Here is a 71,907-nt window from a genome sequence, read left to right as displayed (position 1 = left end):
TAAAAAAATGGATGGTAGCCATTTCAGCACTCCTTTCAAATGGTTTTGAACAGCTTTTTTTGAAACATCCTTTTAAAGTAATCCTTTTGTTGAAGCAACATGTCAGCATTTTCAAGCTTTCTAGAACTGATGTTGCTCTAAATATACATTAATTCCTTAGAGTTCAGTATATTTATGTTCAGAAAATGTTATTGAACATAAATGGGGGTAAAGGTCTTTGCAAACATTTAAATTACCCAGGAGACACTTACTCTCTTGTTAGTACTGCATTGTTAACCACATACGTCTAAAATCTGAGAAGTATTGACTATCTACTTAGATTATTATCGTCATACTGATAAAACCATAACTGTAAATTTGTTTGTTGAAGGCTGTAAATCTACTTAACTCCATTGGTGTGATGTCTCAGGCTTTACAGAATGAGCATTATGAAACCTTTTGGGGTAAATCCAGTTTGGTGAAAAACTCTGTCTTGCTTACAGGGCAGTTTCTCTACAATAATCTGGACATATTTCCTCTTTTAACAGCACAAAGCATATAAAAGGGTCATACTTAAAACTTGCAGGCTAGGGTGTTGGGGTATTTTCGTAATTTTAACTTCTCCTTTTTTCAGTTAAACGTATTTGTTTCAATAAATCTCATCACAAGAAGTACAAAAATAGTATCCTTTTAAGCTTCATAAAATGATCAGATGATTATTTGATCATGCAAGCATATATCCATATTCCTAAGGTTAACCTTACTAAATATATTTAGATGCATAAAGGAAGTTATTTAGGTGGAATACATGGAGAATTAAAACCAGAAATATATAAAAAGTAGATAAAAGAGAATAAAGCAAATCAAGAGGAGAGTGTGTGTATAGTAGTTCATGCACAAAAACATAGCTCATGGCTAAAAAGGGGATAATTATTGATGTCTATGAGGATCGCATATACAAGGTTTTTGATAAAGACAGCAAAATAGCTTTAGGCACAGGTAGAGGGTTTATCATCAGTTTCTAAGGAAAAGAAACTGTGAAAATTCCATTAAATGTTTGAAACTGCTCATTCTTGCTCTCATTAAACTCAAAAACTCCCACTGTGGGTGAGAGCACTTTTCCTGGGGCAGAGGCTTGATATAAAAGAAAAAGGAAGGACAATCTTAAAAAGTTATATAGAAAAACAGGGCCTCTTTAAATTGGATGGAGGGGAACTGATGAGGGTAAAAAATTAATAGAAAATAATAATATGCATTAGAAAGATATGGTAATTGAAGTGGAAAAGACAAAGAGTTTGCAGAGAGAGAGAACATGAGTGTGCACAGCCAGAAAAATGAAAAATCAGCTGTGAAGTGACCTGGCAGCATTCTGTGTGCTCAAAGAACTTTCTAAAAGTCAACAGAAATTCAAAATGGTCTTTTGTTTAAAACTAAAGTACAAGTATTTCTTGCTTCTACCCAAGTGAATGAGCTCCTATCTTTAAGATAGAATTTGTCTTGCTTTGATGATGGCAAGAGCTCAGAGAGGAACATTTCCGTCACTGAGTTGACTAGCAAGCTGCTGTGGGTTTAAGCCAAATAAAGCTTCAGTTGACATCAGAGAGAGTGGGATTTGGAGGCTGTTACTTTTCCAGGGAAAAGGTTCCCTTTAGATCCCAGGGTTATAAAGTTTGATTCATGCAAATGTTAGAAATTTGGGGGCTTTTAGCATTTGACAAAACAAGTGTAGGTGGGAAGTATCTAATTTCATGGCATGCAAAAGGTACCTTTTAATACAGTATTGTTACGAAATATTTTGAGCAGAGCTGCTCAGCTACTGTACTGATTATTAAGCAGCAATTAGTGCTTCCGCTAGTACCATCACGTCATCCTAAAAAGAAAATCTAAAAAAGAATGTGTTTTATTTCAATGCCTGACAAATGGCTGGAGTTTGGGTCTTGGATTCACTTAGTCATTTTCTTGTCACAAGGTAAGCTTACAGCTCTGAGTGTTTCGTTCCCTTAAACTGAACCACATAATGGAAGAAAGCATTAACACCAGCTTTAACATTGAAGTGTAATAAGCAAGTTATATGAGAATCTTAACTCTATAATCACTTCATAATTTCTCATGCAAAAGGGTTTTTTTCTTCCTGATCTATTGCAGAAATACTTAATCACATCCTACCCATATTATCTATTTGGGAGGCAATCTGATCACCCCCAGTGTAACCTACTTCATTTTTCTTGAAGGAAAAGTAGACATTAGGATCTTATTAGCCAGAGAAGCAGAGTTGTTAACTCCCAGCTAGCCAGGGATGTCTTTGGTCATGGATTTGCAGCTTGAGGTTTGACAACCAGAATGTCTCATCACATCCTTAAATGTATTTAAGCAGATCAGTTCCTTTGATTTCAAAGGAGATTTGGGGGTATAATGGCTTGGTCCATCTTAGTGTCTATCTTTAGCTTCCGTGTTTATTTACAGGATTATTTGTTTATGTTCTGTTGCATGAACCAACCAACTCATTTTAGCTGTTTACCACAGCATGAAAGAGCAGGAAGAGATACTTGACACTCTTACATCAGAAAGTGGCTCATCTTGCATCCATCTAATTGATGTAATGAGGCATATTAGAGATAACTGTTGCAGTGCCCAGGTTTCACCCTAGAGCATTATTTGCTGTGAGAAAACTGAGTGATGTCCCAAAGCCAGGGTGGACAGCAAAGAGCAGCGTCCTGCCTTAACTGAGACACCCTGCCTTTAGACCTGCTAAGTGCTCTACGTAAAGGATCACACTGAAAAAATGATCCATATTCCAGTTCCAGCACTGACTAGGAAGCTCTATATTGCAACCTGCTTCCCAGGAAAGCCAACCGACAAGACGGTAGTCTTGCTCCTTCCCAAACTCCTCTCCACTGTTGCCGCAGACTGACACAACCTCTTTCTAAAGAGCAGCACTAGGAAGAGCTCAGACATATTTGCCTCCATTTGGTATCCCTCTTGCCCCACCCTTGCCACAGCTTAAGGCTGAGTAATCGTTAGAAATAAATTTAGATCCAGCGGTGGTAACACTTTTGAATATAGAATTAGGATTCCTTCGGCCCTCAAATAAATACTGAACTCGAATGGTTTCTCCCCAGAAAGAAAGAATTTAAAGCTGACAATAAGCATGTTGAAAAAAAAATACATAAATATTATTAAACTGTCCTGGTTTCTGGCTACTTATTCTGCCAACGCACATATTATTGCCACACACTTTTTACAGTGGGGACAGATCTAAAGGCTGAAAGTAGGAACTTAAGTAGAAGCAGCGGAAAACCAAATGAGGAAGGCTTTAGGATGTAACTTATGAGTCTTGACCCTACGCTTCTCTCTCCATTCCTTTTGCTCCGGAAGATTAGACACTCTTCCCTTAGTGCCCTGTAATAAGCACACATGAACAAAGTCCAAGGTAAAAACTGAAGTGAAAAGTTGTCCAAGACCTACCTCCTTTGGAAGGAGGAGCAGGCATTCCATTAATCTGCACACTAAACTCAGTCACTCACATTCAAACATCAGCATCAGGACAGAGAGACATGCCTCTGTTTATAAAACACTATTTAAGAGGCTGCAGAGTCCTTTCTTACGTGATCTGATGTTGTCTGTCCTTCCCTACGTTCAGATCCACTAAAGCTTAGGAAAATACCTCTGCACAGCCTGGAAAAAATTGCCCATTAGTCCATGCTCAGCTCATTTTTTCCAAGTCTGCACTGTTAAATGACCTCTCTTTGGGCAGCAGTGCAATCATAAGATTGCTTGATTAAACTTCTTCATAAATAAGGATTTTCAAAGCAAATTTCTATATAATTTAATCTGTCCAAAGTTACCTGAGTGGTTTCTAAATATAAATCCATTAATCTCTCAAATTGTTATCCAAAAGCAGAGGCTGATTATCAGCTCTCAAAATTAAGGTGTTATTTAGCTCACTAAGATGATCTGAAATGAAGGCATTCAGTAATGATACTGTGTGTGATACACAAAAAGATATTTTTCTTCTCAGAATTTCAGTAGATTTGAAAACATAGCCTTAGTATATTGTGCTAAGCACTGTAATTGCTAATTATTTTAATAAAGTTTTTTCAACAAACCTTACTTGAATTTCCCTGAAAAATGCAAGACATGATCTTTGACTCCTTATGGCAGGAACTGAAACAGTTTTTCACCCATCAGGGTCACCTCCACGCACCCTGAAGAACAGGAAAAGCAAAACAAACGCTGTTTTCTCCTCAGTGAGATTCTGTAGGGTAGTATTTTGACCAATCTAGCAGAAGAGAGAAGATAGGCCACTTAGGAGGAAGAACAGACTCAAACATTAATCTGACAGGTCCTTAGACACCAATTTTTTATCTTAAGACAAAGATTTGTCCTCTCTCCTAGATGTGATCCAGGATCCCTTTTCACCCTGCCTTTCATAGTTGCCTCATGCCTTTCCCTTAAAGCCAACCACCCCTTTCCCTAGCTCTCCACATCTCTAGAGCTTAAACTCTCCCAGTTCTCACCGTTAGTCTAGAAGAGCTGTCAACAGGACAAGAAGCTTGAGGTGAGAGACACGTTGCACTAGCTAATATTAATAGTTTAAAAAAGGTGTTTTTTCTGTTGATCTCAGTGCTACTTTACATTACTTCTACATTTTCAGGAATTTAGATTTGAGAGGTTTTTGCTATTCTTCTAATACCATATCTATTGTAACTACAAAACAGAATAGCCATTCTGAAGCTACAAACTGATCACCTTCTACATAGTCCTTTCCTTGCAGCCAGATCTCTTTTTTATGATTAACCAGTCAGCTGCCTGGTTCTGTGAATATGTAAGGTTAACAGGCCTGACTCTCAGACAATTATGAATATGATGTGTCTATATCGGTTTATACCAATTTATTCCATTAGGAATCTGCAGGAATATTAAGGGTTCTGCTTGACTTGCAATATTAATGGTTACACACAGCCTGCATAGGCTTCAGCTAGCTGAAAGCTAGCCTGTATTTATTGAACTTGCTATATTTTCAAGATGTAACACTAGCCTTATTTGTAGTTTGATAACCACTCATCAGGCCTGAATAACAGTGGCTTTTCATGTGTTTTCACAAATTATGCTCCTAATCTGTTCAGCTAAACATCAACCACACTTTATTTCAAGGCAAATTTATTTCAGCGTATGCAGTGACAAAGGGCAGCTGCTTTTGTTTTGCAATGTTTTGAACAACGTGTATCAAAACTATTTGGGGACAGGAAATTCAACTACATGCTGCCACTGAGATTCAAAAGTCTTTCTCTTTGCATTTGTATGAAAAGTAACAATAAATCCAAAATATAGCTACGTGCCTGAAAGCTTGAGATGGTCTTTAGTACAGTAACCCCGAAAAACAAAAGCAAAACCAAAAGCAAACAGACAAACAAGATAATAAAAATAAACACAGGCAAAAAGCATAGAAGTCCATAAAGTGATTGTGTGTTTACTGACTGATTAAGAAAAAATGATTAGCAAAAAAAAAGATCTTGCAAGATTTTCCTCACAGCTAAAGGAACCCCCTCTCCTTCCCATGAACAAGATGCAGTAGTGGACAGAGCATTTTATTGCAAGCTCTGTGTTTGTGGAATAAAGGTGAAGGGATTCACCTCAGCTGTTATTCACCAGCATGTTTTTTATTATATTAAATGCTTAGTGTACTTGTTTTTCAGCTGTGTCCTGACTCCAGGTCGAACACCTCAGCAGCCAGCATCACCTCCCTGAAGACGCATGGGGGTCCTGCAGAACCAGGCAGGGCGGGCTGTGTGTCCACTAGCTGGATAGATGCCCCGTTTTCTTAGACGTCTCCTTCAAGCCTTCTTCCTCCGTTTCCCCGCTGTAATGCAATATCTGTGATGAATTTTATTTTGCTCTTCTTTTCCCTGTATATCTTGATATGTACAGCAGAGCAGAGTATTGCTGTTAATTTCTTGTTACAAGAGACATATCTTAGATCTAGCCTGCAACACTGAACTGCAGGCAAACCTTATGATATACACAAGCATTTGCCAAGCTTTGGGCTTTGATAAGGACAGGGACCCTACTTCAAAGAAAATGATGGTTTTCTGAAGTGGCTGGTTGGTTGAGTTTCTGTCATAGTCTCACAACAATGCCAATCACACTCCAATTTTCTGGTGTTAATCTCTGTATAAGGACGAGACACAGGAGCTTAAGCAGAATTTAGGCCAAGGACAGATACTCAGCCTCACCGCTCCTTTTGATGGTTTCATTGCAATTCGGGAGGTGCTCACATTTAAAGAGACGAGCCCCCACCCGCAAGGCACGTGGCCAGGCGTGGCCCATCCGCACCTTCCCGCCCTCAGCCCCCAGCGCTGTTCGGCCGCTCAGCCCTCACACCGCGGACAGGCCGGAGCGTGGCGTGGCGCGGTGTGGCGCGGCCCAAGGCGGCAGCGACAGCAGCGGGGCGGTACCGGGACCCTCCCGGTGGCACTGCAGCGCGTCTCTCTCCCTTTAATTAAGTTCACAATCCCGCGCCGCCGCGCCACGGAGGGGGCAGTGGGATAAACCCCGCCCCTGGAACAGGCCCCGCCCCTTAACGGCGCGTGGCCACGCCCCCTACGGCGCAGGGTCCCGCCTCCTTCCGCGCCGCGCCCCGCCCCGCCAGTCTCCGGGGCCTGCGGCGGTGCCTGGCAGCGGTGCGGTCCTCGCCCTGGGCTGGAGCAGTGCGCCTGGGGTAAGCGTCAGTGTCGCTCCTCGGCGAGGAACGAGGGGAAGGAGCGAAGGGCGGGAAAACGCCGAGAGGGATGCGAGGCGCGCTGCTGTCGGGCGGGCGGCCTGGCCGCACCCCTGGCGGGAGCCGCCGCCCCGGCGAGGAGGCCGCGGCTGAGGGGAGAGGCGCGAGGGCGGCTCGCGCGGGCGGGCGGGTGGGAAGCGCACGGCCCCGCTCCCCCTTCTCTTCCGCTCCTTTCCCCTCCCTCCCGCTCTCCCTGGAGAGGGGAAGGGGCGGCCCGCTCCCTTAGGACGGCTTTGTGCCCCCCGCCCCGGTACCGCAGTCGCTGTCCTGCTGATGCGGGAGGGCGAGAAACGGCGCTTGGTGGGGGTGGAGAGAGGAGGAGGAGGAGGAGGAGGAAGAAGAAGGAGGTGACGTGCTGGGAGGACGCCGGGAGGGGCGGGGGTCCCCTCTCCGAGAAGAGGGGTTTTGGGGGACGCTGAGCGGCAGAGCTGCGTGTGCTGCCGCTCCCGCGCCCCCGCCTCCCTCATGTCTCTTGCTGGCGAACCTGAAGGCTGGGGTGTGGGAATTGCTTTTTCCCTCTGTCTCAGACCCCAGTTCACCAAATACATCTTAACGGAGATACAGTGACTTGTTCGTCCTGCTGATAACGGCGTGAACGAACCAGGGCATGCAAAACCTCCGGTTTCCATCAGGGAAAATGCTATGCTGAGGTTTAATTTTAGCGTTGGACTGAATTTAAGCAACTTAAGGAAAGCACTGCGCGATTTTAGCATCCAAATGAAAACTGGGTCATTCATTCCTGAGATGTAATATTTTACGTGTATCTCAGGGGTTACACTGGTGTGTCTGCAGAGTGAACTGGTTAAGCTTAACAGCAGTTTGATCTGCACTAGCAGTTAAAGTTACTCATTGATGAAGTGCTAACTTTGAGTCACTTCCCGATTTTGTGGTGGTCAGGTGTAAGTAGATACAATGATTGACTTGGAGAATATTCACCAGAAATACTAAACTTGGAGAAAGAGCTTTTGTTGTTGTTGTAGTTTGTTTGTTTTTATTTTTAAATCATGTTAGTGTGCTTACAGGTATAAGGCCATCACAGTATTTCTGTACAGTGTTGCCAGTGCATTTTATTATGCCTGTTTGTCATCCTGGCTTTTATAATGTGATGTAGGATTGTGTTGAGTATTAATTGTTGAGCTGTGATTTTGCTCTGGAAATCCCAGTGTTTGGGGGATTTGTTAGTCAATCCAGCATTGCAAGAAGGCTCATTTCTATTTATAAGGCAATAGTTTTGTGGGGTTTTTTTAGTAGATGTTTTTCATCAGCTTTGCAGTTGTAAGTAGGCCAGATGCAGAGTAACTGGGTTTTTGTTTGTTTGTTGATAGTGTTAAGGGCCATATACTTTTGGTAAAATGCACCAATGTTCTTCTTGTTATGACACAGATCCTTAACTTCAAATATTTGCTACTATTTGCACGTTAGACTTTTTCAGGATGAATGTTGTTCTTTATAAACTTGTTATGTCAAGAAGGAAATATTTGACCTTTTTAACAATGCTGAAATTTGTGAATTACTTAACTCTTAGTTCAGATGGATTAGGCATTCTTTTTGGTGCATTCAGGGTCAAGAATGTGGTTTTCTTGATGTGATGTGTTCTAATTTTCGTAAATTCTCAAGTGTTTAGCCATGACTTTAACACAGTTGTTCTAGGCCTTGATTCATGTGAAAGAATGTATTGAGACTTTACCATTTTAAACTGACCATCCGAGTTAAAGATACATTTTAATAAGTGTATTTGTTGAAATGTTTTACAGGGCTAAACCTAATTTCTAGTAAGCAGGATTAATGGATTTAATTCAATGAATTAAGTCAGCAAGCACAATATTATCAGTGCTTTTGCAGAAGTCATTGGTGATGTAATGGTAAATCATACTTGTGACAACAGAAACTCTGATTTCGCGTGGTTAGATAGCAGCATCCAGTAACTCAACTGAGTTATTTTAAAGGATCACAGATGTATTCCTTGTTAAATGTTCTCTAATTTAACTCTGTCTGCTAAAAATCTGTTCATAATTTGAAATCCTTAGTGATCATGTTAAAAGACAACTGGTGTATTACCTCTCAGCCTCAGTATGTTAAATTCAGCTAGGAGTAAGACTGAAAATTGAAGACTGAAAAAAAATAATCTTAGTAATGAATGAAATTAATATCTGGTAATGACATCATACTTTTCATGTTAAGATCAGCTACTAGGTCATCAGCTGAAGGCCTGAAACAGCATCACTTAAGACATCAGGAGTTAATTTCTATCTAGCACTGACAGCAAAAAAATAGATTAATTATGTGGAGGTATGCCAGAATAAATATTTTATGGTGAAGGTTCAGATGTAGTTCTTTGCTAGAGTTTGCTTCTGCTTGGACTGGGTAATCATTCCCTTACACTACGCTGTAAGCCTGGTAAGGATTAAAATGTAGGTAATATTTAAACCCTGATACTTTTGTTTTGAGGGATATTCAAGAGCTACAAAATAGGAGTTAAGAATGAGAAATCTTACAAAAGTTTATCTTGTATTCTAAAATGGACGTCAGTTTCTTAAAATACTGTATTTCTTAAGAGCTCTGAAGAATTTCTGGAGCTTTAGTTTGCCTGGAGAAAACTTTTGCACTGTTTTGTTGAATAGTTTTTGAGTGGGTGATGGAATGCTGAGAATTTCACAGTAATACATAAAATGATGGACATATTTCAGAAAGAGTCCTGCAATTCTGTGCCAGCAGAATAAGAGCTTTTCTTGTCCAAGCAGTATTTGGCTAACAGTCCTGGGGCATATGTTTGTTGTTGAACTGGAGAAAACAAACAAAGGTGTATGAGTATCCTGTGTAATAAACCAGTCTCATGCTTGAAGTTCCGGGCAACCAGATGTTTGGTCTCTTTAAGGAATTGTATTTTGTATTCAGAGGAATGCTGACATGACAAAATATATATGCTTTGGCACCTAAAAGGTTTATTTGACTTACAGCAATTTTTTTTTAATTGCATGTGGCTATTGTATGTTACTGGCTGTACATATAGGTAAAACATACAAAAATACTGTATACATATGTTAATATGGGGAACTGATTGCATTTAACCTTAAAATCCTGACTAGTTTCAGGTCTTTGGCAAGATCAGACTAGAACATCTAAACCAAAAAAAAGGTGGTTTATTTTTAAGAAAATAGTTCTGATAATTAATTAAATAACATAATAGTATCAGTTGGAATGTATTGGTCTAAAATGAGATGATATATCATCAATTCTGTAACTGAGATGCTACTTTGTATGTTCTAATGATGTAACTGATAAAATGCACAGACTTCAGTTTTGTAGTTTACCGTGGTTAAATATCTTGAGTGCAGCTGAGATCTGAGGCAAACCTTCAGAATGTGTTATGGTGCATCTTTTTTCTGTGTTAGTTTTTAGTATTTTTCTTAGAATATAGTTGCATACTTAAGATCACACTCTTGATTAAACAAAAGCTGAACTCCACACATTTTAAGTTCTGGCAAATGTGTTTTCAAGTGTGTCATGAATTCAGTATAGAGTATATTTTCAAAGTCAGTTTGATTTAACTCTGCAGAACTGTTCTTTCGTGTGCTGTTCTCTGTGTCTGGTTTGAGTTTACTCATAGGTAGGCACAAAATCATACATGGTCATTTTAGAAGTAAAGAGTCTGGGATATGCTGTTAAAAAGGAACCCAGAAGGGGAAGAGGCAATGGAGAGAAAAGTAAGGCAATGCTGATACCGAATTTGCAAGCGGTTTACTCTGCCATTTCCTCAGCTCTTGTAGAACAAGAAATGAAGTTATTGTGAAAGGACAGCTGCATTCTACAGGACACTGCTTAGTAGCAGAGCTTCTTCAGCTGCAGGGAAAAATTAGTCCAAGGTTAGAGCACTTTGATTTGACTTTGTGAATCTGTGAGTCTCACTCTTGGGATGGGAGAAGATGACGTTGCTGTTCCCTCAAATGTCCTACTGACACAGAAGTTTTCCTTTTTTTCTTTCTTGTTTTAGCTTGCAAATTGTGCTGTGCGTGCTTCAGCACCATCTTCCAATGTTCTGAGAAGAGTACTGTTCAATATGAACATGGGATGTGGGCAACTGCCCTGTTTTGTTAGGTCGCCATTAGAGTATAGGAAATTGGAGACACATATTTCTCAAAGAAATTTAAAAAACAAACAAAAACCCACACAAAAAACAAAACAAAGCTGGTGTGGTGTGGTGGGTTTAATTTTTTTTTTTTTTTCAGGAAGAAGTTGTCTAAATATCTTTCAAATGCAGTTCTTGCTCAATTAAACAGCATAACTTTAGAATTAAGTTGTGTAATCGCTTTGTAGAAACCAAAATTTAAAACCCATGAGAAATAAATAATAGGAAGTAGGCAAAATTAATTTGCTAGCAAAAGCACAAATACTCATGTTTCCGCTTACTTTGTAACCAAGGCAAGATAATGGCTCTTTTTGCTTTGTTCTTATCTGGCATCTAGCCATGTGCTTCATGGCGTATCTTTCAAAATCTTGGTGATAAGTTATTTCAGGGCTCATTGGCATGAAACCAGATGTGCATTATAAATGTAAAAGTAATTTGTATGATATATAAGCTGTACTCAAGTATATTTTGTGCATTCATCTTGCGTGTTAGATGAGGAATGTTGTTTTGGCCTGAGGGATAGGCAAGAGCTGCTATTTCAGGGTCAAGCAGAGCTACCTTAGTTCTGAACACTCAGAGAAAGCAAAACTCTTTGTAAGGAGTTCTTTCCTGTATGCTGGTAAGTCTTGCCCTGCCCCTCTGACGGGAAGTCTTCCCAGTGTTTAAACGTGTCACATATTTGTAACTTGTAATTCCTGCTGTGTTGCTTCATTGAAAATCTAGAGTGTTGCCAGAAACAACATACAGCATCTTGTGCTTGTGTTTGGGGTATTTTTTGGGTGTGCATGAGTTTAAATTTTTAGTCTTACTTGGATTAAAGTCTCTCATGCCCATTGAATACAACACTATCTAAATACCTTTCCCTTTCTCCCCCTCCCACCCCCCCCAATAACTAGCTAGGAACTCAGAGGACAGAGTGTAAGATAAGGTGTATCTTTTAACTGTGTAACTAGTTGAAATCTCTGTTGAAATGAAGGTTGGAGGAGGCCATATCCTACAGACAGAGTAGGAAGGTGTGCTTTACTACTTTGCAGGAATTTCATGAGAATAAAGCTGAAGAGAACAGGAGGGAAGCCACAGAAGACAAATGGAATGTAAAGGAGATACAATCCTGTGCAAGTCATGAACAACAAAGGACAGACTTGGGTTGAAGGAAAACTTTCTTTGGACTTAACAGTTATCAGAAATGCTATCTATGGTACAATTTTTTTAGCATTAGGCTTCTACAGGTGGTCTTTGGGAACTTCATATTGGTTCCTACTAATTAATCTCACTATTCAGAACCTGAGCCTCTTGGTGCAGTGTGCAGCTATGAGTTTTAAGTTGTGCCTGCTCTTGAGACACAACCCTCTTAAAAGCAATTAAATCAAATTAATATTAATTCTGTAAGTGGTCATTCTATGTTTGGGCCTTCTGATGATATAATGTGACCTGAAAGTTAACTAGAATGTCACATATCAATGAAAATGGCATATCTTTCCTATTTCAGTCCCATTTCCAAATGTTAACTGCTGTTCTTTTAGCTTGTAGTTGGTTATTTTGTAGTTCTATATTTTTTTCAGTAGGTTTTAGTTTTGAATAGATATGTCCAGTACCATGGTGTACCTATTTGCTTGTCCAGTACCATAGTGTACCTATTTATATGGTTTAAAAATTTCTGCCTCCCTATTTTAGAACCAGAGATATAAAACCAAAGTATTTTTGTGGACTCTGTGTTTTAACTGGGAGAACAACATCTGTAGAGAAAGAATGCAGGGCAGTCTTAAAATTCCCAAATGTGCTGTAAAGTAATTAATAGACAAACAAATAAGTTGGATCAATTTGAATAAGTACAGCATCAATTTTTTTGTTTGTTTCATCTAATACAGGATTCAGGTGCTGTGCCTCTGATCTAATATGTTATGGAGTAAACAGGGTTATAAACTACATGATACATCACTCATTAGGTGAGTTCTCATGACTATAAAGACTACTACTATATGTCAGGTAGGTGTCTTCAGATAGTCCTGTAAACCTCTGAGTATTGTTGGTTATCAGAGTTATTTCCAGTAAGATCTCCCAACAAATCTTTACCTTAAAAAGATAGCAGGTTGGTTTTTTCCTGTGGCAGGTCTATGTGGTGTGGTCCTGCTTTTGGGAGGAGCTTGGACTAGGTGACCTCCAAAGGCTCCTTTCAACCAACATTTCTGTGATTCTGTGGCTACACAAATCACTGAGTTTTCATTCTCTCAGTTTTCTGTAACTATGCCTGCTTCGTGTTGGCCAGGTTTTCTATGAATTTGTCTTTTTATTCTGGTTATGCTCTTCGTGTCCATGTGCAGGAGGTAGTAGACAGTTGTTGACAACTGCTTTGTGATAGTGAACTCTAAGGACTTTATAATATTGATTCTTGTTTAGCTAAAACACAGATTTGCAAGATAGAAGTGCATCTGGACATATTTCCATTTTCCAAATTCTGTACTTTCAAGGTCAGGCTATAATATCAAGTAACTGGATCAACTTTGGAATTAAGGTGGAGTATTTCCTCAAATGTATGCTGGTTTTTGGTTTTTTTAAATATTCTCTCATGTTTATAAAAGGACATTTGTTTCAAACAGCACATTACTTTGGACTGAAAAGTATTTTAAAGGAACTGAAACCTTGAAATGCTTCTGAGACAATGACGTGTTATAGCTAGAGACATAATGAGTGCAGCTTGGAAAGGATTTAACTGCCCTTCAGGAAAGTGAGCAATGACTATCGCGAGGTCACTAGTAATGTGTTCATTATTATACAAGCAGATTTAATGAAAATCAGTTCTTTCAATTATATAAACAGAAGACGGAGAGAGTGTCAACAGAATGTTTCTGGTTCATTTATAGTAGAGAACAGTATAAGATATGTGTCTGGGTAGGCTTTGAAGGCAGTGTCCAGCTCTTTTGCTCCCCTGAATTTATAGTCAGCATTACCTCATCTTCATAGAATTTTGATTTGTCTGTGTTGGCTCTTAGTCTAGGTTTTTGCTGGCACTGTCAGAAAACACATTGAGGGAATTTCGCTAATACTTCTGCAGGTTAATACAGGTTCATACCAGATATTCTCAGTGTATATATGGAGTACCAAAGCAGTCTTTACAGCTGTGTATTCTGTCCAAAGTGATGACTCGAGCAACCTGTGTCTATGACTAGATAAGGAATGAAGTTGGAATTTGTGATGGTTGTACAGCAAATGGGTATGACACTTAGTTCCCAGACCCCAAGGTCTTTTGTTGCTTCCAGGTAATGTGTTCAGTAAACTCAGATCTAGCATAGTTCACTGTGCTGACAGAGTAAACCCTGGAGTATTGGTGACAGGCCATTCACTGTGTGGTGGCTGCTGCCCACACTGGGCCTGGGATGGAGTACTGCCTGGGGTGGGGTAATACCCAGGGTCCTTCTCACTTGAAAAGTTGCTGATTCAGAGCTTGCTAAATTGAAGACTCCTTTTTCTGCGGGTGTTACGTTGCCTGTTATGCTTATACATAATTGTCTTTTATGTTACACAATGTACGTTAAAATGATCTGAAATTGTCTTTAAGTATAACTTAAATATTTGAACATTAGGAATATAATAGCAGTTACTGTATTAAGCTCTGGTCTTGTAAGGAATTTTGGTTTTGCTAGGCTGTGTAGTGTGTTCCTACAGATGAGCAGGTAGTGTAAGCAGTAATGCAAGTCCTTTTAACAGAAAATAAATATTTTGGTAAGGAGATGGAGACGTAAAAAACTGTCATGTTTTATTTATCTCCATATGAGGAACCTTTCTGGCAAATAAGTGCTTTAGTTTTTTTGTTTTGTTAGGAGTGAATACTGTTCCAGTGTCAGCTCTCTCATCAGGAAGAACTTCTAATACTGAAAGCCTTGTAGTTTTACAATACTTTAGCATCCTGGCCACTGTATTGGCCAAGTAATCCTATTTTACTCACTGAAAAGAAATAAATACTTTCAGATTATTTTTCTAACCTTCACAGAAAAGCTATTTATGGTTGGAATTCTTGGGAATTACTTAGTGTTGTCAGAAACATACATAAAAAGTATTCTAGGTTTTCAATGGGTTTCAACAAGTGTGACAGAATGTTAGTGTGCCTGTAGTTATTTTATGCAAATATGTTTTCTCTGATATTTTAAACTAAACCAGGGTTGCTGTATCCTAGAATTGCCTCCCTATGACACTCACTTTCAATTTTACTGAGCTGTAAATAGCCCTTTGAGTAAGCTTCCTTTTTTCTTTTTTCTTTTTTTTTTTTTTTAAATCACTTCTGTTATTCCTTCTCAGTAAAGTTCTGATGTGTGGTTTTTTTCCTTGGAAAAAAAAAAGCAACATAAATTGTGCTGGTACTCATGAGTGAGACATTAACATATCATTAACATATTAACAGGAAAATAATTTAAAACAAGGACAATACAATGGAAGAATAGTGATGGTATAATGATAGAAAAGAGAAGAGCCATTCTGATCCTGCATCTCTAAGATATATGTAAAACTGATGTGAGCAGTGCATGCCATCTGCTTCTCACAGTATGAGTAAAAATAATTGTGTTAATTGTAAATGTAACCTGAAAATCATGAGCTAACTCTCAGCATGTATTATTAAACTCCTTGATAGATTTTAAGGACAGGGGAGGAGTATAGTCCTAACCTTGCTAATTTTAATTAACTCCTTTACTTTTCACTTCTTAAACTACTTAATAATAATGAGAGTAAAATCTTTAGTTCACTAGGACAAGTTTGGGAATTTAGTTCTGTTTGGAAACCTTAGTCATGGCTATAACAAGTGTTAAAAAGAAGAAATCAAAACACACATTGATTTTAAATTAAATAGATATGAACTTTGCTTCTTTCCAGAAAAACAAAACAAAACAAAAAAAACCACCAAAACAAAAAAAAAAAACCAAAACAACCAACCAAAACTGTTGTCTATGACTTTAAATAGATCAGTATAGAAAACTTACTTAGCTAAGTATTTTAGTGGTAGAAGTTGAGTGAAAGTGAATGTATGCAGTTATGAAGAAAAGAAAAAAAGATAAAATTTTCTCTTGAAGTCAGGAGGAGTGAGGGGAAAGTATAGCACAACTACAATAATGTGGATACTAATCTCAGACTTCTTATTTCCCTCTTAAATGTTTTGACATTGAAGAGAGCTTATAAATTCTGTCATTTCACCTGCTTGAAAGGAAGGCAGTGGATAGAGTTTTTCTGTGTTTTAGTAAGGTTTTTGATACTGTCCCTCACAGCATCCTTCTGGACAAGTCATCCAGCTGTGAAGTGAGCACACATGGTGCACTGGGTGAAGAACTGGCTGAAGGGCAGGACTGAAAGGGTTGTGGTGAATGAGGCTACGTCTGGCTGGTGACCAAGTACCAGGGGTGTTCGTCAGGACTCAATTCTAGGGCCAGGACTACTCAATATGTTTGTCATAGATTTGAATGAAGAGCTGAATGCACCATTGGCAGGTTTCCTGATGATACCAAACTGGGAATTGGTGTTGAATCTCTTGAGGGACAAGAGGTCTTGCAAATGGATCTGAATAGATTGAAGCACTGGAAAATCATCAGTGGCAAAACATATAATAAGAACAAATGCCTGATTCTGCAGCTGGGATAGAGTAACGTCAGACAGAAGTCTAAATGAGGAGAGGGGTGGCTGGAGAGCAGCCCTGTAAAAAGAGGTCCAGGGAAGCTGTTTGCCAGGAGGCTCAAGAGGAGTCAGCAAAGTGTGCCCTGGCAGCCAAGAGAGCAAACCCCATCCTGGAGTGCACTGATCACAGCATAACCAGCCTGTCAAAAGAGGTGATTATCCTGCTGTATTTAACATTGGTGTGGCCCCCCCCCTTGAGTGTTGTGTGCAGTTCTGGGCTCCACAATTTAAGAAGGATATGAAGGTCCTTGAATGCATCCAGAGGAGGGCACCAAAGCTGGTGAAGGGGCTGGAAAGCATGTGTCCTCTGAGGAGTGGCTGAGGACATGGGATTTGTCTACTTTGGAGAGAAGGAGGCTGAGGCGTGACCTCATTGTTCTCTGCTGCTTCCAAGGAAGGGACATGGAGAGGGAGGTGCTGATGTCTTCTCCTTGGTACCCAGTCCCAGGATGTGTGGGAATGGCTCAAAGCTGCATCCATTGAGGAGGTTCAGACTTGACATAAGGAAATATTTCTTTCCTGAGAGGGTGGTCAAACCTTGGAACAGGCTTCCTGGTTGATGCCCCATGCCTGTCAGTGTTTAGACAATGCACTTAATACTGTGCTTTAACTTCTAGTCAGCCTTGAAGTGGACAGGCATTTGGACTAGATGATTGTTGTAGGTACCTCTGCACTAGTAGAAGGCATCGAATACCCATAACCAGGTCCCAGCCTCAGCATGGGCTCTTATCACCTTATGGGAAAGGGGCACATAACTTCTGATAGGGTGAGAGCTGTGGACCATCTTGAGATAATTGGTCTGTCTGAATTAATTTGCAACAAGCAAGTGTAGTTTTTGGAAGTCTTCTGTGTTCATCGAGTTCAGCTGCTGGTTTTCCACAGGATAGCAAATCTCCACATCTCTGGTACTGGCCAAGCTGAAAGATCCAAACCTTGGTCTGAAGCAGAATGTGCTCCTCAACTAAATGTTAGCAAATCTTTTTGAGGTGAGCAATACCTGTTCACTACCTGTGGATTTCTTTTTTTTTTTTTCCTCTTGTACTCATTTTTAGAAATGCCTGATCAGTTTCCAGGGGAAAAACATGCTAAATCAAAAGAGACTGAGAACAACAGAACTCCATCAAAGAGAAGGTCCATCTACCTCAATACCCGGTCTTCAAGGTTGAGAACCATCCATGTCTACAGAGGAGCACATGAGCAGTACCAGTCTAGTTCTGCCAGGGTCCTGGGGGTGCTCCCAGGCCTCAGTGGCTGGTACCGGCCTCCCCTGGGACCCCCACCCACTGCCACCATCTCCTGCCAGGGGCAAGGGGACGTGTCTCAGCTCAGCCTGGGGACTTGGGTCCCTCCCAGAGCCGTGCTGTAGGTGTGTGTGCCCGTGTCGTCTCTGCCCCTGTCCCAGGCTGGGCCTGGGCCCTGCCCTGCAGAGAGAGGCCCTCCTGGATGGAGGGAGCCGTCAGGGCTGGGTCAGAGCTCGTCACGCAGAACTCCGGGCATAGCAGAGCAGAACTTTTCTATTCTATTTGCTCACCATGACCTGAATATCAATAAGACTACTATATCCCTGAAATACCAGGGGAGGTTTAGCTCCAAGCCACTTCCAAGGACACAAAACACAAAGAAGAAAAGCGGGATCAGGATTTTGTTTCTTTTATTTAGTTTTATTCAGTTGTTTAATTTTGTCCACTTGTTTGTTTGTAGGTAGGCTGATGGTTGCAGGTTGGCTGTTTGGCTTAGGCTAGATTGTTTAGGATGGTCAGTTGAGATTGTATAGGTCGTTTGGTTTTGGTAGGTTTGATTGGTTTTAGGTTGTAGTTGGTTGTTTTGGATGTGAGAGCAATCTGGCTGTGACCTCCGTCACGCCATTGATGACCAGGGTTGATTGGACTGATGTGGCTGGCTAGGCAGGTGTCCCCTTCCTCCCTCCCTGCTCCATGTGTGTCCTTCCCAAAGCCAGGCGGTCACTCCAAGAGGATGACCTTCCCTGTTGGAGGGGTAGCATTCATGGGTCAAGGGTATACGGTAGCTGCGCTCCCCTTCTAGAAGCTGCAAAGAAGCTCAAGGTGCATTTGTAGGAGCACCTGGCTGGGGTAGTCAAGCTTTCAAGACTGCAGGCACATCCAAGTGAGGCACTGCGTGAGGTAGGGTGTTTGTTGGTTGGGTTTTTGTGATGTAGGTTTTTTCGGGTGTTTTAGCTTGCTTGTTGAAGTGTTGTTGATTTAGCTTGGTTGTTTGAGGTTGGTTTCGGTGGTTCTATTTTGGTTGAGATCATTTGCTTGAGGTGGTTTTGTTCAGGTTATGTTGTTTGGTTTCATATTTCTGAGGCTGGTTTAAGTTGGTTAGTCTAGGTCATTAGTTTAGCTTGGTTGTTTGAGGTGGTTTTATACTTTATTAGGGGGTTTTAAGTAGTTTGAGATTGTTTAAGGGCTGGCTTAGGTTGTTGGAGATGGGTTGGTTTAGATTTGTTCAGTTTGTTTGGATTTAGGTTGCCGAAGGTTGGTTGAAGAACACTGGTTTATGTAGTTTTAGGTAGGATTGTTTAGGTCATGTGTTTTAGGTGGGTTGGTTTTAGGGTGTTTCAGTTGGTTTATTTTGGTTGGCTTAGGTCATTTGTTGTAGATTGTTGAAGGGTTGGTTTAGGTTGTTTAAGGTGGTTTGGTTTAGATTTCTTTTGCTTGCTCAGGTTTAGGTTGCCGAAGGTTGGTTGAAGAACGCTGCTTTAGGTCATTTTAGGTAGGATTGTTTAGGTCATTTGTTTTAGGTGGGTTTGTTTTCGGGTGTTTAGGTTGGTTTATTTTGTTTGATTTAGGTTGGTTTAAGTAATTGTTGTAGATTGTTGAAGGTTCTTTTTAGGTTGTTTGTGGCTGATTGTTTGAAGTTTTTTAAGGCAGATTGGTTTAGGTTCTTTAAGGTTTGTTGTTTCCAGTTGTTGTAGGTTGATTTAGGTGAGTTGTTCTATGCTGCTTTAGGTAGGCTGTTCTAGCTAAGTTTAGGGCCACTTCGTGGAGCAGCAGGCACCCAGCCCAAATGGCCCAAAGAAGCCGTGGCAAGCGGGCCATGCTCAATGCTGCAGAGGAAGGCAAAAAACCCCCAGAGACACGTGGTGTCCCACATGGGGGGAAAAAAAAGCCTTCCTCCCCCCAGCTGCAGGGCACGAGAGGCCATCTTCCTGGTGCTTGAGCAGCAGGTGGGAACCGAGCCAAAAGGGCCCTGAGGAGCTCTGCAAAGTGGTCATGCTCCATGCTGCAGAGGAAGGCAAAAAACCCCCGGGGACCAGTGCCAATCTGCCCCGGGGGAAAAAATTCCTTCCTGACCCCAGTGCTGGCGATCGGCTGTTCCCTGAGCATGGGAGCCAGACCTGGCTCCTTGTCCCACAGGCTGCTCACGCCTCCCAGGACCTGCCCAAGCCCTATCCTGTCCTGTCCTATCCTATCCTCCCTCTACCTGGAGCCTTCTCTCGGACTTCCGAGAGTGCTCAAATGCCTCTGAGCTGATGGAGCTTGGGGTCAAGAATCCTTCCTGTGCCTGTCAGGACACCAGTGAGTGCCCCAAAGCACTGCAACCCCTTGCAACCGCTCTGTATCCTGTTTCTTATGGCTCCTGGGCCTGTCTGCGCGTGGGGTGAAGATGGCGAGCTCTTCAGTGCTCTTCAAGAAGGCATCATGCCCTCAGTCTTGCCACTGCTATCCATCTGAAAAGGCTTTCGATCCATCCAGCCATCCATCCATTCATCAATCGGATAGGTTTGGAAGGTGGCCCTGTCAGTCCCTGTGCCGTTCCTTCCCAACGCAGCAAGTGACAAGCGCTGCTGTGGTGTCATTTACGGTGAGGTTGTCTGCTTGGGGAGAAGTCTTGACTGGTTTTGTGCTGTTGACCTTATGTTTGCTTGCACTTGATAGCTCTTTTCCTCCTTTGGCTTTCATCCTTGCTATCTTCCTTGAAAGTCATGGCAGCCCTCTCAGGCTTTGTCTTGCTTCTTCCAGCCGTTGTCTTCTTCCGTAGGCGCTCCGTGTTCCTAACCAACTACTTAGTCTTGATTTGCTTTCATCCTGGATGGATTTTATCCTTCCTGAACCCGAGGAAGGAGCAATGTCCCTAGTGGTCCAGGTGAGTGCTGACCAGGGCTTTGCACAGAGGCTTGCATTTCCTATGGCAGTGCCTTGCCTGACACACCAGAATGCATTTGCCTGTATCACATTTGTGGCTCACCATCATGCTGTGACCTACTTGTGCCTCCAGGAGCATTTTTCTACTCGGATGTGTTCAACCAGTGCCAGAAACTGATGGTGCTCTGCCTGACGTTGTGTTCCCTATTTCTAGGCTATAGATCTTCACGCAGGGTTTCTGGATGTAGGGGATTTCTCTTGTGTCGGAGCTTCAGCTGGGCGGGAGTATGGGGGCTGTAGAACTACTCTGTGAGCTAGAGCTTCTTCTGGTTGATGGACGCTGAGGACCTGGGATTTTGTCTAGCTTGGAGAGATGGAGGCTGAGAGGCGACCTCGTTGCTCTCTACAGCTTCTCCCTGATAGCCAAGAGCAGGAGGTGTGGGAACGGCTCAAAGCTGCATCCATCAGGGGAGCTTTGGACTTGATAAGAGGAAACTTTTCTTTTCCAAGAGGGTGGTCAAAGCCCTGGAACAGGGTTCCTGGTGAAGTGGTTGATGCCCCTTGCCTGGTCTGTGTTGAAGAGGCCTTTGGACAATGCCCTTAATACTATTAATACTTAATACTAATAAACTTCTGTTTGGCCCTAAAGTGGTCAAGCATTTGGAGTAGATGATCATTGTAGGTCCTTTCCAGCTGAAGTCTTCTCTCCTTCTGTTCCTACCTCCTCCTTTCCCTAGCAGTACATGCTGAAGAAATTTCTGCTGTTGTTGCTTCCCATCCCTGCACTACCAGAAGGCACCAAATACCCTTAAGCATGTTCCATCTTCGGCACTGGCTCTGTCACCTTGTGGCAAGGAGGCACGTACCTTCTGATGGGGGTGAGAGCCCTGGGCCCCCTTGCAACGTCTAGGCATCCCTCTTCTTACAGCTACTGGCCCTGGCCCTGCAGGGGATGAGAATGGTGAGCTCCGCAGTGCTCCTCAAGAAGGAATTCCCTTGGTCTTGCCACTGTTATCCAGCTGAAAAGGATTTCCATGCGTCAGATGAGTTTGGAAGGTGGCCCTGTCAGCAGATTGCCTTGCAGCAGAGATCCTCCAGCAGCCTCATGCAAGGTCTTCCTCCCTCAGCCCCTGCCCTGTGATTCCACCAGCTGTTCCAGTGCTTCCTGGGGGATGTGTTGGGGCTGCCCCCAGGCCAGCTCTGGCAGTGGACCCGGGCGGCTTCTCCCTTTTATAGTGCCCCGGGGCACTGTGACCTCAGCGTTGCCAGGTGCTGGCATTGTGAGGTGGGGGTGACAGAGCCCCACGTGTGCAGCCCCGCCCACCCCACCCCCCAGCACCCTTGGGAGGAAGCCTTTGGGGTGCTTTCCCTAAGACATCTCCTATGCCCTGAAGGCTCAACGAGCTGTCCCTTCTCTGTGGCCATGCAGTGGGCACTGCTGCTGGGTGTTCCTGGCCCCTCATTTGCCTCTCAGCTACCCAGGAGAAACCTCCTGCTGTTCTTTTTCCCTAGGTCCACAGCAGAATCTAGCCCTGTACCTCCTGTGACCTCTCCTGATAGCTATTCTCTCTCTGATCCAGAGCTCATGTCCATAAGTCCCTACAGCAAGGAGCACCAGGACAGCTCTTTTCCTGCTTTCGCCTTCATCCTTGCTATCTTCCTTGAAAGTCATGGCAGCCCTATCAGCCTTTGCCTTGCTGCTTCTAGTTGTTGTCTTCTTCTGTAGGCCCTTCATGTTCCTATCCACCTAATTAGTCTTGGTTTGCTTTCATTCCAGATGTGTGTTATCATTCCTGACTCCCAGCAATGAGAAATGTCCCTAGTGGTCTAGGGAATTTCTCACCAGGGCTTTGCACAAGGCTGACCAGGGCTTTGCACAGAGGCTTGCCTTTCCTGTAGCAATGCCTTGCCTGACGTACCAGAATGCATTTGCCTGTATCACGTTTGTGGCTCACCATCATGCTGTGACCTACTTGTGCCTCCAGGAGCATTTTTCTACTCTGATGTGTTCAACCAGTGCCAGAAACTGATGGTGCTCCGCCTGACGTTGTGTTCCCTGTTTCTGAGCTGTAGATCTTCACGCAGGGTTTCTTGATGTGGTGGATTTCTCTTGTGTCAAAGCTTCAGCTGGAAGGCAGTGTGGGGACTGTAAAACTATACCATGAGATGGAGCTTTTCCTGGCTCATGGATGCCATGAAATCCAGAATGTGATGTGCCCTACATATGTATCTTTTGGACCAGGCTGGTAGCATATTTCTGGAGATGGTTTTCTGCAGTTGAAATTCAAAAGACCTGACCATGAACATTATTTTTTCATCCATTTGATTACTTCAAATCATGAAGCATGGAGCCTCAGAGATGTGTTAAGTGCGCAGCCTGCTGAAATCTGGTTCTACACAGTCAAGTCCAGCAGATTCTGCACTCCACCAGCTGGAGAAGGTGGAGGCCCACCCAAAGATTCTTCCTCTCTGTCGAACACCCAAAAGCCCAGCACTGGTCCCCATGGCGTCATCGGATGCCAAGTGAGAAGTGAGCGAATCTCATGGGTGCTCTGTCAGGGTGGTGAGGTCTTTCAAGGAATTGTATTGCCTGAAAATAAATGGTGATGTTTACGATCTTTAAATTTGGATTTAGTCCCCATGTCGTCTTTAGAAACAGGCTGAGAAGGGGCTGGCAAAGACAGTCCTCTGCTATCTTCCTTTGATTTTTTTTTTCCCACCTTTTTTTTTCACCTTGCCCTGTTCTCTTAAAAATTAAAGTATTTTTCTATCCAGGCTTCCTGCAGAGATGGTCGGTGCCCCATGCCTATCAGTGTTTAAGAGACATTTGGACAATGCCCTTAGTATCATGTTTTAACTTTCAGGCAGCCCTGAAGCAGTCAGGCAGTTGGACTAGATGATCGTTGTTGGTCGCTTCCAACTGAACTGAACTGTTCTAGAGAACTGTGAGTCTGATGGTACTGATTAAATTAATGGCAGTTAGTACTATTTCTATGTGGGGGAAGAGAGGATAGAATAAATGGCAGTTCTTCAGGACTTTTACTCAATTTTCAAAATGTTGTTCTTCAATGAAGCAGCATGAATCTCGGGGTATGGAGTAGTCTTTCTTAGAGAATGTTATGAAATAACCATGTTTCTGTTCAACTTTGAGTACTGTACTGAAACATGTCTTTGGTTAGTGAATAGTTAAATGATGTTTTGTTTTGAGCAGACAGGTGTTTTAGGTAAGGTGGATATTATAAAGCTAACAGATAAATGTGTTCTGTAGAATAAGGTTTAGTGGCTGGCTTTTGAAATAGAGCTATAGAAGTAATTGCAAAACAGTTTCTGACTGAAAATGTGTATCAGTCTACAATAGTTGGAGAGAAGCAGGTTCACTGGAATTCTTAATATGGAGTAAGTCTCTGTTTATGTTCCTAGTACTATAGGAACTATAGTTCTATAACTATAACTATACATGTACTATAACTATACATGTTTGTTTGTTTGTTAAGGTAGAAATGTGATACAAGTTCTGTTTAACTTTAGAGTTTGACCACTTGTCTAATGGTGTTTATAAATTCTAATTTGTGCACGACTCAGAGGAAGGGAGGGAGCATGTCTTACAGAGCTGAGATTAGTACTTTCTGGGAAAAATCATTGCACAAATCCCGACACCTCTTACCCAAAGTTGGCTAAACAAGAGAGTGACAATGACAAGTAATGGAAGATGCTCAATTGTAAATCTGCTTGAAAAGGTCTTGAAACACAAACGAGTGCAGAAGAACCATTCCTGTTCTTTTTTTTTTTAATTGCAGTTAATGATGAAACTGATTAGCTCATATTTCCACTTTTAAATTTCTCTGATGTTGAGGTTTCGATTGCGAGGTGACAATAAAACCATGGCAGATGTATTGTTAACCTCCTCTCCCCCCTGCTTCCCCCTTCGCCCCTCCCTCCCCCCTTCCCACTAAGGACAGGCAGTTGGGAGGTAAAGAAGGACAGAGAGAAGAGAGTTGGAAAATTTACAAATGTTTTACTAATACTACCAATAAGAATAGAGAAAATAATACAAAATATACAAAACTAATCTTGAAAGTCTCAGCAACTGCAGAAGCAGCACCCGGAGGCCTGGATTGGACTCTGCAGCCAACTGGAGCTGGATTCAGTCTGTCACTAGGCCTCAGTTTGCAGGGACGACTAGCAAGGTCCTCTCCTAATGTCGGCCATAAGGAAAAGGGATGAGATCCTCATGATCTCCCACTTTTATATGAAGTATTCACGTGAATGGGATGTTATACTCCTTGGTTAGTTTCTTGGTCACCTGTTTCTCGTTGCCTCTCTCATGAGAGGTGCATCCATGCATCAATAACTTCTCATTCCATTGCTATGTTTACCAAAACATGTATCTGGTTCTCCAGGAAAATGCAGCTAATATGAAAGCTTTAGCTGACAGGCGAATTCACTAAAAGTGAAACTTGTTTTTAACAAAACCAGGACATCTGGTCATGTGGACTCTGCTAGCACCCCTTTAAGAGAGATTAGGCCCAGCAACAGGCCTGATGGCTTTCCTAGTCCCATGGCTTATGATAGAGAACTGTAACACATATACCTTGGGTTGGCTTTGGAAAGCCATGGGCAGGAGCATCCTGGGGTTAATTGCCAGGCAGGAGCAGGATGGCAGGAGCCTGCCTGTGCTTGTGCTTGGCTTGGCCCACAGCCAGATGCCAGAATGCGACAGTGATTGATAACGGCGTGGTTTGCCTCAGATCGCCTGTTCCCTGCAGGCAGAGACTCAGCTGACAAGGTGGTTTCTGTTTCAGTGTGGGTCTGTTACTGTTCTCATGACGTTGCCCAAGAAAAGTGGACTTTGAGCTACTTGAAGGCTGCATGTGTGACTTGACCTAGACATTGGCCATCCCCAGCTGGCGTGCCCTTTCCTCCCTGCCCCAGCTTTCCTTTTCCCCTGTGTCATTGTACCCTCGTGTTTGCCTGGCGGTATGTGTCAAGGTTTGATTATGGGGTGACAACAAACCGTGGCAGATCTTTCGTTATCCCCCCACCCCCATTTCCCCTTTAGCCTCACCCTCCCTTTCCCACTAAGTACAGGTGATTGGAAGGCCAAGAAGGAGCAAAGAGAGAGAGAGAGTTGGAAAAATTAAAAATGTTTTACTAATGCTACTAATAAAATAGAGAAAATATTACAAAATATACAAAACCAATCTTGAAAGTCCCGGCATCCTTATCAGCGACCTTGCATTGCATTGCTATGTGTTCCAAAACATGTATCTAGCTTTCAGAAAAGTGCAGTTACTAAGAAGACTTTAGCTGAAAGGAAAATTCACTAAAAGAGAAACTTGTCTTGTTTTTAACAAAACCAGGACACTATGTTACAGATCCCCTGTGGTGCTTGGGCACGGGCTGTGATTTTGCAGACTTGGGAGTTGAAACACTGTTCAAATAGAAGAATGGGAAGCGTTTCTCTTGCTGTTTTGCGATTTGTTGAAAGACAGGCCACACAGGAAGGGACAAAGTTTCGTTCTTGTATCTCAAGAAGTTATTGCCCAGCATTAGAGAAGCTTGGATGATGTGATTTGTATTGCAGGTTGTATAGCTTCATCTTCTTAGTATTTTGCATAAAATTAGAGGTTTTTTGCATTTCCTTGACATTTTTGTGACACTCTTAATCAACTCTTTCTAGAAGCTTTAATTGGAAAAAAGGTTCTCATGGAGTAATGTAGTGAATCGTGCATCAAACTGCTCCAGTTTTATAAGAAATTTGACTCTTTTTTTAAGCATTATAATCAGAAGAGATTTAAGATTTTAACCACTGGGTTGCATACAGTTTTTTCAGGGAGAGCCTGTCTGGCAATGTAAGTTGTCATAGCAGCTGAACTTACCTATAGAGCAATTACTTGATTTATAGGATGATTACAACACTACTTAGGGTTTTTAATGCACATTTAATCTTTTGATTGTGTTAAGTCTAGATATGCTGGTAGCTAACACTGCCATTTTTGAGGAACTGTGTGTGGAACTTCATTTACGTTGGCTTCCTATTGATAGTATTTAAACCAGAATTGTAAACCTTAAAGATGCACAGTGTCATGCTTTTTATTGATTGCCATTTAATGATCTCACTCTTAACAACATGGAGAATGGAGCCTTCTAAATCTAGACAGTGCTCCCTTATTCCCACCAGTCTAATTGAACATTAATTCTCTTGTTTCACAAGTCCTTTGAGAGATGAATAGCCTAGATATATTTTAGAAACAATTTTTAGAGCCTACTTGCCAAATTATCTTAGTTGTCAGTTTAGCAAAAAGAGAACTTAGATGATAAGATGAAATTACCTACTGGAATTCTGGGATTTTGGTGACTAATGTGTTTTGGTTTTGTTTGTTTGTTTAGACATTCTTCCTATATGGATCAGCCGTCTAGTGATGGTGAAACTGGAAGAAGACCACTCTAAGCAGACCCAGGATGAATCGGGTGCCAGGTGATGCAGAAAATGCTCACAGTAGCAGTGTGGAATCCTGTCCTCCCTTGCGGGATGTCCCCTCCATCAACCCAACGCATCTGATGGCAAGAATTGAGTCATATGAAGGCAGAGAGAAGAAAGGCATATCGGATGTCAGAAGGACTTTCTGTCTGTTTGTTACATTTGATCTCTTATTCATAACCTTGCTGTGGATAATAGAATTAAATGTGAGTTTTCTTTTCAGTGCCTTTAGACTTTATTAATTTATTTATTCACTTCAGGAATGGTTATTAAGTTACCCTCTTCTGTCTCAAATTATAACCTTGGTTATTGATCTGACATTATGAAGTTTCAGGAGCTGACTGTTGAAGTAGTTCATTAATATAGTGAAAAATACACTTTCTGATTTTATTTTAGAAAGCAGACTTTGCTTGTCTGAATGCTGTAATTTTGGGGCTAGACTTCTATTGTCTCTCTAGGTGGGAAGATGGTTGTATCTGGTACATAATGTTAGCTTGTCTCAGAAAAGCAGCATAGTGTTCTGATGAGTTTCTTTGTTTAGGCCAGTTTCTCAACTGCTTGTTCAACTAAGAGGAGCAGGGTCTGGGTTTGATTCTCTTGTGAGAGACTCAGAGTACAGATTTTCAGATTAGCACTTTCAGAATATTAAAGACCCCCTATAGAAAATGCTACCAACTCATGGTGTTTCATTTTGAATGCTGCAGCATAACAGAACCTCAAGATCTTAGCAGGTTTTTTTTTTTTTTCTGAAAAGCTTCATTTTGAGGATAATATATTACAAACAAGTCTTACACTGCCAAATGTCATCAGGAATGAAAACCAGTTCTTTGTCTTCCGAAGTCATAATATTAGAATTCATCATTTGAAATCTGGGATCTGATGCATGGTTAGTTTTGTTTTATTTTGGTTTTTAAATTAAGTTTTATTCATTGGTAAGTCAAATAGTACTGTGTTAGGACTGTCCATATCTGGTACATAAGTAATAGGACTTCACAATTACTGCCAGAGTTCCTGTAAGTATTGTTTTCCCTTTGTTGCTGTTATCCAGTGTGCTTAGGTATAATTTATTTTTAAACACTTCAGGGAGTGATTTTGTGACAGTTCAAGCAAACCCTAAATCAAGGCTGTCGTGGTTCTCTCTTCATCTTTATGTTAACACAGTGCTCATGCAGCCGCACAGTGAACAGCTTGGCAGAGGGGAAGCTGATCTTCCTTATTTATGCTGGAAACATTTGATCACACCTGATGCTGTAGAGGAACCAAGGGGAAGCTATATTTAGAGAGTTTTTTGTCAGGTGACTGTAGAGGGGTGGGAGAGGAGAAGAAATAGAAGAAATTTGGGGTTGGAGTGCATAGGCAGTCCAGCACTATAGTTGGGAGACATTTGGAAGTGTCTAGACTGTATTGCTTTGAGATGGTGAGGACATGTTACTGGCGTGCTTTGGTACCTGCTTTCTTTGAAAGGATGACAATAGTAAAACTCAATATTAAAGCCTTCTGTTGTTGTTGTTTTCCAGTGCTTTACATAACTATTTCATGCAATGCTTATTTAATCTAATATTAAAAACAATAGGATGTGGACACTAAGGTTTTTCGCTCCCATCTCAGATGTATGCTTCTCTTATCCTCTGACCCAATACATCCTAAATTGTTTTCTTACTAACCCAGTTTGAACAGGAAAGTGGTGAGTCATTCCGTTGGAAAGGAACACAGTTGCCAAGGATGAAGTAGTTTTGAATCCTGCAAAGAATTAAACTTGGGCGTTAGTTATTTGTGGGAGAATGGTCTAATAGTTGCAGCTTCAATGTTTTTTACAGTGGCTTCTTTTGCCCTCTTGAAACAAAGTGTGTGTATGCTGATAAGGAAAAGATATGGAGTATGAATTCAATGACTGTTTTGTTTCTGGGTGGCTTTTTGACCAACTCTTTTGATCCTCCTTATGAGATATAAAATGCTCTGAATTTGTGTAACAGACCTTACTTTTAATCATTTATTCCTCCCTCAACAACTTGTTTGCTTTTATTTTGATGCACTCTGAAATACAGCTTGCACAGGCTAGCTCATAATCATAAATGTTTTCACTTTGAAAATTATATGTAGTCATGAAAAACAATTAAGGACACTAAACTTGAAATTTATATTCTTAGCATATATGTCCTCTGTACTTAGTTTATGATCGTTTTGTACATCAGTGGGGAACTGTTAATTTCATCTTTCAGATTTATGTGGATTTTGGCTTCAGTAACTTCTGCTCTAAAGCTGTGTGTGGTGTTTTTTCTTTGCAGGTAAAAGGAGGCATTGAGACTACCTTAGAGAAAGAAGTCCTACAATATGACTACTCTTCTTCATATTTTGATATATTTGTAAGTGTTCTTTAAAAAAAAAAAAGACAAAAATTATAGATTTTCAACATTCCTTCTTCCAAGTATGTTCTCTAGTTTGAGTCCTGTGAAAGGGTTGATCTTTTATTGGTAATTTAAACCAGAAGGACTTGTGCCAGATTTCACCCATCTAGGAGTTGCCCAGTCCTGCTTTGGCAGCAGGCTCGTGGAGCCTGAGGATAGAGATGCTTAGGCACACCTAAATTGCATCTTCTGCTTTGGGGGTGGTGGAAGAGCAGATGAAAAATTCAATCAAGAATATGAGAGTGATGCAATGTAAAGATAATTCATTAAGAAAGAACAATCCCAATAGTTATGCAGCTGTAAAATCTTTTTGTTTAAACTGGCATTTTTGTCCTCCCACAGAAATAAGTCAGTTGCAGTGAGGAAAGACTTATTCTCAGGTTGGCCTGTATAAGTCTTTTTTTTTTCAGATTTCTGTGTTTTAACTCAATCAGGATTTTTTAATGTTCTACTAAAACCAGATGACATGAGGTACAATTCTCCTTTACTATGTATAAGCACCTTAAGCACATGGGATGAACTCCTACTCCATTAGGAAATTTGCCTTTCAGCAAGGCTGTAACTCTGTAGTTGCAATGCATTTTGCACTGCATGGACCACGTTACTGATGTCTAAATAAAAGCCGTTTCTTTACAGTTCTTCTAAAGGGCCCCATGTTTTTACAAGATCATTAATTCTACCAGATCTTGTTTGCCTGGCAGAGGTGAATTGGTTTGGTATCAGTCATTTTATATTGATGACTCTATCCAGAATGTCTCTTTGAAACTAGGGTAAAAACCTGTCCTTGCTTCTGTATTGGACCATGTACTGTGTCAAATGGAATGAGATACTGGACACAAGACCTTCATATGCTAGCAAACTATGCTGCTTCTTGCTTTCTCTCCCATAATTAATTTGCTGTCAGGTTCTCCCTGATATATACCTTACCGCAGAAAGTAAAAAATGTTACCTGTAAATGTTGATGCCCTGGAAATTATTTTGCCCTGTAGTTCAACCAACGGTTAAAAACATGTAGTACAAAATAATAGACTTTTTTTTTTCTGGGAACGGAAGTATGTGATTGAATTTTGCAAAATTATTTGTGGGCTAATACAGGATTTCTTGTGTTTCTGCTACACATCACAAGAACATATATATTTGCATGAGATTAAATGGGTTCAGTGTACCTCTGGCCATGTCTGTCCTTGATTTCTATTCTGTTTTAAGTGTTTCACATTTTTTAGATTCTGAACACATCTTTTAACAGTTGGAGGCAAATGAGGGCTAGGGTCTCTGACTCAGAACTCTCATCTGTCAGCTACTAATTTCATTTTCTGCCCTAGAAATACTGTAACTTAGCTTTCTTTACTGCAAAATTTTTGGAATGGCTTGCTTCTGCAGGTATCTCCATAAAGAATAATTGATTATTGCAGCACTAATATGTCAATAAATGCTAAAAATACAGTAAGTAGAAAATTGTTTTTAAAAACTCTTCCCATTTTGCAGTTGCATTTGTGAAGTTTTTATAGTTTTTTTTAATTACATTCTTGTGCAGCAGCATGCCACTAAGATTAGTGGGATGCAAAGTGATGCTCAAGGTATTTGCTGGATTAACTGCATCTAGATTTAGCTGCCTAGATTCTGGTCGGGTAAAATGATGGTGAACATCCTTTGTGTAGCTTGCTTATGTTTCTAACTTACTTGTGGAATTGCACATGCTTGCATATTTGAGCCTACATAGGCATAGGCTGAGTAGTGCCATTAGCTTTACAAATGGGAGATTATGTTCTGTTTCTGGTTTATAAGCATACATTCCAATTTGTTTCTCGACAGCAGAACTTAGATTGCCCTGTTTTAAGTTGTTTTGTAAGCAGTTAGTATTTTCAGTGAGCTGAGAATCTTGTGGTTCTTCTTTGTTCTGAATTAACCAACAAATATTTTTTTCCTTTCTCTATAGCTACTGGCAGTCTTTCGATTTAAGGTGTTAATACTTGCATATGCAATGTGCAGACTGCGCCATTGGTGGGCAATAGCTGTGAGTAGTAGCCAAGCATAATGCAGTTTTAACTAGAATGGACCAAACAGAAAAAAATTTTAGATGCCTCTTAACGCTGGTATGTTAAGAATCATCTTGATGCTATATATAAAAATTTGCTGTACAGTAACAGATTAAAAACTTCTGTTCTGGAAGATTTTCAGCCTAAAGACAAGAATTTAATAGCAGAGTGGGTGTGGTCCCTTATTAGGTATCATGTTAATACAAATCAAAGACTTATTTTGAATCCAGTATGGATGGCTAATCGTAACCACTTGTTACATCTGACTTGTTAATCGATGTTTGAAATATATTTGCACATGAAATTGTGATCTGTATTTCAAAAAGAAGAATTGGTGTTATTGTACCAGAGATCCAGCTGTCCATTAACTCCCACATTCCAGGCTTTTTAGTTTTAGGTGCCAGCCATTGAGCAGTAGCACTTGTATTGCTTCATGCTCCCATACAAAATGTTGAATATGCATCCCTTCTTAGAAAATAAATTCTTGGCAACTATGGGTAATGATAATTTTTTTCAGTGGTTTGGACCAAACATCTTCTATGCAGCTGTCCTGTGTAGATGAGAAAGGATGCATAACCTGATGACAAATTCATATTTCTACCAGTTAGTACTATAGATTGTAAAACGATAGCTACATTGCTGGCTTGGTACATTTGGAAATCTTAGACTTTTTTTCCCCTTACACTCTGATAGGTGCATGTAGAATGTTTTCATTTATAATTTTCTTCAAGTAAGCAGCATACAGTTTGTTTAGTAGTCTGAGATTACATATCATGGGGTTTTTTAATTGTATTATTAGCATGGCACAAACACATGCATAATATAACAGCTGCTCTGTGTTTATTTTTAAGTGCATGCCTGTCAGAATCCCTTACTCTTAGTTGTGTACCTTCAGAGTATTTCTTCCAATAACATCCTCCAACCTGATGCTGTTGGTTGAGAGGTGCTGAGAGTGAACCCATCACAGTGGTAAAAACCAGATATATAAAACTTCACTGAAAGTTTTGCAGAAACCAGTAATCTTAAAATCCTGCCTGTGCTTAACAGAAGCTAGTTGGGTTCTGCTATTATTTAAAGTATTGCTGTACACAAATGCACTTAGAAGCATTGCTTAAGGGAACAGGACTTGTCCACTGCTTTTTTTTTTTTTAATCGAGTGTTTTATGCAGCCTACCGTTTTTTACATGTCAGGGAACATCAAGTCTTCAAAGTGATTCATTTTACACAATCTCATTACGTGAATTTACATATTAGTTCAAATTTACTCATGCAAAGATGTTTTGTCATTTGAAGTGGATCTTTGGATTTGGATGGTAGTAAAAAGCTTTTGGAGCAATTGCTGTTTGCTTTTTCCCAAATACATAGGTAGATGATGAACAATGTATTGCATCTTCCTTCTACAGTAGTATTTCAATTTATATAACAGCATCTGTGCAACGTCTATACTGCCTATGTGTTATGTGGAATTCAACATTTGGACATGTCTGTATTAAAAGTTACTTATATTGAGAAGATTATTATAATAGTACTTGAATTCTGTCATACCCAATATGTTTTTATTAATCTATTATCTTGCTGTTGTTAGTAAATATTTAAAATCGTAACTGATAGATAATGGCAGAAATGAGAAAGTAAATCCAGTTATTAGTCTTAACTGTTTTTACCCTGTCTCTTTCAGTTTACAACAGCAGTGACCAGTGCCTTTTTATTAGCAAAAGTGATTATTTCCCAGGTACATATTCTAATCACGTTTGTTTTACTTTGTTGTTTTCTTGAAAGTGAGATTCTACTGGGTAATTTTTGGATTTTTTTTTTGTTTTGTTTCCTTCAAGCTGTTCTCACAGGGTGCTTTTGGCTACGTGCTACCCATCATATCCTTCATACTGGCCTGGATTGAAACTTGGTTCTTGGACTTTAAAGTGTTACCACAAGAAGCTGAAGAAGAGAACAGTAAGCTTTTGGTTTTCCCTTCAGTCACTGCATTTGACAACATTTGATCCTGTGTTATCTGGCAGAAGAACGTTTCTTTTAGCTTCTCAAAGTTTGAAGAGCTGTGGGAAAAATTAAATCATATGGCTTGATTTTTCTTTTTCTAAAAAGAAACATGTGCCTTCAACAAACTAGGTTTTTAATGAATTTAAGGAGGCAAAGTTAACAGTTACAAGGGCCAGATAAGTAATTTGTCAAGCACTCAGGAACGTATATAATTTTGTATCCTTAAGACATGAAAATTTAAGTGACTTGTGCTTCTAAATTTTTTGGGGGGGCACATAATACATAGATTAAGTTGCTGGTTCCTCTTTTAGGAAGAGTAGGCACAATAACCAGCTCCATGTCACTAACTTTTCTTTTGAGGTGGAAAAGGGAAAGCAAAGCAGTACTGTGGAGAGTCTGCTTCATGCACAGACAGAATGAAACCAGAACAAGTATGAATTTCAGCCTCTTCAAGATGAGGCAGCAGGTCATCTGATGCTCAGTGTACTCAACTAAATGGAGGAAACCCACTGATTTAGTTGAAAGAGAATATTGCTTGAGTGGTGAGGAAGAGGAAGCATAGATTTCTCCTACAGATGTTTTGTTAGTATCAACAGCAGGAGAGTAACTGTACAGTGAACCTGTTGTTTGTTCATCACTATCTGAAATGCAGTCTGAAACTCTGTTGGAAGGGCATAGTTGCCTGTTACTTAAAAATGAAAACTTTACATGGGCATGGATTACTCAATTTTTTTAGCACTCTGAAATGTGGTCTTTCTGTTTCGGCCCCTTCTGTCATCTTTTCCACCACTCCAAGAAAGAAGTTGATTGAATGAGTACATTGGGTTTTGCCTAAAGAAACAGAAACTTGGGATACCTTTTTCTTTGAAGGGGGGGGTACAGTGTGGAGATACAGCTGCATCACACCTTTATCTCAAAAGATAGAAATCTAACCAATCCAGAGACGTTTACATGTTTTATAGTGAATATTCATGGACAAAGCATTTGATACATACACATATAAATACTTGATGATCGTATTCATAAAACTGAGATATTATAGGTAAAGATACTTTCTTTTTCTTCATTCCTTGAAATCGATGGTATTTATTCAGAAGTATGTGCTTTTAATTTGAACTTTGCATATATGCCAAAAAGACGGGGTTTCGCTGGAAAATGCTGGTTTTAAGCAATTAAGTCAGACAAAAGTTAGGCATGGTTGTATTGTGTGGTGGTACTTACATAGTGCCTTATTTGCTCTTAAATCTAGGCAGATAATGAAGCCAGATTTTAATAGTTTTTTATTTTTGACCAGGTATTTTTCTCTCCTGTCTTTCATGGGAGTGGAAACCTTACTGGGTTTTGTTTGTTTGGTGGTGATTGGATTGGTTTTGTGTTTTGTTTAATCACAAAACAGCAAAAAAAAAACCAAACCAAAACCCCGACACAACACTAAACCAAAATAACAAAAAACCCCACACTAAACTGTCTTTCCACTGAAAATTTCCAGCTCTAGAAGTTTCCTTCTGTGAGCAGAATTTAACCCTAAAATCCACCCGGTATATGTCTTCTAGTATCTCATGACTTGTTAAGTATGGAGACTGACATTCCTCTTTTTGACATAGTGGAAACAGAAGTAAAATAGTTGTCTCCTGTGGAGACTTCATAGAATAACAGAATCATAGAATCATTTAGGTTGAAAAAGACCTTTAAGATCATCAAGTCCAACTTGTTAATAAAACAGAACTAGTTAATAAACTAAAATGAAATGAAGAAATAGTATTTTGAGTTGTGAAGTGTTGTTTTAAGAACTGCTGTCTACCTCAGGTAGCTCTCCTGATTCAGTAAAACGTAAAAGTTTTCTTTGTTTTCCCCATCAGTCTTCATGTGACAGATAGTAAAGGATGGAAGTTAATAGCCGTATGTTGACCCAAAATGCCATCTCTGCCCTGTTATTATCAGAAGACCTGTTGATGGCAGCAAGGATGAGATGAATTACTTTCTCTCCCAACCCTTTTTGGTTTCTATCCTGTATTAAACACACCAGAAAAGCCCCATGTCATTTCCCAATCACTTTCCTGATTTTAGATGAAACTGGAGGTTTCATCTAAAAGGAGTTAAAGGTTGGAATAACTACCTATGTCGAGAGAGATAAGTGCAAGCAAGCCATTAATGAGGACTCTTATAGTGACAAAGTAAGAAAATAATTCATTTGGTTATGTGTTGCAGCTCAATGATAAAAAAAATATATATTTCAGAGTTTTAGTTAGCCAGTGGATACTGATGAACAGATTAGAAGGAAGGATTCTTTAATTCATGTATACAGTACCTCAGTTTTGCTGGAGTGTGTCTCCTTAGCTGCCTGAAGTTATGCGTAAGACAGAAATGTTAAATTCACAGTTTGCCTTTTTGTGAGCTATTTTTTGATAGAACTTGTTAGGGACGCTAATACGACACATCAGTCTTCAAGATTCTTCATCATTACTTGATCTTTAAGATGCTATGTGATAGCATTAAGGATTTGTATTTTGTTTTGTTGTTTGTTTTTTTAATTATAATTATTTCTTTTAGGATTTTTGATAGCACAGGATGCTTCTGAACGAGCAGCTCTTCTTCACCCAGGAGTCCTCTCTGATGGGCAGTTCTATTCTCCTCCTGAATCTGTAGCAGGTAGTTGCGTTCACATAGTGAATGATTTTTCATATTGACATTAAACTCCTGCATATTTCTCCTCCCTCAGGGTGTAAAGCGAGGGAAGAGTGAAGGGAAAAGTATTCCCCTTTTTAAATGAAAAGTGTACTTTACAATCCTAAAACGAAAGACTCTTTTTATTCAGTAATTCATTTTAGTTACTACCTATCAGTTGAATTACAATATGCATAGTTAATGGGGCTTGTGACATGCCCCAAAGGTTTTAAAAGCAACGTAAATCTGAAAGAACATGGTACTGCAACTGAAAGGAGACGGTTATTGTTTGTTTCTTCCATCGATGATCCCTATGGATCCCTTCCAACTTGAAATATTATGTCACCTCTTATCCGCTAGCAATAGTGTTTGCATTGCAATGCACTATTAAATCCAGCCTGAACTTGGTGCTTTACAGTATCTTGGGGTAGACAGTGAACCTGAAACTGCTCTAAAGCAAACTGAAATTTCAGTCAGAGGCTCTTTTTCTGTCTCATAGCAAAAAGAAAAAGCCCTCTCTGTATAAAAAGGCTAGCTGTGTGCGTACATTGAACTGGGGGCAAGTGTTAATTCCATCTTAACTCTGCATATCATGTGCTTTGTTCTAGTTGAGTTATGAGCCACGTAAGCAAATAATAAATGGAAATACTGCAAGATTTTAGAATGTGTTTGCAGTGATTTCAAGGAAATAAGTAATTTATTTAAGGGCTGAGTAGATTTGAGTTATTTGAGGATACAGCGTGAACCTTCAAATCCCACGTCAGTCTTTTTACCATAAAATGTGAATCTCTTCTGTAAAGATGTGCCATATTATGCAAGATATTTAAAATAATATCTGCTAATTGCTCCTGATACGTTTGCCTGTTTTGCATTGTGGAGTGATACATGTTGATGTTTTTCAGTTGAATGGTTGTCTCTATGGTTGCTGAGCATCTTGGCATAATGAATGCGTTAGAGCTCCATCTAGGGATGGCGAAGCATTAATACGGCGTTGAGTATAACAATTCAAAATGAAAACATATTTTAGTTAAAGCTGTGAGTCTGTTTTGAGAAATAATGATTGGAAGTATTATGTTGAATTCAGCTTGGGATATTTTTGGCAACAGAACATACAGTGTAAGAGGATGTGTAAGTGGAGCAAACATGCTTTGCGTGGCAGTTTGGCTGAGTGGGTGTTGCACGTGCAGTGGGCTGTTGTGCCTCAGCATGCGTGTGGTGACTACAGGTATATGATTGTGCTACCACTTATTGTGTCAGCTTATTGAATGGCTGCTTGTCACTTGGGTTTCAGTAACAGCTCATGTGCCTTCTCCTTGTCTGCCCTAAATGCCAAGTTAATTAGTTTAAGCATTCCTTTATGGGTATGAGAAGCAAAAGAAATAATCAAATTAATATATTCAAGCTAAAACATATAGACACTAGTAGCTGCAAAGTATTCTGAAACTGTTAGATGATATACAGAAAAAAAATCTCACAAGTAAAGATATATTCTTCAAAATTCTGCATTTATTTCAGATAAGGCAAATTAGAGAGTGTTCTAAGACGATAATTTTTGGTTTACTTACCTTACGTATTGATTGGAAAAATACTTAGAGATAAACTATTCCCCCTGATCATGCAGATAGGAATAAATTCCTCTAAAAACAAATCCTTGCTGTCAGGAGGTGACATTTAAAATGGGCTCTGTTGGAATTTGCAGCATATTTATCCTTTGATGTCTTCCTTGAAGATGTACGTGTCCAGGGCCATACCCTTTTCCATCCACTTCTTTATATGGCCCTTCATGACCCTTCATCATGAACATTAGACTTGCTTTCCAAGTAATCATTCTGGACGTACCAAGTGGAAAATCAGCCTGGAAAGAATAAATTTCTAAACTTTCTGTACAATTTGAGCTTCAAAGTGAAAGGCAGGTATAATATTCCAAGAAAGGAAAGAACTTCAGAGTAGTTTGACCAAAAAAACCACTTAACACCTTTGTCTTTATTTTTTTGTGCGTGAGAATACGGGTCCATAGTTCAGCTTTAAATTGATGGCAAAAGCCAAAATAAGTCGCCCAGACATTTTATCAAAGACACTTCTTTACTTTTTTGCAATCATGTAAAACTCATGTAAACTACCCAAAACATTTATGGTGAAATGCATGGGCTGGTAATTTCCTCAATCGTCCCTGACAAGGGCTGACTGCTGTGAGGACCGGCTGCCACCTCGGGTGTGGGCAGAGCCATCCGTGGCTTGGATCAGAGCTCCGGAGCTGCAGGCTGGTGCTCCTCACCCTGCTTGCTTGGGATCTTCTTGCTCTCCCTGAGACGACTGACCCATGGAGCTGCCTTCTGCAAAGCGGTGCCTCCAGCAGGAGTGTCTCTGGGCACGCAGCCCTGTGACCAGTGAAGCTTTCCTTCTGGGATCTTCCAGGTCTTTGTCACAGCAGGGAGCTGAGGGCAGGCAGGGGGACGAGGAGAAGAGAACTGCACAGGGAGAGGCGGAGGGAGCTGTTTGCTTGCTGGCTTAGAGCGAGAGAGTCTCTTGCTGGAATACTAGATACAGACATTATTAATTTGTAAAGCACTATTTCTGTTGGCTCTGAAAGTGCCTTCTGAAGTTTTCTTCCAAAGGGCAGGATGCAGCAAGTGGGAAAATCTGCTTGTCAGTCAGCAAATATGGAGTTAATTGTCCTGAGCATGTTCTAGTGAAAACTTGAATCTGACTTGCTAACTGAATCTGTTGACAGGGTAGGTGTTTCAAGAATAAGCCAAGTGCTAGGTTTTGGGTTTGATAATTGTTAAAAAGCCCTTCAGTTTGAAACATCCCAAAAGATGAGGAATCTAAAATAAACGCAAAATATTTCTATGGAAACTAGTTGCTTTGAATTGTCTTTTGATAAGGCATTACCAGTGGTGGCCTGACTCTTTCTTATTTTAATTCGTTTCCCAACTGATTCCTGTCTTCCTTTTCAGGATCTGATGAAGACTCTGAAGAAAAACAAGACAGTGAAAAACCAGTTGTATAGCAAATATGAAAAAGCAGGTAAGTTCCTTTGCACAGAACCTGGATATTCCTAAAAATAGTTTTTATTTCCTTCCCAAATAATTTGAACAGTGGGCCAACTCTTAAGAGTTCATCATCTTTGAACTAATTCTGTCTGTCTTAGCAGCCTTCAAGTAGGAAATCCTGCCAGGCTCTTGAGAGCCTGTAGTTGGGCTCCTCTGCTGCTGAGTTCTGGTTAAGCCAGGCTCAGGGTCTGAGAGCGCTGTTCTGGAGTACAGTGTAAAAGGCTGCAGGCTCAGGATGGAAAACTTCCAGCGTTTATTTGTTTATCTGTTCGGGAAAGGACAGTGGTGGACCAGCTATGTAAAAGCTCCTTATCTTGGAAGTGGGGAGACATATTTCTTTGGAGATGGCAATGCAAGAGTGCTAGGAAGAAATTTTCTTTTAGTCTAGGTCTAGGACAAATATACTCATCTTGGAGATTGCATGGGCAAAATTACTTCAATATTTCCCCTCAGTCTGTTAAATACTACAAATGGGTTACATTGGAGCAGCTGCATCTTAAGATTTTTGTAGTGTACGTCAGTTAAATATGAGACATGATTTCCTTATTTTGGAAATCGCTTCATTTACTTTTGGAATTATCATGCCCCATGCTTTGTCTTCACCACACGTGGCAGAGCTCAAGATAGGGGAGGTATTAAATGTTCTTGAGAAGCTGAAGCTTCTGATTTGAAACAGTCTAGTGCGTGTCTGGAAGAGTAGGTGACCTTGTCAGCCTCCCCATTTTCAAGATCTGTTGTCTTGTCTTGTGTCTTCATTCAACCTGACTTGTGTGATCTGTTACAGGAAGAAAATCTCTGAGGGAAGTTCTTGGCGTTTGGAAACTGGCAAGAGAGTCTGTGGCAGACTTGCTGGTGGAGCTGCTGACGGGAGAATTTGTCCATTGGAAAGCAAAGGGAATGGTTCCCATGTACTGTAATACCTCACGAAGATGTTCCTTGTTGACATATGTATATTAGGTTGCCTCCAAGGTGGTATGAAAATATTTGTCCATGATGTATTATTATTCAGCGATTCCTGAAGTTGATCTTCTAATGACTAGATAATTACTGAAAAGTGTTGTCTTGTGTACCTAATCGAGAGACTGGTAATATAATGAAGTAAAACTTCTCCACAGTGGAAGTATATTTAATGATTGTTGGGACTTGCTAGGTAAAATTATTTTATGTTATTGCAAATTTGTCATTAGTTTTATGTTTACTTTTTTTAACTCCATGCATTTTCTTTTTTAATGGATATGTTCACTTTCTAAAATAAAAATGTTAAAACATGGGTGATACATTATGGTATTTTGTTGCATTATCAACTTAAAATCTGCACGTACCACTCCTTTATTTCTTGTGAGGCAATGAGGATTCCAGTTTACATAGGTGTTGTGCAAAATGTGTTACAGTGTCATTTGGTTGCCTGTAGGGATGCAGTGTTAGTAGAACATAATTTTTTTTGTTGCATGCGTGATATCAAAAGGGCACAAGGAGTTGTTTGAAATAACTTGGTTCCCATTCCTGTACTGGCGGTGGATGTTATTTCAGGGTCAAGGAAGAAACTGGAGTGAGCCTTTACATTACAACAGTAGTAAAAGGAAGCCAGTCAGTCATTCTATTTAAGTGTTGAAGATACTTATTTTCAGATACAGATCTTAGGCATTTTCTGATGCTTGATCAAAAAAGTTTTGGGTAACACCTAATTCCTACCTAAAAGGGAATGTAAGCATTGTAGCTTTCCTTGTATAGCCATTAGGTTTTATTGGCAAGCCACGCAGCAAGTAGTAAGTACCATGTTAACTCACACATATGGACTATATTGCTTTGTAATATTTCCATTGCTGTGGAACAGAAGCATAGTAGGGAAAAGACAGGATGGTCTGTGGGTGACTCTTCCGGTCACAGCTTTTCCTTGAGCCAGTACTTACTGTTCAGTGCAAGTGGATGGGGAGATCGGTTACTAAAAGTGGGCTTGCATCAGTAACATGATCACTTGTTTAGTTGTCCTGTTGGAGTTAAGGCTATGGCATCAAATAAAGACCATTCTGGGGACAGCACAAGGGGAGAGGAAGAGGTGGAGTTGGAAGTGATACTCTTGAAGTCTGCAAGAGCTGCATTTAAGCAGCTTTAGAAATATCTCTCTTCTGCCTTGAGGAGCAACATGGGCTCTCAGGGACTGAGAATTGCATTTGAAGAGCAATCACGGCTCATTTTGGTGTCAACTAGAGTGGTCCTGTGGCAGCAGGTAGATGATTTTTGAAATGAAGTAGTGTGATTGAACCCAGCTAGGTTTTAACTGGAAAGAGGGAGCTGGAGAGGAATGACTATGCATCTGGCTTGCTGAGATTTGGGGACAGTACAATACTGGCTGTCACAATAGATTTCTCAAAGCTTATTTATTTTTGGTGGTACAAGTTGTGCTCAGAAAAACAACAAAATAATAGCAGAATCTAAAGTTGAGTGTGAGCATTTAACTCAGCTGAACTAATGTATGTCAGGCCTAGAGAACTTCTTTTCATCCAATTATTCTATTTTCCTTTGAGTCATGAGTAGTAATTGAGTTGATTTGAGTAATTGAACAAGCTGGCAAGAAAGCATCTCACCCTGAAGTTTTCTGGTTTTGAAAAGCTGAATCTGTGAACTGTTGTAAATGCAGAAAATGTGGCTGTGTGCTGTTTGTAATGTGTTGGGTTTGCTTTTTATTGGGCTTGAAAATAAGATTTGAAATCAGTCTTGTTTCAAGAAGCAGACAGGAGTGAAGAATCTAAAAAGAAAAAAAACCTCAAACCCTCCAAATGCAGCAGGCTGCTGACCAAACTGATAGCATTAGCTGGCTGTCATTTGTGTTGATCAATGATTTATCGCTATCTTAACTTCAAAATAGATTTTGCAAGAGAGCATTCCTGCATTATTCCTGTCAGGAAGACAGTTTACTTGAATGAGGTTGCTTAAAGCTCTGACCTATATATCAGAAAAAGAAAGTGGTTTCAGCCTTATTGCAAGTGGTTTGAATTTTGTGCCAGAAACTTGGCATTATGTAACCAGGTTTCCATTACCTCAAAAGGAGAAAAAATGAACACAATGTAAAATATACTTATGATTTTCTGGGTTGTTAGTTTTGTGGGGGATCAGGAACATGCAGAAAGGTGTGATCAGCACCTGGCATTATGGAATTTGTGCGCACCACCACTCATATATTTAAGCGTGTCTGTGCACATTTGTTGATGTTTCTCACAGGTCCTTATGTCAGGCTCCAATACGCTCTAAACAGCTTATTTTAGATATTCCATAGAGGAAGCTTTTAATGTTTGTTTAATATCAAATTTAATATATTAGGCATTACATGTGATTTGCATTTAGAAAAGTCATACAACAGTATGCTGAAATCACAAGACAAGCATAATATAACAGTGGCCATATACAGCAGAATCACCACAAATGTGATTCCTGTTACCAGTCCTGATCTGCTCCACCGTCACCGGGAAGTAACATATGGGTCAATTCCATCTCAAGGCAGTTGCTCACTCACTGCAAGTTTCATTTTGTGGGTTTCTCGGTTGTTAACATTCTGTGCAGGCTGAACCACGTGTCCGCTTCCCCCTCGCTGGTCTGGCTGGCTCAGGAAGATGTGACACTCCAGTGTTTACCTCATGGACATGGTACTGCCATTAAAGATGGGCAGTACAAGGAAGAAGGTGCTTTCTGAAAGGGTGTGGGTTTTGGCCATAGCCTACACTCCACAGACAGCGAGTGCTGTTATGGACTTCTACTCTTTTCACAGTGTGGGAAATGAGGACTCATTTCAACTAAGCTCTTGGCTCCTTTTATAATTAACCAAATTCTTTTTCTTCAGGGGAAGTTATATTCTCTTGGCATATTGCTTAATTATGAGATTCAGACCATAAGTGGAGGTTTTATTTTAGGAACTTCAGTTGGGTTTAGACATAGCTAAAATGATTCTTTTCATTCTTTGATCAATAGAAGAAAAATAGACCATTTGCTGTCATGTTGGTATTCCTCCATCAAGATTCCAACTTAGTCCTCTACTAAGTAAAACAGAAAGTAGCGTGAATGTTTTTTAGATAGGCACCAGTCTATAAAAATAGCTACTTGCTCAACACCTCTCAAAAACTTTATACAGGTCAGGCAGGTTGGCAAGCTGCAAAATGTTGCCATCTTCTGCAAAGTGTTTAGGAGGTAAAAGATGTGTCCTAAAAGCTTTGTAAAGTATATGTTCCACAGTCCATTTCCATGTTGTTGAACCAGAGTCAGAATCTTCATTCTGCAATACAGAAAAAGATAAAAGGACAAACAAACTGGAGTTCTCTTGCACTAGAGAGAAACACTGCTTAAGAAAACTTAGTAAGACTACAGCGATTGTCAAATTCCACTAGTATTAGAGAAGTTCATTATATACAATCAGTTTTAAGCTCTGGAAAGTTACTTGCAGAATGGACTAGCTTAACTAAGTGATTAAACTGATGCTTAAACAATCAGACTATATTTTAAATTTATATGCATCCTTATTCTTTAGAAATTTATCATAGCTCAAGAGGTTAAAAAAATACATCCCAAACTCAGATGCCAAGGACCATTGAGATATTAAATACACTGCAATACTCAAAAAGTTCTCTTAATACTTATAATACTTATTATAAGTCAAGGTCTTTCAGAATCTTGCCACACTGCTACTTGATTCACTTCCCTGAAAGGAGAGTTAGGATTAGAAGTCTATAGTTGAAGTTTCCTGTGTGGTGTTAGTTCTTTGTTCATGACTAGTTTCATATTCTTGTACCTGAGAGTCTGTTGGGTTGGCTTCATCTATTATATATTGCTTTCTAATAGAGTAGAACATAGCTAGTTCTTTACTTAGGCTTTCAAAACACTCCTTTTCTTCATCCCAGTTTACCTGTTACAAGAAAGAGAGGTCACTTAATAGAATCTGGGTAGCAGTCAGAGACTTGATAGAAATTCTTAAAATGGAAAAGTCATAATAATGTCTTGGCCATTTTTGTGCTGGTAAGGTAAAGGCATAGAACAACAACAAAAGGGTAGAAATGCAAGCTTTCAAATAAAAAAATATATTCTCATTTGAGCAGGAGGCAAAGAACAACTCATCAGTAAACACAGCAAAAGTATCTGGAGCACGTTACAGTACTTTTAACCAACTCCAGCCCTTCCTTTGCAGCTTCTGATGAATTAATTTGATTCACTTCATTCTTTCCTAAACAGAAAAAGTCATTTGTGAATGAATAAATTAAGAGACTATACCTCTGTGGCCAAGCGAAGGATAAAGATAGGCAGTCCTTCCAGCGGTGGAACATAGTTGTCTATCAGAAGTGGTAACCCAGTAAGGTTTCCTTCCTGCAAGGCAATGCTGCTGCTTCAGTAAAAGAAAAGAAAAAGTTCTTTCTTGCAATAAATGCACCAAAACCATAACCTATTTATTTTCAGACTGATTCTTACCAAGCTTAGTGAGCCTTAGGGATGTCTGAAGTTACAAGCTTTTAAAGCCTGGTGCCAGGCAGACAGTTAGTGCTGGTGTTTAACTTCACAAGGCCTGGATTTGAGCCACTCAGGTCAGGGAAACCTGAATTCAGCTTCCCTGTCTACCTCTAGCCACTGACTACACAGATCACACTTCCTAGGAGAACATGTGAATGAAGCACCTTGGGTGACAGGACCCTTGATGAAGCTGTTCAGTTCTGCATAGAATAACAGATTCATTAGGCGACACACAAAAAAGACACATTGAAAGCAACAGTGATGCTGTAGCTCTGCATGGCTAGAGACCCAGTTAAGCTGCACACCTTGTTGGATTAGAGATCTGCATTCTAGTTACAGGAGCAATGACTAAATTATTTTATTAAACTTACTTGTGTAGCCCACTTTTATAAGCAGCATTAAGTGCTGAGTATTTTGAATGAAAGGGGCAAACTATAGTAAGTACTGCAAGAAAACCACTGTGGTTATTAGTTTGTAGAATGTAACACCGTTCATTTACTGTTGAAGTAATAGCAGCAGTCACCTCATCGATTTCAAGAGAAAAATAATCTTTCAACATTTCACTCTTCTTTTTCAGAAACTCCACAATGTACTCAGCAAGCCCTTCTTTTGGGCCATCTTCTTCTGTCCACCCACTTTCAGGATTCTCTAAAGCAAGCATGGAAAGCTGATATAAAGGAGCTGGCTCCTAGAAATGGAGAAGGGAAAACTGTTGTTAATGATCACCACGCTGCTGGAAATCTATAGCTTCTTCTTTCACATACATAAACTAACTATTATACACTGTTTCTGGTCTGCAGAGCAAACAGTTCTGCTTACCATAAACAGGTTAAGTAGTATGAATTTATTTCTCATATGATTCTGTGCTGTCCACAATCCTGCAAAGACGTGACATTTACAGGATAAGCACTAGCATTCAACAGCTTATTTCTTACAGACCGTCTGTTAAAATTCTTTGTCTCAATGTAATGAGCAGCAGCAAAACTTGATGAATATTTAGAAGTGACACTAATAAAAAGCAGGCAGGATGACAACTTACAGTAGCAGCTACAAAATTACTAACAGAGTTTTCTACATTCTGTTACTGTAAAAGAATCAAAACACCACTCTTCTAGTGGACAAAAAACACCCTGTAAGACTATACATTTTTCTGAAACAACAGGCTTACTATAAATAGATTTTAAAATATTTTTATCTAGAATATAATGTAAAATCATACTTACAGACAACCTTAAGACTCCAAAGTTTGCAAAGTCATAAATAAGTATCTGGTAGAAGAGTTCTTGGCTAAATTGAAATACAAAAATAGTTAAATTGACAGCATCACATTATCTCCAAGTTAGCTTGATTAAGAGTGGAAAGTAAGGGTCATCTTGCAAATATGGATGGATACGTACATCTGATATTAACAAAAATCTTTAACTAAACAATTTAAGATTTACACATGCTATCTAGATATTTAAAATTAAATCTGTTTCTTGCTTTCTGCCATCACCCACATTTTTGCAGAAATGTTACATACTCAGCATAGAGCTGCTGTCAGTTTATTCCCAGATACCTTGTACTTTAACCTCTTTACTCCTTTGCTGCACTGTAAGAAATGCACAGGATCTTGGAAACTGATAAGACATGTCAATCTTAAGTGTATTCTCTTATTTGTTACTAAATTTACACAGTTGGCCCAGTAAGAGAGCATGTGCAAAAATACAAACTTTGTGTTAGGATCATGTCCTACAGCTTCTCTTAAGGCAACTGGATGCAACATTTTACGTAACTTTTCTGAAGCCTTTCCTTGCTCATTTTTGTACAGGGTGCTGTAGCCCAGTTGCTGTTGTGGACAATCATGATGCAAAGAAAATGTTTTTCCCCTTCTCCCAGTCTGTGAGCATGCAATACAGTAGCTGGCATCTTAATTACACCGATTCCCTGCAAGTTCTCCCAAGCACGCCAGACTTGTTCCCACTGTTCTGAACTGATTGCTTAATCTTTGGCCTCATGACTTTGCAGACAGGCAACAAGAAAATGATCTTGTTTTCCCTGTCATTTTCTGCCTTCTTCTAATTAGCTTGGTAATCAGTAGTTGTTTCCACTGCCAACAAGTCTAACAGCTTCTTTACCTGAGTTTTGTTGTATTGAGGAGATACAGTTTGGTCTGATATTGGGCCAGAGCCCACTGAGGACTGACGCAGCCAACAAAGGAATGATCATGTAGCATCTCCTGAAGATCTGAAACGATTGAATGGGGTGGGGAAGAAACAAAAGGGTATAATTTTACATTTGCAACCCTGCCCCTAATGTATTTAGTTGAGCGGTTTGTGTCTTTTTAGTGTTAAAGCCTCAGATTACTGTTCAATCACCTGTACCCCCCTGCTGCTTCTCATAGGCATGTACTAGCAATTATCCACATTTTGAAATATTAATAATTTGTGTGCATACACATATACTGACATATATTAAAGCATAAGTGAGAATAGTTACATAACAGTTAAACTACAAATACAAATTTTAAAAAATTAACTGTTTGCCTTTAATAACCTTTCACAATTAGTTTGCAGCCACAGGAGATTAATAAGGGAACACAGACATACTTCAAAGAAAACTGCAGCTGTAAAACAACTTCAAACAAAGTCTAATATTGTCAGGCTACAATTCTGAAAGTATGATAGAATAGATCCACAATTTATTTTTTCCCCCAAAATAAGCACTGCAGTCACAGAACATACAAAGCGCCATGCTCACTACCCAAATTCCATTGTTACCTTTTTCCAAAGGAACACAATATTACAAGAAGAGCATTCCAAAGGTCTCTTGTACATATTTCTTACACGTGTGAAGACAAGACACGTCCTCAAGCAGCTGCACAAGTTCTACCATGTATTTTGACACTTTTTTTTTGACATTTTATGGCTCAGGGACAACTGTCGGATTTTGGTATTCAAACAGTAGCAGTCAGATATGAGATTACCAGCTCAGAATTACCATCCTCATTAAAACATTCTTCTGGAGCACAAGTGAAGTGTCTGAAGATCAAGAATTTATTTAAAAGTTATTTATTACAGATGTCTGTTAGTGTGGCCATTTTAGCTGTGGAGCTTCCCCAATTCTTACTATCAGAAAAATAAAAATAAATTCAACAAAATACCCAGAACACAAGATTCCCAACATTTAGACTGATTGGGTTATGTGACTCAGTATGACCCTGGTGGCAACTGAAGGAGCTAAGAGGGAAACAACTCTACGAAGAATTGCAAACCCTTTACCTTTTTCCAAAATAACTCTTACCAGAAGAGAGAATAATATTTCACCAATCATTTCATAGAAGCAGGACAGATACAAATGAAAAAGAAAAGCAAAAGCAGTAAATAAAAACTATGATTATCAAGCCTGTCCCAGTCTACTTCACAATAACACAGCTAAGCAATTTTTTTTAATGACCACATTTTAGCTGCCACCTCTGTTTGAAAATGCCAAAATAACTCAGCTTTTCAAGCTGTGATTTTTCAGTGTTATGATGCAAGTTAAGGTTTGCAAGCTATTTAGAATGCATAAAATGTTTATGAGCTAACAAGGTGCACTAAAGTTTCAAACAGTCCTGCAGTGTGGCTCAGTGAGGCAGCTCCCTGCTCGAAGATTGTCCCTTGACATTTAACAAGTGGTTTTGCTAAAAGCTGACTTAGCAGCACAGTGAGCTGACTGGGCCACCTTTTAAATACCTTTTTCCTCAGCAGCTCAAACAAATCATGTTTAGTTGGTGGAATAACAATAATCTTGAGAAGCAAAAGCCTTGTTTACTTGCATGTGCCTGGTTACTAATTTCCTCCTGGAGAGTCAACACACTGGTCAAGTTGATAATTCTTCTTTTAGGGGTGCAGGCAGCTGTCATGTCCTTTCTTGTGTCATCTTCCTCCATTTCTACGTCCACATCTTTCCGTGGTTTCTTTCTGCAATATCGAAACACAATGGATGACGTTCAATTCTCCTGTCACTTTGGCAAAACACACACACAACAGATGGGATGCTCAATTCACATGCTGTGTGTTACTACATAAAATGCAAAAAAATTTCCCAAAGCTTCCCAGAAAGAAAGAAAGACTGTTTTCTTTTACTTCTGGGGCGTAATTTGCTAGGAAAAGATAGTTCATAAGAGAGTTTATGAGTGTCTAATACCAATCACATCAGACATCTGTTGTTTAAGCACCGGGATAATTGGGCTCTAAAGGACACATTAAAAAAATGTTGATATTTCCAATTTTTTTTTTAATTATCATTTTTCTGTAATACTGATGGGATATTAGATTCCCTCAGAAGACTTTGGTTTCTTGTAACAGCTCCTGCAGGAGCTATAGAAAGATTACAGCGCTTTTATCTTTACTAGGGTAATGTCTGCAAACTTCAGTGATGTAGATTCTTTCTATCCCCTCACAAAAGGACGGCCTCCGAATTTAACAGACCAGTATGATCTCCCTAAAGTTAATGTCATTATTTATATTGTTTCCTGCCCTCCAGCATGCATGGAAATCCCATTCCAGTTACAAAATTTATCACAAGTTATTTAGTTTACAGTTCACAGATGAAGTTAAATTTCTCATAAAAATGCTATGTTATATGAATGTTATTCCAGGAAAACTTTTTTTATGAAAAAGCAAAAGAAGAGATCAGAAAAATCTTCAGTTTCAGGGCCATGAAATAAATGGGTAGCCTTGCATGGACAGATGAGACTTACCGAGGAGGCACTGTCTCAGGAGACAAGTGTCCACTCTCACTCAGCCCCCCAGGCACGACTGTGTCCTGAACATCAGCCACTTCAACTACATCACTGACATCTTCCATTTCAGCATCCTGTGGCCTGTCCACACCTTCCGGAGGTCGCGCGTTCACCTCTGTTGTCCCTTCAGTGGGGCCTGTACTTAGGGGGTTGTTCACTGGCTGAAGAAAAGCGTCTAATTTCTGCTCTCGGGAATCGGTGCGGACCATCTGATGCGCGTAAACTTTGTCGCTCGTTCCTTTGGTGACCGCAGAAGAGTTTGCTGCTGACTTTACAACCTCGCTGGAAGAACAGTCAGCCCCCGGAAGCAATGTCTTTGTTCAGATATGGGGAAGTAAAGAGAAAAGATTCAACAAGAACAAAAAAAAGACCCACCACAAAGATCAGCTGCATTTCTCACAGCATCTTACTGCTTAATCAAACATATTGTCAAATACACAGAACAATCAATTTCCTTGGTCACATTTCACATAAACAAAGGCAGAATAAAAACAATTTACCAGATGTGAAGGCCAATATACTTTGTCAAATAAAAGACTGAACAGATCCTTGACAAAAAGGTACGTAAAATACTTTTAAATCCAGCAAAACTTTAATAAGTTCACTGCCACATTAACATTGGTATATTACGGCAATCTCTCCCCTGGAACAGATGATCTCAATCCACCAGTACAACACTGATGACTATCCATCCCTGCATAAATTATACTACTGAACTGAGTAAACATATCCACAACAGTTAAAACAGTGCAGAGCTGTGGTCACTTGAAACGTGTATTCTCACCTGAGTGAAGTACATCCTTGAAGAATTAGAGCCCAGTAACTTGTTCTCTACATGTCGTTGCACATGCTCTAGAATACTGTCTTCATGAAGGAAATGGACCTCATGTTTTGTAGGGTGCACATTCACATCTACATTTTGGGGAGCTATTTCCAGGCTGGAAAACATTTTAGAAGAAGTTAACCTAAAATTTGCCATGGATGGCAGAGAATGCACAAATTAGTTCAGTACTGGGGCCATTACTCCATGCAGAGAAGCCAAAATGGTCCTGAAACCTCCTAAAGTGACACCAAACAAATCTGACTGTAGTGTGTTAAAAAATTAATTACTCTGAAGAACTCTTCCAAGCTCACCAAAATCTGCTTACAGAGGTAAGCTTAAACCAAACTCCCCATTGTACGACTACAAACCAGTTTTTAGAAATATCTTTTACTTGCAGTGTCTCATGAGTTAATGACTTCTGATGCCTTGTCATTATAATCCCAAGCAGGAATTCAATTAAATGCTACAACGCAAGAATTTTATTGTTAGAAAGCACTGGATATCATCAGGTTTCACTGGTGAATAGCGAGATTCAACTGCTTAAAAATTACAAAGCCAGGTTTTCCTTTCTATGTCCTTTCAAATTTGGAGAACAGTTTCTGTTCAATTTCAGCTATTTCTTGACCCTAAAAAATTATTTATTTCTTGTAAGAAATATGCAATTCACTTTTTCCTGCATTAGGATACCAAAACCAGTAACTGTTAGAAATACAAATGTAAATCCTAGCAAGGTAAAACATGAATGAGTTTGTAATAAATGATCTGACTGGTCCTAAATGCTCTGCTGTATTCCTAGTGTAACACATTTTCCTAAGTGAAGAGCATCCATAATATGAAAGGACTTAAGCTGAAGTTACAAACACTCGCTGTTTCTGAAAATAAGCCCATCTTCTTAAGATTCCTTTAATTTGATTTAATTATCTCCTGTCTGGCAATTAAGTACCTCAGTGCAATGCTTAACACTACTATCAGGAACACAAATGCCCTTCTAAACTTACTCTAGCTATACCATATCCTACATGATAGTTTTAAAAGTCTACTTCTTCCCATTGCTTTACCTTAAGTATAGGAATGGATGCGTACTTTTTGGCAAATAAGCAGCATACACAGTTTCTATGGCTTTCCGCAAAGCGGCTGACTCAACCAATCGATCTGAAACACAGAACAAAATGCTGTTTTCAAAGAGCCCCACTGAAATACACTGCACAGTGTCCAATTATTCCTTCAGAACAACTTCATCACAGGGCAACCATTATAATAATTTTTCCCAAGACATATTTATTCTTCATATAAAACCAGGAAAAGGCAGTATCTTCCTAGTGTGTTTTATATTTAGAAGTATTTATTTTCCCACAAATACTGAAACAACCAGACTAATTTTTCATTATTTCATACAGTCAAGGTTTGTTGCATCTTATGTCTGTGTTGCTACAGAATGGAGAGACCACAGAACACAATTATAACCTTGATACTCTGCAAGCTTAAGTTTCTTTAGGCCTAATCTTAGCTGCTTTCACTATTCAGAGTACAAAACCTGATGCACATTACAAATAGAAAAACACCTACAGCTCTACAATTAACTGTAATACTTATTATTCAATGTTTTTAAGAACGCTCATGCATTTTATAGTTATTCAAAAAGTTTTGATCTTCTGATTATTATGTTAGCAACATATGACTGTACAACACACTGCTTATTTTTTTAAACTTACGGTTTATGAAGAGTAAAAATATACATTTCTTCACAGAGTAGTTTGCATTTGTGATGTAGCCTTTCATTTTAAAGGCCAGACTTGCATCTTCACAGCCCACTTCTATCAGTTCCCTATTTACAGAAACATATGCAAACTGAATTTTTCTGTTGATGCAAATTTCAAACAGTACCCACAAGTAGCAACTGTTCTATATTCTATTTATATCCCAGTTCATGAAAACATTAGAATTATCAGAGAGTTCAAACATTCATTGCTGAGTCACAAAAATGATTTAACCTGAACTGCCTTGTTTCTTCTTTTTAAGTAAATATAAAATAGTAACACACTATGATTGGAGTCTGTAAAACTATCCACAGTATCTTTTTAATACATTCATATATCACAGCATCCATAATATTATAACCATCTATTGATAATTCTAATATGCACTTCACTGTTTAAGCCATTGACAGCGATAGACAAGGACACCTCAAAGTTATCAGCAGCCAGGGGAAAACATTTATTTTCTTTAACTACTTTGTCCACTTTCACCAGGCTAATATTTGTAATTTTCATGATTCATTAGTCAAGGAAATCCACTTTGGTAGCAAGCCATTAAGTCAGCTTCTAAAGTTAACATAGAAGAGGCTTATGGGCTACTTATTTCCAATTCAAGCCAAATATATACTAAGTGCCATTTTAATTTGTGTTAATTTTTTAAGTTGAAATAACAAGCTAGATTAAACACCACTTTTCAAAACATCTGATCAAAACATTTAAGTTGAAGTGGACAATTTATTCAGAACTGTACAAAAGAAAAACTGTATCCAACAAATATTAGCAGTAGACAAAAAAATGCATAAAAAATAAATGCAAACAACACTGCAAACCTTATCAGCAAAGAGCCTCTCCAGTTTGCTGTGTTTCATAAAGGTGCTTCCTTGTATTAAAAGTTAAATTCCATACATGTGAAGTGTGACTTTAGTAAGTGAATCAACATCTAAGTATTCATGGGACAAATCCATTCCAGAAGTCCATCTGATTAATTATTTACAGCTGAATGTCTTATAAAGAGAGAATTTTTCCTAAACTGGCAGATACATTTTTAAAAGATGATTGGTTTCATTTGTTTTCAACTTTTCTGCCTGGCTCACTCAGTCTCAGCTAATTTAGCTTTTGTCAAAATATTAAACAATAAGATTTCAGAAAAACAAATCTGAGGAGACTTCAAAATTTATCCAATAGCAGACAGTGTACGTAGTGGTCATATTTTCATGGTCTGGGAACTTGTAGAGAACAAAAGTACAGCTTGCTCTTTTCAAATGAAAGTTACAAACAGGTGGTTCCCCTTTAGTGCATTAAAGGAACAGCTTTGCAACTTCCCTCTTCACTATACTAGAAAAAAGGTGTGACACATTCTACAAGACAAGGAATGTATAACTGCAATGTGAATGGAGGAATGTGAACTGTAACTGCAACACTCCCTGTTCTCTGTATTTCGCGTTGAAGGAAGCAGGGAAAGTTAGCACAGTCCACGCTCCTTAAAACAGAAAGAGATTTACTAGAAAACTTGATGTCAAAAGGAAAGTTAACATCAGCATACCTGCTAACAGCATTTCCAAAGATGGACCTGATGTTGTCCACTGTTGAGGCGTTTGATAACGTTCTAACATCTGACATGGTATCACCTTGCTAAAGAGAGCAGAAAAGAGTATGATCAATTCACAGTTCTGACTGAAGTTTCAAAAATACATTAAACTTAACAAATACATTTCTAACACAAAGGCATGAGACTTAACATCATTAAAATGTGCTGTAGTATTATTTACTTATTTGTGTTCAGAAAAACAAGAGATGGTAAATGGCACAAGATTAAAAGATTTGCTAGATCATATGCGACCCATTCAGCCAGTGACTCCATCTGTGAAAGTGAGGAACATAAACAGTTCGGTAAATAATTATCAAGAATGCCAAAGAATGAGGGTGCTCTATCCCACCCTCTTTCACACAGTTATTAACAACCAGACTCTAAAAAGCAGCTGAAACAAAATAATACATCAACCACACAGAAAACCCAAAACTCCAAACAAATATGGTTTTGTCTTATTTACTTTTAACTAATGTGTTTTCTATCCAAATTGCATCAACACACCTGTCAACATTTCAGTACAAGGGAAGGCTCTGTACACTTTTCCCATTGCAAAAGATGCAGGGCAAATTTTCTGGCATTTTCATATATCCACATTATATATATTTGTGCGTGTATGTATACACGCACAAATATATAGAGACACACAGTGAAGTTATGAAAACTTTATTTGCATACCTTTTTAACTGAAAAGCTGATGCCTGAGTTATGGATGGCATACCTAAAAAAATACATAACCGTAAGACTGCAGTATGTGAAAGAAAAGGTTACTTTCCCTGAATGCTGAAAAGCAGCTAGTAATAGGGACAAACAATTTCCTTTCCTGTTACACAGTAAGGTGATGTGAGCCAAATTGAGCTTTTGTAGATTAAACAGCTATAGACATAAATGTTTTCTATTTATAAGCGACCTGCAACAATATGAAATTCAAGGATCAGCTTAGCTTATTTCTCAAAAAAAACCCTGATGAGCTTCTATAGACCTGGTTAGTTCAGTTTCATTGCGCAGGTTTAACTTGAAGTACAGCAAAACCTCCTCAGTTTAACAGCATCAAGTCTCAACTACCCTGTCTCCCTGAAAATAAGACAGGGTCTTACATTAATTTTTGCTCCATAAGATGCTTACTTTTTTACATGTATAGCTGCCTGTACACTATTTAAATTTACTTTATATATGAACTGTGACTAGGGCTTATTTTTGGAGTAGGGCTTTTATTTTGAGCATCCTCAAAAATCCTGAAAAATCATGCTAGGGCTTATTTTTGGGGTAGGTCTTATTTTCAGGGAAACAGGTACTATAGAGAAGGATCTGAAAAATTGCTGTCTCAACCTTCAACTTCCCCTACCCAGATGGTTCTGCTGTCTGAGACCCCAGGGCCAAGTTCTAATACCCTACAGCTGCCTAACCCTGGCTCAAACTTCAAGGGAACTAGCTAAGTTGTGAGGAAGACCAGGCAGTAGAACCTTGTAAGATGAGAAACATAAAAATGCAGACAGAGATTAGACTGTTGTCACTGGGACAGTTAGTAACTCAATAATTCAAGAGGAAAAAAAAAGTAAAATCCTAATGAAAAAAAAAAAACCAACAAGTTGGAAGCCAGTAACTCAGCAAGACCTGAGATCAGCCTGTTCCACGGAGCAGCAGGACCTGACCCTTTGCTCCCGGCTGCAGTCTGCCTGGCCAGTAACCACTCCGAAGTAGCTCATCCGGGGAGCAGACTAACGCTTCACATACAGTCTCGCTGCTCTCTGCGGGCTTTTGTGTTTACTGAAAGCATAAAGCAGCTATTTTGGTTAAATTATGTAGATCCTGCTTGCAAAGCCTCCACATGTGGTGAAAGATCTAACAAAGGGACCCAGGAAGGGAATATCTGGTAACTGAAGTGATACTAGTTTTGTTTTTCAGGACGTGAAACTGCCATTCAGCTTTTTCATATTCAGCCAAACCTCAATACCCTTGGCACAGTTTTGACTTGGATTCTATTCAGTCCAAGTTCATTGTGAGTTGACTCAGTCAGGTCTATCACCATTTGTTTGCTGGAATCTGGTCATAGACTGAATACAGTGTTTCTCCACTGAACTTTCTGTATCCAACTGGACTGTTATATTACACCATATACTAACAAACAGTTAAAAAAACCCTCAAAAACAACAACAAAAAAAATGACAACGCACACACATATATGCCAGTCGGTTTAAAAAATCCAAGTACTCTCAATGGCAGCAAAAAAACAAAAAAAAACCACAAATGGACCCTCCTATTTCAGTTTACCTGCTAACAACTTCTACTATTTTTGCATATTCTTCACTTGGATTTTTTAAAGCTTTCCTCCTTGTATTTACATTGTAAAAAAGATCTTCAACCTAGAGAGAAAAAGATCACAATTAAAAGTAATTTAAAAAAATCTTATCTCACTATATAATCTATCTAAATCCATCCTCTTCATAGATAATACAAAATTTTCTGAAAACATTTTAGTTTAGGAAGAATCAACATTCAATTTATTCCTTACCTGTTTAGCTTCACCCAACAAAATGCAACTCCAAAGAAATGTATGTTTTCAAATATTTTGGTACATCAGATTTTCACCAATAACAATAACCTACAACTCACTTTTCAGTGAAAGTTATATGCTTTATATTGCAGATGACAATGGATTCGCTGATTACACTGTGTTTCGATGAAATGCAAATAAATGTTAAAACAGTTGCTTCAGCCAAGGCCATTAATGTCATTAAACCAGCAGCTTAAATTGCTCATTTTCACTATTTATTTAAACAATATGCGAATTATTTTTTTCCTGCTATAGTAAGAAAGGCAGAAATTTAAAGTCCAGCTTTTTTTTGAAGATACATTATCCTAAATATTGACACATGAAGCTTTCTGGGTGTATACTCCTGCTGCAAGACAAACACACAGCTGCAGACTTTCAGGCCAAGCTTCCCCTTTCACCCTACACTGTGCAACACGCACACTCTGTGCTCTTTATTTGTCCATTCTGTGCTCTTTATTTGTCACAATCCAAATTCCAGCCCACATTCAAATCTTGGTATATGAAATATATGACTGAAAGACAGCAGGCCTGCAGTCTATGCCAGCGCTCATTGTCCCACTCTGGCTTGTAAACATAAACCACCCTACTACTATTCTGAGCTTCTTGCAGCCCTAAATGTCCATTTAGGCCTTCAGCAGTTCAGAAGGGTTATGAAATATTTCTGCTAGTGTATGACTATGCTATCCTCAGAAGAGAAAAAGAGGATCTTCTGATATTTACCTGTCTTTGGAGAAAAAGACATAGCAAAAAAACCAAACAAAACAACATAATTTTGATAACATTCTACAAGGTGATACTGTCACGCACCTTACAATGTAACACGTACCAATAAGTGGTGCAAGTGTAACAACCAGGGAGCAGAAGAGGGGCAAGAGAAAACACGCACAAAAACCTACTGTGATCTGAGTTCCTTGGTTTCCAGCGCAGGGTTTCGGAGGGCCTTTAATTTTTCCATCACTGTATACAGCTCTAAGCAGAAAACAATAAGTTGTAAGACATCTGGATTGGGGAGTTGGGGACAGAGGCAACAGCCAAAGGGAGAAAACAAAAGAAACCCCATCACCATCACTCTCCTCCCAGCGAAGAACTTGGGATACAGACAATTGGCTACAACTCTCTCCATTCTGCTAGAGGAAATCTGTCTTCACAGACTGTAGAACCAGTGGGAGAGTGGGAATAACAGCAGAAAAAATGTGGCAGAAAACGGGATGTGTTCTGAAATTCCATTACCAAGACTTTTCTAGTAAAGGCAGAATTACTGTATTCTATCTTTCTTTAGTAACTAGACCTAGACTAGCAATAATGCTTCCACTAAACTTTACACTTCAGTTATACTAATAAGAAATGGTTGAATTCACATATAAGATACATTTCCTTTTCACTTGTAACAGCATTTTTAGCGGAAAATATTTCTGCCCCACATAGGTCTTTCAGCAAGTTATACAGATGCATAATTTCACAGGCCATACTTTTTTGCCCTCTCACGTGTCCTACATACTTAATGCAAGAAAGACCATAACTACACAATCTTTTGAAAAAAACAAGATTAAAAGCTCATTTTTTTCCTTATTTTTCTTAAAAGTAATTGAGAAGTTAATGCATAGGTTTGCTTATATTTAGAGCACGTTTGCAGAAGAATATTCAAAACCTTTTCTGAATAGGATTAGGCACCACACAAAACCAAACAAAGCTGTAGGTTCCTGTGTTCAGTGACTTATGAAATTTGCAAGACATGCTGGCTGTGTATATACATAATTTTATCCTGAAATGGAGGGGGAAAAAAAAAAAAAGAGGCAAAAGCTTACCCTACATTGGCTGCTGAAGTAGCCCCATATACACACACTCTTCTAAAATATATTGTTTAGTTAAAGCTTATCTTTAAATTCTGGAATAAAAAAATCACTTAAACTATGCTCCCTCAAATTCTGGGCCTTTTTTGTAGCTACTCTAGAAACATATAATTCCTTACACCACCCTACTTCTTAATAAAAGTACTGAAAAGATAATTAAATGCATCTATTCATTATCACATGTGGCAGAAGTCACTTGGAAAATAGGTAGCATACCTGTATGCACATTTTGCATCAGCTGTTTTAGTTGTGACAGTAACATGGGCAACATGACTGATGCTGGCCAATGCCTAGAGAAAGAGAGAGAATCTGTGTAAACTTTGCTCTGGAGACCATTGAAGAGTGTCCACACTTTAAACAGCATCACTAAATTTTGATACACCACTTGCAAGTTAATTAATAAAAACCCTTACAAGAAAATTGCAGGCTAGGAAATCTTTAACGTATTTTAGTACCTATAACACTGACTTTTAGCCAGGACCTTCTTTTGGCTTTTCTAACAGTTCATTATCTCTGACAATGCAAGCCACTAACCATGTAACATAAGAAATCTGCAAAGTTATTAGTTGTGCCCTTTTCTTTCTTCCATGTTAAGAAATACAGCTGGAAGGTTTTAACCATGACTTTCTCATCCCTGCTCAAGTTCTTCTCCTGACTGTAGGCAGTATCACAAAGTTAGGTTACAATGGTTTTCCCAGAAAACTCAATGGACGTGTCTACACAGCCTGTTGAAACCAGTGTCAGGACCAGACTCTGCTGGCTGTGGAGCTATTACACTGAAAGTGTGTGAGGAGGGGACCCAGTTACTCCACTCTCTGGCACATGCAAAGATCTATATATCTGAGCACAGGCAACATACTTAAATATCTTGTTGTCCATCTGGAAGGGAAAGCAGAACTCATCCTGGACTGTTCTTTCAGACAAGTTTAGATATAACCTATGACAGTCTGGAGAACTGGTATATCTGTGGGGTCAGATATACTAGATTTGACTAATAGCAAAAGCAAAAAGGACAAACGCGCATTTCAAACATTTAATTTTGAGTATGGTATTCAGACAAATATCTGTCATCAAAGATTCACCTTCCACTCAAATCTTCCATTGTCTTTACCTGTAGGTTCCTGAAGCAACATTTGAGAAGACAGGACTTGTCTTACTTTAAAAAAAATAAATATATAGAATCATAGAATCGTTTCAGCTGGAAGAGACCCTCGGGATCATCAAGTCCAACCACAACCTAACTCTAGCACTAAACCATGTCCCTAAGAACCTCATCTAAATGCCTTTTAAACACCTCCAGGGATGGTGACTCCACCACTTCCTTGGGCAGGCTGTTCCAATGCTTCACAACCACTTCTGTGAAGAATTTTTTCCTAATATCCAATCTAAACGTCCCCTGGCACAACTTGAGGCCATTTCCTCTTGTCCTATTACTTGCTACTTGGGAGAAGAGACCAACCTCCTTTCAGGTAGTTGTAGACAGCAATAAGGTCTCCCCTCAGTCTCCTTTTCTCCAGGCTACACAGCCCCATTTCCCAAAAACAATATATAGGTCTTCCTAGACATTCATCTGATCTTGAAAGATATAGAAATGTATTTTGAACTATAGTCACCCAGCTGACTCTCAGAAAACAGAACCTTCTGTAAAGAGTATTGGGAAAGGGATAGTATGTAAACCCCACTACAACAGGGTAACACACAATAAACACTTTTAAAACCTCACTGAAGAGCTTACCTCACCCCTAAAACCGTATGTGGAAATGCTAGCTAAGTCTTCAAATTTTTGCAGTTTGCTCGTAGTAAATCTCTCACATACAATGTCCAGATCTTCTTTCTATGTGAAAGGGACAGGTAACAGTCACTTTTCACAGAAACATTTATAAGGCAAAACAATTTTTTAAAAGTAGCATTAAACATCAGCATAGAGCTGTCATCTGTACTCACTCTGATACCACAGCCATTATCTTGGACTTGGATGAACTTCAGACCCCCTTCTTTAACTACTACCTGGATACTTGTAGATTTTGCATCCAAACTGCAAAAACAAAGAAAACTTTCAAGAGAACAGTAATTCTAGAGAATAACAAACTATATGACTTTGATTTTTCCCACAAAAGTGATAATTTGTTTCTACTCTAATTGTCACTCATATTGGAATTCACTGTTTCAAACAAATGTCTACTGTCTCCTCACTTTTTCTTGTAAACACAGTGATATATTATTCTAAATCACCATCCACAACAATTACGAAGAACTTTAATAAACTTAAAAACTAAGAGGGTGCCTAGCCCACCAAAAGACTGCCTCCTCATTACCAAAACCTGTTGCAAATTCTGCTGCTTGCTTTCACATGGCTGATACAGCTCACACTTACTTGTGAAAAGGCAGACATTTTAATCTCAGATTTATCTTCAAAACAAATAACTGAATTGTTGACACTGAAGGCAAAAGATTAATAAGTTTCTCAAACGACAACAACCAAAAAAACCCCACAGATTTAGACAGGCTTTTTAAACAGAGTTCCACATAGAATCACAGAGTAGTTTGAGTTGGAAAAGACTTTCAAAGGCCATCTAGTCCAAACCCCTTGCAATGAGCAGGGGCATCTTCAACTAGATCAGGTTGCTCAGAACCTCGTCCAGCCTGGTCCTGGATGTCTCCAGGGATGGGGCATCTACCACTCCTCTGGGCAACCCGTGCCAGTGTTTTACCACCCTCATTGGAAAAAATTTCTTCCTCATGTCCAGCCTGAATCTCCCCTCCTTTAGTTTAAAAGCGTTACCCCTTGTCCTGTTGCAACAGGCCCTGCTAAGAAGTCTGTCACCATCTTTCTTACAGGCCCCTTTTAAGCACAGAAAGGCCGCGACAAGGTCTCCCCAGAGCCTTCTCTTCTGCAGGCTGCGCTCTCCCCAGCGCAGGCCCCCCACACACGGTGCCCGTCCTTCGTTACCGGCACCACCGCCTCCCCACACGCCGGCTCCGCGAAGCGGCGGCAGCAGCCGCAGGGCGCCCAAGGCCTCCAGCCCCTCCCGCTGCCCGGGGCCAGGGCCGCGCTGCCCCGGAGCGGCGGCGCCCCTGTCCTGAGCACGGCCGGGCCGCGGCCCAGCGCCCGCCGCAGCCGCCTCTCCCCCTCCCCGCCGGGCAGAACCCTCGTTACCAGTTTTCGATCATCTCCTTGATGGCGTTCGCCGGCCTCTGGATCACCTCGCCGGCCGCGATGCGGTTCACCACCGTTTCATCCAGCCGCCGGATCACGCCGGCCATCGGTGCCGTGACAGGGGCCGGGCGGGAAGGGCGAGGGAAGCAAAGGGAGGCGGGGAGAGCGGCTGCTCGGGCAGCCACAGCGAACGGGGCTCTGAGGGGAGAGGAGCGGCGCTGGGGAGGCTGCTCGGCGGCGGGGGGGAAGCGCAGGGGGATTACTTAGGGTGCCCCTGGGGCCAGCGGAGACCGCACGGCGGCTGCAGGGAGCGGCAATGCGGGTGAGGGCAGCGAGAGACCAGGGCCGGCGGGAACAGCGCGGACAGCGGGGCCGGGGCGGGGTGGGTAAGAAAAGGCCGCCCGAAGCCGCTCCGGCGGCTCGCGCCAAACCACCTCCCACAGCCTCCTGCCCCCTCGAGCGGGCGGCTCTCCGATTGGGCGACTCAAGTGTCCATCACACCACCGCTTTCCTTTCCGCGGTAAAAATAAACACACAGACAGAGTGGGCAGGGGGAGCAGCGCGCCGCCTGGCGGCAGGAGGTTGCGCTGCGCGCCTGACGCCGTGCGCATGCGTCTCGCATGGCACGACGTCATGGCAATACATCATGGCATCATGTCATGCCACTACGTCATGGCAGCGTGTCTTGGAGAGGGACAGCTGTGACCGCAGAGTTTGTGCCATGCACTGGTGTGCCCGCAGCCTGCATGTCTCTCCATGCCTGTGGCCGCAGGAGGTGCAGTGACGCGTCAGTCACTGCAGTGAGCGCTGTGGCGCATGTTCGTGGTGGCAGTGCTGGCTGTGCTGTGTGTTCACAACAGCAGTACCTACTGCGTTGCATGGCTGACCACAGTACCTGTTCCACTAAATGTCTCCTGTAGAATCTTAGAGTAGTTTGGGTTGGAAGGGACCTTCGAATGTCACGTAGTCCACCCACTCTGCAATGAGCAGGGACACCTTCAACGCATCAGGTTGCTCAGAACCCCGTCCAGCCTGGCCTGGAATGTCTCCAGGGATGGGGCATCCACCACCTCTCTGGGAAACCTGTTTCAGTGTTTTACCAACCTCACTGTAAAAAATTTCTTAGTTATATCTGATTGTGTGTAAATTTCCCCTCTTTTGATTTAAAACCATGACCCCTTGTCCTATTGCAACAGGCTCTGCTAAAAAATCTGTCCACATGTTTCTTATAGGCCCCTTTTAAGTACTGAACGGCTGCAATAAGGTCTCCCCAGAACCTTCTCTTCTCCAGGCTGAACAACCCCAACTCTCTCAGCCTGTCCTCACAGCAGAGCTGTTCCAGCCCTATCATTATTTTTGTGGCCTCCTCTGGCCCCCCTCCAACGGGTTCATGTCTTTCCTGTGCTGAGGACTCCAGAGCTGGATGCAATATGCCTTCCACGATATGTCTGATGACTGCATGCATAGCAATATGTGCCTGTACAATCACAGCACACATTGTCAGGAATTTCTCAAAAATGTAAAGCAGACAATTATTTGCGGCATTGGTAAAGCTTGGCAGCAAGCCCTGAGCTTTTGTGACTCCTGGGCTTTGGAGACACTTGTCTCATTGGAGCTCTGGTTCTCTTTGCCAGTGCACACAGCCCTGCCTGTGGTGCTGGGTCTGGTGGTTGGAGCATGGCTCCCTCGATTGCAGCTGGGGAAGGGACCATGGCTGTGATTAAATGAAACCTGTAGTCTCTTGCAGTGATCCTGGCCAGGAGATAATTGCAGGTGAAGGCTTTAGTGGACCATATATGAGTTAAACTGCTGCACACCCAGCATGGCCTTTGGGCCCATGTTGCACTGCACAAATCCCTTGGCTGCAGGACAACCTCTGCTCACTGTAATCGAGCAGCCTGCAGGCAGCTCCCCCTCCATACCAGCAATCACACCATCTGCGTGGCCTTGCCCTTATCTAGAAATGCAGCAAGACGTTCTCATGTGAACATCCTTCCTGTTTGACAGTAGAAATGATGAATGGAGTTGTTTTTCTGCAAGAAAATCCTACAATAGCTTGGATGACCAAAATGAGGTAACCATTTCTATGGATGGGGTCTGCACAGTGCGCTGCACATGCACTGGAGGCCTATTCAATGCTGCACAACTTGAATTTCCCAGCATCAAAAGACACATAATATTATATATACTATTCTCTCTCTGTTTATAGCGCTATCTCCAATAAGAGATGGCAATGCGATCATAACAGACCAGCACCTCCTGGAGCAAAACCAGCATGTCATGGCATTTCCCCAGGTACAGAAAATGCCGCTTCTCTCAGGCAAGCTGCAAATGGAGCTTCGGAGAAGCAAAAACTTCTCCAGGAAGGCAGATTCATTGCAGTGCCTTGTCAGGGTGGTATAGTGAGTGCATCACTGTGTAAAACACCACAGTATATTCATGTCATTTATGAGTTGCTTGTGGCTGCAATGCTAAGAAATGGAAATCACTCCAGTTGAAGATGTTCTACTATTAGCACCTCTTCATCTCATGTAATGTAACTTAATTGACACCTCATCCTCTTCATAAACACCTGTCTTCATGTTTTGGACCATACATTAATTGCAAAGTGTTGACAGCAATCAATAAAGCAGTTTTGACTTTGCAGAAGAAAAAACATACAAACAAAAAAGAGAACAAAAAAGAGCATCCTGAGAAGTAAACCGTCACGACATCACTTTAAACAAGAGGCTGATGGGCTCATGGTTGTGCTCTGGCATGAAGAAGATACAGGCACTGGAAGGAATGTGTGAAGCATGAAGCAAAACCATTTTTTAGTGAGTGCTAAGGATTAAGTGGATTGCTGGTACCTTGCTATAAGGTGCTTTGCCTTGCGAGGACATTTTTGTTGCCAGCACTGTCTAGGATGGTTGCTATAAAGTGTCAGTCTGTCTAATTCCTGTCCATATGTTCAGGTGCCTGTGGTGTGCCCAGGCATGAAAGATCTCCACAAAAGCCACTTTTACGGCTGACTTCAGGCTCCCCACTTGTTGTCCTTGGCAAAAATACCTGGGCGGACGGCAGCAGTCCAGCCCTGCCACCTCCCTGGCCATGGCTTCCCAAACCTTCTGGTTACAGTGACAAATACCTGGGCCACGGTGCACTTTTGTTGGACTCTCAGGTAAAGGTTTGAGACCTGGGTACAAGCCTCTCTTGTAGCATGAGCAGGGCAGGTAACAAAGGATAAATAAGCACGAAGAGACGACAAGTGACTGTGCAGGAACCTTGGCTGTGCACCCACCTGGGGAGCATCAGAGCAGCTGAATTTGGGTCTGCTCCAGAATTTGAGCCTTGGGGACGAATCTGGTTTGAGTAGCCTGGGACAGTCCGCCACAAGCCTTGGCCAGAGCAGCTGGTAACAGGAGCAGGAAAGCAGAAGGCATCTGCTGGATCTTGGTGCACAATCTGGAACAGACCATATTTACTCAAACTCTTCCTTGTCTGTGTGGTTGCTGACAGCTATTTGCACTGTCATCAACAAGCCAGCAGGAAAATTTCCACCTTTTATTATTTATACCCGTGTTTCAGTTTGTATCATACAGATGCAGTTCAACTTACTGGATGTTGCTTGCATGAAGATTAAAAATCTTGTGTTGTCTGTGCCAAACTCCCAACTTCCATGTTGAAGCTGATGTAGGTAAGTCTATTTCTGTTTGGCTGTAAGTAGCCATATTTGCATCTCAACTGGTCCAGCTGGAGGTCAGCTCTGCCTCTTCAGTATCCTACAAACTTTGCTCTGATGCATTCGAATTTAAACTGTTGTTTTGTGTGACAATTCATTAAAGAAGGGAAACATCAGGCACAATTAATCACTAAAAATAGTTTACCAGAGAAGCCTCGTAGAGACATATGTGTCATGGTAAAATACCTCTTTGATTTTTAGTCTTTTTTTTCTTTTTTTTCAATCTAAGAGGATAAAGAGTATGCAAATTTGTTTTTATTAAAGCAAATCAAAACCAAATTATCTAGATTTCATTTGAAATAATTTAGGAAGATTTAACCAGTATCTCTTGATGCCAAGGCTCAGAAGTGGTGCCAGGGCAACAGAAGTGGTGAAGAACGAATGAAAGGAGCATCTTTGAATCTTAATGCTTTTTAAGATCCCAAAGAGGAAAGCTCATATATTTAGCAATCAATGCTAAGAAATTTCAGAAAGCAAGGATTAGTTTCATAGAAACATATGAAAATTAAAACAGCCTCACGATCACTAGAGAAATGTAGTGAGTTTTTGCCTTGGAGACACAGAGAACATTAAATTAAAAAGAAAAAAATAATGTAGTGGAAGAACTGCAGTCTTAAAAAAATCTTTCTCACTGCTGAGAAGATGCAGCCCAAGTGCCAGTAAACAATATGGATTTTGAATGCTTTGATTTTTATTATAATTTTTCTTTAATGCAAAGATCTGTCTAGTTTGGGGTCTGATAATCTTCATCTACTATATTGTATACCATTTTCAAGTCTTACCCACTTATCTGCAGAATGTACTTACTATTCCAACTCAAACGTATTAAGAAGCTCAGAAAACAGTTTTTAATTTATTTGTAATTTGTTAGTGACCCATTCAAAGTCAACATTGCTTTATTTGTCTTAAGCGATTGAAAGAGAGTATTAAGAAATAGCGAATAAGTTTTAAGGAAGAATTGGAACATGGGATTGTAGCACAGGGGAAACAAGTAAATCCTGGTTGGCACAACACTGTCTTCTCCTTTACAAAACAAGAACCCAAGACTACACCCTCTAACATGAGGCCAGGCTACAAAAAGGCAGAGACCTGCAACACTGGAGAAAGGACTGAAGGGTGATTAAATCCACTTGAAAGGTTACAATTATTAAGGATCTAGACTGCAGCTCAAGTAGAATAGGAGGTTAAAAGATGAGGATTGCTTGAGCATAAAAGCCTGATTTTTTTTTTAAGAGAAGCAAGTTGGACGGCATTCCAGAAGTAAGAGGGTTTTTTCTACACTAGTACTTTTATAAAATTTCATGCAAGAAACAGCATTTTTCATAGGTGATATTCCAGTCTCTGGAAATGTCTTCTCATTTGCCCTTAAATAATTTTCCTTGATGTGCATTTTAATGGGACATAGTATCTTTCACCCTTCTTACAGTTTTCGCTGCCAAACAGCAGCAAAATTTATGACAGCTTCTTAAAACTCTCTCCAGTTGGCTAGAAAGAGATAACTGAAAGAATGCAAACTAAATAACCAACCTTGATTCACAGACCTCTGCTTCTTTTCAGCTTGTCTAGACAAGCACCCGGAGTGTCCAGGCAGTTCTTTTAACCCTTACCATTGCTTAATACAGACCTGCTTATCCTCCAGTGAAATTTCATGCAGCTTTAGGATACACAATAAAATATGAAAACAAAATTTGTGTTGTTGCGGTTGACTATATGCCAACACCAAAAGCAATAGCACTGCTGCTACTGCTAAATTACTAAGCTTATTTGCAGAGAAGGAGCTGCTCCAAGTTAATGCAGTGGCTACCTGAACACCCTCCTCCTCAAAAAAATATCCCTCCTCAAAGGCAGAAAAAAGCATCAGATTCATGTTCCATTGAAACCAAATTATCCCATATATAATTCAAGACAGCTGGTGTTGCCCACTTGACACAAGATCACTTGTTAAAATGAAGTAATTATATTCTGAGTTGGTATCTCACAGCTCAGGGCCAGGTGAAAATGTGCTTCTATGAGTGGAAGAGTTGCACAAGACCATGTGCCGTGTGCCTTTATACATAGGCTCAAGCATTTACACGTTGCAAGAAGAGTTTTTGCTAGAAAATATTGCCACAATTAAGATTGTTCACCCTAGTTTATAGCGCATTTTTATGAGTTCTGAAGGAAAGCAGGTTCTGGAAGCTCAAAATGAGAAAATCACTTTGAAGTCCAAATGCTGTGTGTTTATATATTCTCATCATACCCTGTGCATGTAGTGCTGTCAGGTAAAGAATTATTATTAAGCCCACTTGAAAGGACCCAGATGAGCAGGATGATTTGTGCAAGGCCACATAGGACATGCCTCATACAATTTGGAAAAAAAGTTCATTCTTTTTGTCAGCATGTTAAACATAAAATCAATTATCTGCCTAGAATATGAGCATTTATTTATATGGACCTTAAGACATCCATAATTGTCTTTCCTAGAGAAAGCATCATTTACTCTGCTGTCCACAGTATTGTTACACTCCAGGTCTTACAGGTGAAGTGGAACACATTGCATATGTGAAGTTAAGCATTTATCAGCATTCTAACCAACATCCAACAAAGTATTAATATTAGCCCAATTGTAGTACTACCACAGTTCACAGTCCCAATTAGTATAGGGAAGTCTCACTAGTACAGTTAAAATAGTTACATGCAAAAGGCTTCCCTCTTTCTCTGGTGTCCTGCTCCCGCTTCCAGCATCTCCAGTGGAGTCTGTCACTGACAGATCAGCACCCCAGGCTCTTCCCTGAGAGGAGGCTGGAGGTCCTCTCCTCCTTGGTTTTGGACGCTGCCTGGTTTTAGTTTTATTAATATGTATTATTTTAATGCAATCTGTGAATGTGAACTTACTCTTCAGTGGTTCTCGGTTTTTCAGTTATCTGTTCTTTCTTTGATATCTAAACTGATTTAACAAGATTGCCCTCTTGTAATGACCACTGTGGTTTGTGTTCATAGCCTGGCACCTCTGGTACTATCCCATTTTTTATTCTTGTACCTGCTATTTTGTTCTAGGATAACAGATAACACAGTCACAAAAAAAAAACTAAAGCTAACCTAAACCCAACCTGACCACTAGTTAATTGCTATCACCACTAACATAAGGCAAAATCAGCTTAAGCCAACGTAAGCCAGACAAGTGCTGAGACCCTGCCCTGTTAAGCCAATGCAAATCCTTCAGCTTTCACTTGCAAAGGCAAAAATGGTATTTACTTGGCTGCAGACAAAGTCCTGATTGTTAAGGAGGGCACTGCTGTAGGCAAAGCATTTTGTAATATTTCTTTGCAAACATGCATGAACATTACTTGTTATCTCTTATTTTCCTCTGACATTAAAAACTGTCACAAGCAGAACACTTATGTAAATTAATCACACATTGATACAGAGGCAGCATTTTCCATGTTCCTAAAATTACACAAAGATGGAACTTATGAGACCAAATTTATGCAACCTTTCTTTTTTCTCCCATTACAGTAACTAACTGCTTTGTTCTTCAGTGTTTAAATTTTTCCAAGCTACTGTTCATGATGATGCTAGTTTTTCTGATATTTATCTTTTCCTTTGAAACAAAAAATCTTCTGGGCCAGTCAGTAAGTATAAAACAAAAGCCCTAGTTTTTTTTTCCTTCATTTTTGTAACTAATTTTCTGTGTGACTATGTATTCTGCAGAATGTAAGACTTTATACAACATTTTATGAGCTCTGGATGGCAACCTGTATGATGGTGTAATACTACTGCATAACATTGTACATATTCTATCAGTGCTTTTTTTCCTCTGGGATTTAGTACATTTTGGAAGCTCAGCTCTTTTGGCATAGCCTCAGCTAGGGAAAGCTTAAGATTAACTTTAAAGTATTGTATTATATGTAGAATTATTAATGTAAATTATATAAATTATATATGGTGTCTTCATCCTGAGATATAAGAAAGAATTTTTTTACCATGGGAACAATCAATCACTAGAACTGCCTTAGGGATGGGGTAGAGCCCCCATTGCTGAAGGTTCCCAACATGCAACTGGACAGGGTGCTAGATAATCTCATCTAGGCTCCCTTTCTGTCATGGACAGAATGAAAGGGATGCACTTCACTCATAACAGAGAAGCAACCATAAAATTTATTGATATAAAACAGTGAGGTAACAAAGTTCAATGGTAAATATGACAGTGGTTTAACAAGATTTGATGGCAAGGTACACATGATTATTTACTGCACAGGGGACAGGATCAGACAGGATTGTCAGGAAGACCCTCCTGTTGAGTCACGAGGTTCAGAAAGGACCTTCTTGCTTTCTAAAATTTTTCTCAGGCTGGGATCTAGGTGCAGCTGGATCCAGTCCTAGTCCCAGACTTGGTCAAGGGTTTATGTCTGAAGGATTATATATGTGCAATCAATCTTTTATATAGTTTAGCTAAGATTTCAAATTTTAGCATGCTGTTAGTCACCTTCCAAGGATCTGTTGCAGCAAGGAGTCTCTCAACCTTTAGGAGCAACCTTAAGAGGTGTCCCTACTCAAGGGGAGATCCCAGCGTGCAGCTCACTGCCATGCAGGAGAGCCCAAAGGGCTGTCCACTGTTTATAGAGTACGATTATTGATTCATATTTGCATACTGACTGCAGATGTTAGTTTCTTCCAAATTGGGCTTTAGTCGGACATTGACCAGCACTGTGGTTAGGTGGGCTTGTTGCCATAAATTACCCCTTGGTTGTTGTGTTGTTATCTGTCTCCCCCAAATCCACTTAGAAAGGGATGCAGCCGTCATGACCAGACACATCCATCACCACTGCCACTGGTGGTTATCGCTTGAGCAGGGCTAGAGGACAAAGTCAGGTCAGGGGTGGAGACAAGAGCACACCACCACACTTTCCCACCAAAAGTTAGACCAAATGATCTTGGGAGACCCCTTCCAACCTGGCCTCTTCTATGGTTCTGTGATCATTGCACGATTGGACTGCAGGAAAAAATAATTGCTTTCTAATATTTTCTTTGGCAATAAATACTGGGAGTGTTTTAACCTAATTTTAATGTGATTACTAGAGGATGAAAAAGCCCCATTTTGATTTTGCTGTTTAACTTAAATACCTTACAAGAATAGAGAAGATATATATGCTGAAGTTTTGATACCCTAGCCTTTCCTTTAGTAATGAACTAGCTCTTGAGAGATACCTGACTCTGAGGCTAAAAGCTCTCTAGTGACCTCTATATTCCTGAATCTTCTAAGATAAAATAAATGAAAAAAAAAAAAATTTAAAAAGCTTGATTTCCAGAAAGAAGTGCAACAGAAGATAAACCATACTCTCTCACCTCGAGTCAGTGCTCTGCATGCTCTAAAATTTATAACTCATTTTTTATTAAATATGTAACTATTCAGTTACTGGGCAGCATTTGGGGAATTTTTACCACTGCTGTTCTCAAGTTATTTAATTTCTCTTCAATGGATATCAAGAGTAGCAAAAGCACCATCAGCTGAAAACACATGCACGGGTTTGGATGCACTGGGGTTTGCAGCACTGTGGCAACTACACCTACGTTGGTAATTGAATAAAAATGACCTGGGGTTTGTGCATGGTTTACCCTCTTACTGTGCTGTAATTAGGAGGGGGGAAGAGAGAGGAAGGAGAAGGAAATCATAAGAGGTGAAAAGAGGCTTTTATGTTAGTGGAGGGCAAATGGGGTGCTGAAGCTCTTCCAAATTTTCACTTCTGAGTTTCACTTCCATGGAGAGACCTTGTTCCCAATGACAATAAAGTCTAAAGCAAATAGCTGCATGTCCAACCAGGGGAAGACCTTATGCTGCAACTGTTGTTCAGAGGAACCACCTAACCAGAAAAGCACAGTGACCTGCAGAATTTTGTAAAATCTGCATCATATTCTGCAGAAACTTCTTGGGCTTTTAGTTAATAGTATCTGCAGTATGTAACTCTGAATTTGTTGCCTGCTTGTGCTATGGTAAGCCTGTGAGACTTAAAAGTGCTCTGAAAAAGTTGGTGAGACATTTGAAAAAGGAGCATTCAGACATCAATTAAAGAGATCTTCACCACTTTTGAAGGTAATCAGAGTATATTGGAGCTATATTCTTCAATTAGTATGACAATAAATGTGTAAACAAGATGTGCCTTTTTGCAGGATATGGAATGGAATGAACCTATTTTTCACCACTTTTTTTAACTTAACACAGTGGACATTTAGTGTAGGGGATGTATGTGAGGGAGAAGGATGGATATAGTGCATGGTAAGAAGTAAGTGATTCAGGAAGCCAAATCTCCAGTAGCTCCAAAACCAGGCAAAGGTCTAGATACTGACTGAAGAAACAATCCTACAGCTGGAGGAAACATCCTGCATGGATGGAACAGACCCAGGGGTGTGATGGCTGGATGCTCAGTTCTGTAAAGGAGTGGCCATGCCAGCCATCCTGTACCCCTGCGATGGAAGGGATCATGCTGGCTTTGTTGGAAGTCCTGGAGGATGGGTGGCAGAAAGTGTCCTTTTCAGTAGTCACTGTCATTAGCTGGTTTTGGAAGGCTGAATCACATAAGGGGAAAAGAAGAATCTGGAAAAGCTGTTTGCTCCTCTGCACACATGGCGGTGGTGCCCACTATTGGCAGTAAAAACAAATACCTTCTGCTTAAAACTTGGCATGTCCTCATTACAAAAACAAACACGGAAATTCCTGACAATGTCTTTAGGTGTGCAGCTAGGAGTGTGCTGGTGCTGAAACCTGGATGAGAACATCCTGTGCAGGTTCTTGACAGGTTTCCTGATGCACAAGTATCTCCCAGTCTTTGGGCATCTTTCCTAGGAGCATTCCTCTTCCTTTCTGTCACCGAGACTGTCACCTCTGTTTCTCATGAAATAAAGCTCAATGCTACTCTCTCTTTCTAAAACCCCATTCAGTTCTTGGTGTCTTAG

General features: G+C 40.2%; 2 protein-coding genes across 4 annotated transcripts; one reads left to right on the top strand and one right to left on the bottom strand.

Annotated features, from left to right (window-relative positions):
- Positions 1-27,106: 27,106 nt before the first annotated feature.
- On the top strand, positions 27,107-39,235 carry STARD3NL (STARD3 N-terminal like; the record flags this gene model as incomplete). The annotated part of the gene is made up of 7 exons (XM_080339973.1): positions 27,107-27,331; positions 29,411-29,488; positions 31,467-31,544; positions 33,245-33,298; positions 33,399-33,516; positions 36,112-36,210; positions 39,183-39,235. The coding sequence occupies 7 exons, from the start codon at positions 27,107-27,109 to the stop codon at positions 39,233-39,235; spliced, it is 705 nt and encodes a 234-aa protein (XP_080196099.1).
- Positions 39,236-42,573: 3,338 nt separating this feature from the next.
- Positions 42,574-61,675, bottom strand: MLH1 (mutL homolog 1). Of its 3 annotated transcripts, XM_080340052.1 has the most exons (19): positions 61,257-61,675; positions 60,044-60,134; positions 59,835-59,933; positions 58,316-58,389; positions 57,146-57,218; positions 55,967-56,058; positions 54,374-54,416; positions 53,651-53,739; positions 52,066-52,178; positions 51,412-51,505; positions 50,315-50,468; positions 49,489-49,844; positions 48,558-48,706; positions 46,883-46,991; positions 45,989-46,052; positions 45,289-45,453; positions 44,532-44,624; positions 44,056-44,169; positions 42,574-43,542 (listed from the first exon to the last, which is right to left on the bottom strand). In XM_080340052.1, exons 1-19 carry the CDS (start codon positions 61,361-61,363, stop codon positions 43,375-43,377), a joined length of 2,247 nt encoding a protein of 748 aa, XP_080196178.1. In that variant the 5' UTR covers positions 61,364-61,675; the 3' UTR covers positions 42,574-43,374. The 3 variants fall into 3 exon arrangements, with proteins under 3 accessions (XP_080196178.1, XP_080196179.1, XP_080196180.1); XM_080340053.1 differs by lacking the exon at positions 44,056-44,169; XM_080340054.1 differs by lacking the exon at positions 60,044-60,134 and having other exon boundaries at positions 61,257-61,329.
- Positions 61,676-71,907: the final 10,232 nt, after the last annotated feature.

This window comes from Nesoenas mayeri (assembly GCF_963082525.1).
Source record: "Nesoenas mayeri genome assembly, chromosome: 2".
Taxonomy (NCBI): Eukaryota; Metazoa; Chordata; class Aves; order Columbiformes; family Columbidae; genus Nesoenas; species Nesoenas mayeri.
Note: the sequence above shows the minus strand (reverse complement) of the source record. Positions and strands in the feature narration are given on the sequence as shown.

Coding starts and splice junctions, on each gene's coding strand:
- MLH1 (XM_080340052.1), bottom strand. CDS start 61,363: ATGGCCGGCGTGATCCGGCGGCTGGATGAAACGGTGGTGAACCGCATC. Junction 60,135..61,256: donor AAGGAGATGATCGAAAACTG/GTAACGAGGGTT, acceptor TTGTTTTTGCAG/TTTGGATGCAAAATCTACAA. Junction 59,934..60,043: donor ATAATGGCTGTGGTATCAGA/GTGAGTACAGAT, acceptor CCTTTCACATAG/AAAGAAGATCTGGACATTGT.